The sequence below is a fragment of the Camellia sinensis genome, chromosome 9 (assembly GCF_055761805.1).
Source record: "Camellia sinensis isolate YWXY chromosome 9, ASM5576180v1, whole genome shotgun sequence".
In the NCBI taxonomy this organism is placed as follows: domain Eukaryota; kingdom Viridiplantae; phylum Streptophyta; class Magnoliopsida; order Ericales; family Theaceae; genus Camellia; species Camellia sinensis.
This window is the reverse complement of record NC_138969.1, coordinates 115,803,669-115,875,757: the sequence shown is the minus strand read 5'-3', so window position 1 is coordinate 115,875,757 and position 72,089 is coordinate 115,803,669. Positions and strand designations below refer to the sequence as shown.

The 72,089-nt window shown below is 36.7% G+C and overlaps 2 protein-coding genes and 1 long non-coding RNA gene across 7 annotated transcripts in view; 2 read left to right on the top strand and 1 right to left on the bottom strand.

Moving 5' to 3' along the window:
- Positions 1-3,808, top strand: part of LOC145798725 (uncharacterized) — a 3,890-nt gene extending 82 nt beyond the window's left edge. Inside the window, exons 1-2 of the long non-coding RNA XR_014340194.1 lie at positions 1-270; positions 3,349-3,808. The exon at positions 1-270 is cut by the window's left edge and continues 82 nt beyond it. This is a non-coding gene — a long non-coding RNA (uncharacterized LOC145798725). The remainder of the gene's footprint in view (positions 271-3,348) is intronic.
- A 14,020-nt stretch (positions 3,809-17,828) lies between these two features.
- Positions 17,829-65,081, bottom strand: LOC114288084 (5'-3' exonuclease family protein). 5 transcript variants are annotated; one of them, XM_082887476.1, is made up of 15 exons: positions 64,725-65,081; positions 63,828-63,947; positions 35,526-35,649; positions 35,235-35,420; positions 34,832-35,041; positions 34,459-34,633; positions 34,283-34,356; positions 33,078-33,201; positions 22,201-22,394; positions 22,050-22,104; positions 21,412-21,968; positions 21,257-21,308; positions 18,563-18,785; positions 18,292-18,472; positions 17,829-18,201 (listed from the first exon to the last, which is right to left on the bottom strand). In XM_082887476.1, the coding sequence occupies exons 1-14, from the start codon at positions 64,883-64,885 to the stop codon at positions 18,391-18,393; spliced, it is 2,337 nt and encodes a 778-aa protein (XP_082743602.1). In that variant the 5' UTR covers positions 64,886-65,081; the 3' UTR covers positions 17,829-18,201; positions 18,292-18,390. The 5 variants fall into 5 exon arrangements, with proteins under 5 accessions (XP_082743602.1, XP_082743604.1, XP_082743603.1 ...); XM_082887478.1 differs by having other exon boundaries at positions 18,563-18,755; XM_082887477.1 differs by having other exon boundaries at positions 21,412-21,950.
- Positions 65,082-66,642: 1,561 nt separating this feature from the next.
- On the top strand, positions 66,643-67,071 carry LOC114288095 (serine/threonine-protein phosphatase 2A 65 kDa regulatory subunit A beta isoform-like). Its single transcript, XM_028231580.2, has one exon. The coding sequence runs from the start codon at positions 66,643-66,645 to the stop codon at positions 67,069-67,071; it is 429 nt and encodes a 142-aa protein (XP_028087381.2).
- Positions 67,072-72,089: the final 5,018 nt, after the last annotated feature.

Here is a 72,089-nt window from a genome sequence, read left to right as displayed (position 1 = left end):
CAACACACACTCTCTCAACACACACCCTCTCTCTCTCTCACAGATACGCCTCTCCTCTCTTTGTGTTTTCAAATTTTGAACACACTCTCTCTCTCTCTCTCTCTCTCTCTCTCTCTACCTCCATTGGAGCCATTCCCGTGCTTCCCTGTCGAAACCCAGCCCAACCCTTGCCGTGCTTTCCGGTCTTCATCTTCTCTCTGCCGTCAACAGGGGTTCGTCACTGCCGGAACCGGACCGAAGTCTGTCGCCGGCCAGAGCATCACCGTCACTGTATGTATTTGTGTTGAACATATAATTTGTGTTGAACATGGTATATAATTTGCATTTTGGATGTATATATATGTATGTACATAGTTTGAAATGTTGAACATGGTTAATCTGAAATGTTTGGGTCTGAAATGTTTGATATGGTTAATTTTTGTTGAACATAATTTTGATTTATGAAATGGGTTTGATTTATGAAATGGGTTTGATGATTTATATTGAACATGTATGTATTTGTGTGTATTATATATATCATATATGTAATGGGTTTGAAATGGGTTTGATATGTTTGAAATGTTTAATCTGATTAAACAATGTTTGATATATGTAATGGGTTTGATGATATGTAATCTGATTAATGGGTTTGTAATCTGATTAAACAATGTTTAAACAATTTGTATGTAATGGGTTTGTAATCTGATTAAACAATTTGTTTGTAATCTGATATATGTAATCTGATTAAACAATTATGTATTTGTGTTTCATATGTTTGAAATGTTTGATGTTGAGCATGTATGTATTTGTGTGTATTATATATATCATATATGTAATGGGTTTGAAATGTTTGATATGGTTAATTTGATTAAAAATGTTTGATATGGTGGGTTTGATATGTTTGAAAATGGGTTTGTATAATGGGTTTGTATGTATTTGTGTTTGATATGTTTGAAATGTTTGATATGGTGGGTTTCATATGTTTGAAATGTTTAATCTGATTAAACAATCACAGTCCCCGGTTACCCCCCCTCTCTCTCTCTCTCTCTCTCTCTCTCTCTCTCTCTCTCTCTCTCTCTCTCAGAATTGAACTAGGACTTGAACATATTTCTAATTATTTTCATCATTTCTCACACCTCACAAGATCATGTCATGTTTCCCCTCTCTACCAATCCGTATTTCTGCCACAGCAAAATGACTCCATTGTTGCCTATCACTAAAGTTGGAAAATGACTCCATTGTTTCCCCTCTCTACAAATTATTATTTATTTATAATTTATTTATAAATATCCAATATTATTTATGGTTTGCTGTAATGAGCTAATTCAAATTATTATTATTTATTTATAAATATCCAATATTATTTATTATTTATTTATTTACAAATTATAGATCTACAACCAGCCTTTTCTCCCCCATAACTCAACTCTCAGTTGGAAACAATATGCTTTGCTAACAAAATGGGACAATGTAAGTTGAAGATGGGTTTAATGAAGTTTCCCACGAAGGCATTTGAGACTCAAAATTCAAATGCATCACTGTATTTGTGTGTATATATATGTCTGTAATGGGTTTGAAATGTTTGATATGGTTAATTTGAAATGTTTGATGTTGAACATAGTTTTGATTTATGAAACGGGTTTGATTATTTAATGGGTTTGATTTATGAAATGGGTTTGATGATTTATGTTGAACATGTATGTATTTGTGTGTATTATATATATCATTATATATATAATTTGCATTTTGGATGTATATAGATGTATATATATGTATGTAATGGGTTTGAAATGTTTGATATGGTTAATTTGATATGTTTGATGTTGAACATAGTTTTGATTAATGAAATGGGTTTGATTATTTAATGGGTTTGATTTATGAAATGGGTTTGAAATGGGTTTGATGATTTATGTTGAACATGTATGTATTTGTGTGTATTATATATATCATGATATATATAATTTGCATTTTGGATGTATATAGATGTGTATATATGCATGTAATGGGTTTGAAATGTTTGATATGGTTAATTTGAAATATTTGATGTTGAACATAGTTTTGATTTATGAAATGGGTTTGATTTATGAAATGGTGAAATGGGTTTGATGATTTATGTTGAACATGTATATATTTGTGTGTATTATATATAATTTGCATTTTGGATGTATATAGATGTATATGTGTATATATATATAGATGTATGTAATGGGTTTGAAATGTTTGATATGGTTAATCTGATATGGTTAATTTGAAATGTTTGATGTTGAATATGGTTTTGATTAAACCAAACAAGGCCATCAAAATATATAATCTACTTAAAAGTTTTAGTGAATCTCACATTATAATAGTAGTCATTGTTTGGCTCCCCAGGTCCCCTATTTTGAGAGAGTATATTATAATAGTAGTCATTGAGACAGTAAGGAGGGTGATGGAAAGGATTAGATTTTGTTTATTTACTGTTCTGCAGATTTTGACAGAAACCCTGTAATTGAGGGATGGGTTTTAGGGTAGTAACGAGACACTGTTTGGCTCACTGTTTGGCTCATTAAAAGAGTCAAGTAAATATATACATACAGTTTTCACAAGATAAACAGGAAAGCCGTGAGTCATAACAAACTGAGCTGCTTAGGCCTCTTTTGCGTCCTTTGCTTTTAGTCACTTTTTAAAATTTGTAATAAAAGTTAAAAATTAATTTTTTTTGTATTTAAAAATATTTAAGAAGTTGGTTTTCAATGGCTGATGAAATTATAATTCAATCCCTTATAGTTCAAGATGTGCTACATAAGTGAAGTTGTAAATATTTTAAATTGAATGAAGATATTTTGATCATTTTATTATGATTTGACATCATAAATAAATATTAATTAAAAAAACTAACAGTAATTTTTTACCAATTTCTTAAATTATTTGTCTAAAAAAATTAAAAACCTGAAAGTAAAAAAAAAATCACTTTTTATCATCTTTCCAAAACTCCTGTCTCAGCTTAATTACGCCTCCAGAGGAGAGAGAAAAAACTTTGTTAGAGAGAGAAATGAAGCCATCTAGTTAGAGAGAGAGCCAAGGAAGAAGAAAGCCAAGAGCGCACTCAACGCCTCTCTACAGTAGTAGTGACGCCATCTCACGACACAATCAATCAATAGTGTACTCACTACGGTTCACAAGGGAGAAGAGCCTTCCCTATAAATTCCCACTCCATTCCTCTCCTTTCTTCCAATTCCTCATCCTCTATTAAACTCTACAAACCCATTCGTCTCTCTAAATTCCCACTCCATTTTTCCATGGAAAAAGAAATCCAGGAATCCGAGGTCATTTTCCCGGAAAATGTTGAAGGGTATCACCATGACGACATTAATAAGTGTGACTTTTCAGGTCATTTGAATTCCCGGGTTCCGAGAAACACAAAGCCCAAGCAGAGGAAGAAGAAAAATAATTCTGTTCCTGTGAATATTCCGGAAAAGGTTTCTGGGAATTCATGGTTTCAGCGCGTGGAATCGGATTTCTTCGATGACGACGAGGACGACGATGGAGGAGAGTTTGCGCCGCCACATGTGATATTGGGTCGGCGGATTTACGAGGGAAAAATGGCATTCTCGGTGTGCAGTGGAAATGGGAGGACTCTCAAGGGAAGGGATTTGAGCCAAGTTCGGAATTCAATTCTCAGGATGACCGGTTTCTTGGAAACTTGAAATGAAAATGTTTTCTTTCCATCGTTTTTTCTGTGATTGGTTATATCTGAATTCTTATTGACTGGATCATTTGTAGCAGTAAAAATGAAAACTTGAAATTTATAGAAAGAGAAAAAAAAACGAACATATTGTTCATTGAGAAATTTAACTCTGTTTTTTTGTTTTTTGTTTTTTTTGGGTCTGTTATTTAACGATTATAGTTGTATTATTGTGGTGCATTTGGGTTTTGTGAACGCACATTGTTCCACTGCTTGAAAACAGAACACTGATCGTGGAGTCTTTCTTCTTTGCACATGAGCTTTTGTTTTTTAAGGGCAATGCCCCCAACATTAACAGCTGGTTTGAGAGAGGGAGAGAGTTTTGTCAGTGATTCGTCAATTTTGGCAGTGCTGCAGAATTCAAGCCCAACCCTGCAAAAAACCAAAAAATTGTTTAGGGGCTTATTGTATTGGCACAAACACAAGTCAATCATTCATTTGTGTAGATATTCAAGGTTGATTTGGAAATTGACTATTTGGCCTATTTTCACAATTGGATTTAAAAGTTAATTTTTTAGTTTTTTTTTTCCGTTATATCACTTTTTTATTTTTTATTTTATTTTTTTGTACATTGTTCAAAAAAAAAAAATATGAAGCTAGCTTTTAACTTAGTTTTCAAAACAAGCTTTTGAATTACTGTTTCAACTTTAGCCATTCCTCAAAAATCAAATTAATTAAAAGCTTCAAAATGAGACCCACATTTGTTTTTAAAAGAAAAAATGAGTAGAATAATTTTAAAAATGTATTTTAAAAAGTTGGAATTTGATCATGGAATTACGTATATCCAATTAATTTAATTTTTTTCATTAATGATATGTTTGATGAAATTTTACAATACAAACGATTCAAATTGACGACACGGGCTTGAGACAATACCTAATAGATCTCACTGTCTCCCCATGTCTACAAACAAGATGTCATATATAGGTTATTTTGGAAAGTAAGTTAAAAAATAAAATTTTGATTGTTTTTAGTTTCTTTTTTTTTTTTTTGAAATGTGTAAAAAAATAAATAGATAATGTAACTGAAAAGAGATTAAAAATTAAAAAAACTTACTTTTAGTATCTTGCCAAAAAAAGACCATGTTATACAAATGTATGATTAGGATGTTGATTAGGAAAATTTCATTGATGATATTGAATAATTGTTCACTGGAAAGACGTTACCATGATTGAGATATGCTTGAGGCATGACATAATTATTTACTAAAAAGACATTAATATCCATGGTCAATGGATCACCCTAATATTAAGGGTAATTCCAACATTTCACTGGCATGAATAGAAGGAGTGCCTTGTTAACATTTGAGGATAGGATTGTCATAAATATTTAGGGTTTTTTTTTTTTTATCTGTGTGTGTTTTTTTTTTGTTTTTAAAAAAAAAAATCATTCACAAATAAAATTATGAAATATATATATATATATATTTGATGGTAATACTATTTTACTGCAATTGTCTTTAAAATTATCCATTGGCAGACCGGGGATACACTTCACAAAAAAATCTACTACACGTATTTTTCTGTAATTCTTTATAGTTTGTTTGGTCTTTGCATGTATATTACCCAGTAGTGGCCCCCAAAGCAAGGTTACTGGAAATCTCGTAATTACTTTTTCTTACATCGTCACGGAAGATGTGGTTATCAAAAATACTTTTGTATATGATTTTCATTTAGTAAAAAAATTATTTTTTATTTTTTATGTTACCACTGCATTCATAATATATATGAGTCATATGACAACTACAATTAATTAAACTAGTATAATAATGATAAATGAGATGACAGATAATTTTTAAAATACAAATATAATTATTATAATATTAATTTTGAAATTTACTCCCATTAAACTCCCATCACAATATTGGTAACATATATGAGATGATTACTTGCATCTATTGTAAAAGTTTTATAAAACACCAAAATGAATATGATTCTTTTGTTATATATGATGGGCCTGTTTGATAAATGACTATTTTAGTTAAGGACAAATTATTCATAAGTCTTTTTTAAAAAGTATGTATTCTATTTAATTCTAAAATCTTTTAGATAGACTCAAAAGTCCTATACCCATTTATCTTCTCATCTTTCGTTAAACCTTACTTATTCTCTGTATATCTCTTTCTCTTATATCGACGATGACCACGACCACGACCACGACCACGACCACGACCACACCTTTCTTTCTTTCTTTCTCTTTCTAATCTATAGTTACCGAGAATCGGCGACCATCATTGATTGGGGTTCACGGGCAACCACCGAGTATCAACTCCTTATTTCATGCTCACCGACGGCAAAAAATATGAGTTTTCGACGAAGAAAACGAGTAAATCTATTCAAATATGATATAGATACATCAGATCTAAGTATATCTACGTTAGATCCAGCTAGATCTAAACTAAAAAATAGTTATCGGAGTACAAGCATCTCTTTATATATGTCTCTTTCCTTCAATCTCTCAGTTTTAATACCTTTTTTGGTACTATATACTTCTATTTTCATGTTATAATAGAGAAAATTTTCAAGCTCTAAACAAGTTGTTTATAAGTTTTAACTACAGGCGGTGAAAGTTATAAAATTTTACAGTTTCAATTTTTTTGGTGTTGAATTTAATCATTCTTTATAATTGTAAAATTTTATAGTTTCATAACTTTCTTTACAACTGTAAATTTATCCAGTTTCATAATATATTTTTCAGTTTGATTAATAAGAATAAATACTTAATAGAATCATACTTTGAAACTGAAACTATAACATTTTACGGTTTCAAAGCTTGCTTTTCAATTTGATCAATATTATAAATTATTTGCTTAAACCCTACAAAAATTAAAAATAACATATGTTTTTTCCATTATTGATGTTTATTGTTCTTGGATTTCTTTTCTTCTTTCAAGTTATCAATATTTAGCACATTTTGTTATATTTTTTTTCACTTGAATTTCCCAGTTTATTCTTCTTCTTTTTTGGTCTCCGGTGATACTCTCTAGACATTTCGACGACTTCCGGTGACGTTCAGAACATTCCGTTGACACTCTGGCGAATTTCCAATGATATTCCGACAACTTTCCAATGATCTCGAATATTCTGGCAAGTCTCTGATGTAGGAGTGTCTTTTTTAAAAAAAACAAGATTTTTTTGATAACAATTAAAAATATATAGGATTTCTTGGTGTACGTATTTTGTTTTAGGACTAGATGGATTTTGAATTTTGTGTATAAGACTTATCAGTAAATTTCCTTTTACTTAAAAAGACAAAAAATAAAAATAAAAAAATTCAACTCATCGGTTATAATGGCGGGTCTGGGGCAGATCTGGGCAAAAAAATAAAAACCTCATTACACTACATTTTATATATTTTTCTTAAGTCATTAAAAAATATGTTGATTTTTTCATCTTATATTTTAATCAAAAGCCATTAAAAAGCTACTTGCCAATAGACTCAAAAAAAAAAAAAAAAAAAAAAAACGTGCCATTATAATTCTCTTTTATTTGAAAATTTTAGAATAAATTACACTTGCCTCCCTTGAGGTTTCTAACAATTACAGAGACCTTTCCTATAATTTTGAAAAATTGCACTGACCTCCTTTACTTTAACTGACAATGTACAAATGCCCCTTTCTGTTAACTTTTCCTTAAACACTGCTAATTTTTACAATGAAATGCCCAAAATACCCTCTATTTGCTCTTTTTCTTATGTCTTTTCTGTTACCAACCATTAATTATTCCCCCTCTCAATTTGGAGCTATCCTAACCATTGCTAATACTTGTATCTCAGTTTCTAAAGTGAAATTAATATGCTAATTTTTTTTTAATGTATTTTTAAGATAATGTTACACCTTCTTTTGGTTTTTTTTTTTTTAATCGAAATATTGCTCAATAATTTGGAATATAATATAATCTATTATGATTGAGTAACATTTTCATAAATAAATAAATAATACTATCATAAAAGTACATAATTGAATCACAATTATTATAACAAAAAATATCTAATATCACATTATCATCACACTATCACTAAATTAGTTAATATTTGCTACAAAAATTTGTAATATTTTTTTTTGATCGGCAAAATAAGGATTTATTGATGATTAAGCAAGATACAATCCACAATACATCAACAAATCAGGGGAGTGCACTATGCACTTGACCCATGATTGGCGAGAAGCCAATCAAACACCCAAACTCCAACAAATTAGCAAGATACAAGATACAATCCACAGACTACAATACAGCAGCAACCACCAATGCTTGGCCCCTAAACAGCAGCCAAGCCGGGCCACTTAACAGACTGAAAATGCACCTAGCATCTGGCAAAGTGTGCTACCAACCCGCAGACTAGCACACAACAGAAGGACACTGCCAGCTGCAACCTTCCTCAAACACATGCCTTTACCTGATCAATGTTGTTGATAAAATCATTAACCGAGTACATATTCCCTAACCTGGAGGCCTTACTCCATAAGGCAAATCGAACCTTAATGAGCTCACTGAGATCAACTCCACAAGGCTGCACCCCATTAAATATACAATCATTTCTACACTTCCAAATGGACCATAGAGCAATCAGAGGTAAGACCCTCCATAATCTCCTAACCTTGTTCTTAAAATGGCCACCTAACCACCAGTAAAACAATCGATCAACAGACCTAGGCACCACCCACAGGCACCCCCACCATTGTAACAGATCTGACCAAACTTTCCAGGAAAATGGACAATGAAGCAACACATGGGCAGCAGATTCATTCGCATTTTCACAAAAGGCACAAAGAATTGAAGCACTACTGTTAAGAATGCCAATATGCTGGAGAAAACCTCTTGTTTTCACTCTATTCCTCCAGGCTAACCAGCCAAAAAACTGGACCTTAGGAGGTAAATCGGTGTTCCACACAAACTTGGGAAGGAAGTAAATGCCCTTTGGAGGAGATTGTTGTGTAGCAAATATAGGATTGAGGAGGGTAGCTGGACCCCATTGGCGAGTGTGTCTCATAGTCACTCTAGAGTGTGGACTGATATTATCACAGTGGCTAAACATCATCAACAGTTAGTGGAGTTCTATGTAGAGAAGCTTCGGTTAAGGGTTGGGAATGGGACTAGGATCAAGTTTTGGCACGACCGTTGGCTTGGCAGCAGATGTTTAAAAGCTGAGTTCCCTAGAATCTTTAGTTTGTCCATTGATAAAGGGGGATCACTCTTAAGCTTCTATGATAGGAGATCTTCTGTGGAGGAGTGGAATTTTATCTTTAGGAGAAACCTCTATGATTGGGAAAAGGATGAAGTAAATCGATTGGTTGTTGTTTTAAAAGATGGTTGCTGCCGAAAGAGACACGGCTGCTGCAGCAGCCCTGAACACTGCGCACTTAGGGATAGACCTGCTAGATGGGTTGCCTTTTTGGCCGTACAGACGAGCTAACCTCTTATACCCGACCTCCTCTGTGTTCGGCTTTGCTGCACCCAGCCCTCCCACTTTCATCTTTCCTTTCCTTCTTGCCTTCTTCACAGCGTTGGAGCTTCCGTTGATGGTAGTCTGGCTTGAGTGCACCCAGAGCCCATCTTTCCTGGTACCAGCCCAATGAGCTTTATTTGTGTGGACTATGGATGTGCCCACCCCCTCTTCAGTCAGCCCATTTGGAGCAGCAGGCCCATGTATTTGGCCCAAATTTACTTCCAGGTGGATACCAGGCCTGTGCCCACTAGCCCCACTAACGCTCTTAATAAATCCAGGGGTAAACAGATGCTCATCAAAGTTAACAATATTCCTCTGCAGTGCACTGTCTGCCATTACCAATAGAGATCTATCCATGCGTGCCTCAACCCCCAATATGTTTCCCACGCCACATTCAGGCTCTACGACCACTGTATTAACTTGGACAGCTTTACAGTTCGGCTCCAGCCCACATTGGGTCTCAACCACTACGGTGTCAGAGTATGCCAGCTCATCATCTTCTTCCTCAACCTCCTTAGGCATGTCATCTGCTTCATTTCCAGCACCACACCCAGCTATTGGTTCGTGATTAACAGTTCCATTAGAGCTATGGACATCCTCAACCACACTAAGTATCGAACTGTCATTATCAAACATGCTAACTGGTTGCTCTTCGCACACCATAACAGGATATAACCTGCCTTTGCATTCCAGATTAATGGTTTTATTGATGAAGTCCATACACTGAGTTACAATTCTGACTCTTCCGTAACAGAAGGACTTGGGTTGGCAAATGTCTCCTTCCAATCGAATAACACTTCCCCAAATGTTGCCAATCTTACAGAGAGTGTTTCTATTCCACATGCTTAGGGGTATCCCATGGCATCTGAGCCACAGGCACCTTTCTTGTTCTGCGCGAGCTCCTGGTTCCCACTCTTTAACAAACTCACACCATTCTCCACACCATTCTCTGACCAGTGATAGTTTTGCATCCTTAGCTTCTTTGGATTTAAAGGTGACCACCACGTCTCTGCCTCCTCCATGCCTGACCATTACCTCCTCAATTCCTTTCTCCTTAAAAATCTTCTCAATGCCATGTATAGAGTATTCTTCTTTGAATCTCAAGATCACACTCTCGTGCAGCCAACCATGACCGGCTTCTTCTACCATGATAGTTCCTTCAACTTTCCCCACAGCTCCTCTAACGTTTGTTTTGAGTATTTCAGCATATGACCTCTGTAAACCATGCTGATGGTGAACTTCTCTTCCACCTGCTTCGTTGATGCCTTTGTTCCCTGGAGTTTGGTTTCTATTCTGTGCTCCTTCCTTAAGTCTATCATACTCTGCCATTTTAACTTGAATCTCTCTGTCCTCGACCCATAACCCATTCGCTTTAGAAACTGCAACCCTCGCTGCCACTGAGCAGTCGAACCTGACAAAGCCAAACCTGGTATTTGTGAACTTCCTCCTCTTCTGCGGGATAAATACATCTTTCACTATTCCAAACTTTGTAAACAATTTGAACAATGTTTTTGGGTCCATACTGGAAGGCAGACTATCCACAAACACAGTGAACAATTCAGTCCTTGGCTCCTTGCTCCCTGTACCTTTCCCTCTTCTCTGCTTCATGACTGGAATCCACCCTCCTTGCTCCATAAGGCTCGTTTACTTTACTATGATGTTATGAAGTACAAAAAAATTTTTCTTTTTTTGTGTAACTATTTTTTTTCTTCTACCCCGCTTATTTAAAAATTTGTAATATTTACACGGGGAGTTGGGTGGGGGCGCCTTTGATAACAAGCAAGAGAGATCTTATCCAAAGTAGAAGCATAACGAATATTAGTCTTCCAAATAGCATAATAAAATAAGGAAAAATATCAAATCTAACTTATTAAAATTAATTATAAATTAGTGAAAAAATTATAAATATTAATAATTAAAAATGTAAATTTTTTCATGAATTTGTAATTTTTTTAGAGGGAAATTACACTGACACCTCCTAAGATTCTGTTTAATATAGCTCTTCCCCTCAAATTTGAAAAGTTATACTTACTCCCTTATTAGATTAAAATGACATATTTATTCCTTACCTTTAATACATATAAAATAATAAAATAATATAGATATTTTATTCATGTCATTTCAAGGGAAGTAACAATCATCTTCTTTGGTTTAACTAGCACAAAAAATTGAGCTTTTTTTTTTTATTTTTCGTGGTTTTTTATTTTTACTGAATTTTTTAAATATTTTGAATAATTTTTTTTATTTTTTAAAATACACCTAATCTAGATATACTTAAGAAGTATAATATTTTGTGATTTTTTAAAATTCACCTAATACAAAATAAATATAAAATATAAAAATTCAATACATCATCTTATTTTATTGTATTTAACGAATTTTTTTTATATCTTTTGTATAAATTTTATACTTTTAAATATACCTAAATAAAATTGATCTAATCTAGATATAATGGTGGAAATAAAAATGAAAAATCATATTCATATATAAAAATTTATACAAAAACTATCATAAAAGTATTGTGATAGTGATATTATTGTAAATAAATCATGTTTATAGGTGTTTTGTTTCGTGTTTGAAAATTTTGTATAAAATTTGTGTTTATGTATCATCACTCAAAAAGAATATGTTCAAGTAGAATTTAACGATATAAAGTTATAAAATGTAATCATGATGATAGAAAGAAGAAATGGTAGAAAAAAAAGTAAGATGATCATTTAGAAAATTTTAGAATATGACATCAGCAATTTAGAAAGTAATTTGTAATAAATTTACAAATCTCAGAGAGGAAATATAATTTTTCATATGTGATAACAAAATCTATATTAAACAAAAACCTCATAAGATGTGAGACTAATTTGCCCTCTTTTTTTTATAAAAAAAAAAGAAAAAAAATCCCACTGAGATGCAATTATCCCATAAAATAGTACATGGATGCCATATTCAACAACGCTACTCTTATAACGTAGGCATATTAAGCTTACAGTCCATCAATACAGAAATCTAGATTTTGTTGTGACATATGTACTGCTGTAATATCAATATATATAAATTTACATAATAATAAATAAATTTTATATTTGTTGTGACATACGTAATGATGTAACTATGGATACAAACACAGTTGGACACTAAATAAATCAAAAATGCTAGACTCAAATAAATTATTAAATATTTTACATAGTATTCACATGAATGTTATGCAAGTCCTACACCCATGTGAGTATTTTATAGAATATTTGATCTTTTTTTTTTTTGGATCTCTAATATTGCTAAAATAAATAAAGAGATGGCGAAAAATCCACACAAATGTGTCATATGTTATTCGGTCTAAGGTTTAATCTTTTTTGTTATAGTGAAATGTTTAATGAAATTATTTAGTGAGAAGAACAAATTATTGTTTTGAATTTTTTTTTTTTAATTTTACCCCACTATTGCTAGACCACCGTCAAACCACCACCACCAACATGTCACCGGAAAATTTGTCATCACTGAAAAAATAGCCGAAAAATTCACCGGAAAAGTCATCGAAAGTGGACCAATGATGGTAGGCGGTGGTGATGATATGAATAGATAAATAGATTGGGTGAATAGATAGGTAATATATAGTCAGATAGGTAGATAAATAAATGACACTTACACAAATAAATAAGGTGGATAATAGACAAATACATGGGGATAATATGATTTTTTAATTATTATCATTCTTCCGACCTCAAAAGAATAGAATTTGAGATAAATATGAATATGTTGTGCTATATATATAAAGCATGAAAAATATTGCTTATTATTCAATAGAGAAATGCTAATAGTATAGAATGTATTTAATATTACTAGCTTTTTTTGTTTTTTCTTTTTAATATTACTAGCTAGTACTCTAGTTTCACTAGAAATTATATGAAGCCAATTCTTTTTTCCCGCGTATAAATAGGAATATTCTTCACTAATTTGGTAGTTATCTCATGGATATTTTGCGGTATTAATCTTTGATATTTGCAAAAATTAGGCTTATGCATTTCTTTCCAACTTCAATCTCTACCTATTTTTGCTGTATTATCCAACCCTTCACAACAGTTATATGCGTGTCTAAATAAGGTATGATATAATTATTTGTTTTTTTATTTTAATTCAATTGAATATTAAAAAAAAAAATTAAAAAAGTTCAATCAAATAAATAGTTAACATGCTTCACATACTATACCAAAAACCTCCCTCTTCCTGTCCCCATTGCATTTCGAATTGTAAAATGTCAAAATCTTATCAACTTCTTTTGAGTGAAAAGGACGCAATTTTATAAGTCATAATCATATAACAAGACAATAATGACCACAAAAATAGAACTTGACTTGACAATCCTTCTTTATAGAGAGAGAGAAAAAGAAAAAAAATGTAAATTACAAAATTAGTTTTTGAAATTTGTTTAAAATACGAATTATTTTATATGATTTAAAAAATTACAAATACTCTCTTACTTGAATATTTTATTAACAAAATTAATTAAAAAAATAAAATTTCTAACTGCTCTCATATACAATGATAAAATTATCTCAAATATTAATTGAAATAAATTTATAACATCATTAAAAATTATTAATTGGCTTAATAATTTATTAATAAAATTGCTCATTTGTTATAAAATTAAAAATTTAAAAGGGCGGGATGTAATTTTCATAATCATAGGAGACAAATCGTATTTTAAACAAACTTCAGAGAGTATATCTGTAATTTACCCCCCCAAAAAACTTCTTGGTAAATTACAATTACAACCCCCTAAAGTTTGCTTAACATACAGATTGCTCACTGTGGTTCTAAAAATTACGTCACGTCCCTTTAAGTTTTAAATCGCATAACAAATTATCCCCTTTATTGATAAATAATAAAGTTAATTAACAGTTTTTAATATTATCATAAATATATTTCAGTTAATAATTTAGATCATTTTATTACTGTATAAAAAAATAATTAAGAATTTTATTTTTTCTATTAAATAAAAAATTTTAATAAAAAATTATTTATAATTTTTAAAATTACAGAGTTAATCTGTATTTTAAACAAAGTTTGTAATTTATCCAAAACTTTTTGGTTGAAAAAGGACAAATGTACTATTTTCAATGTTTCCATTTTGTTGCTTTTGGGAAAGAAATTGAAGATAAAAAGACTACCTATCAATCACTGCTTTAGAAGAACTAATAGCGTCTCGGTTCAAAACTAATTTAAAGAGTTCCACAAGAATAACATGTTCCACTCAGTCCCTTTTCATTGAATTAATGTTGGAGTTATCAAAAAGGGCAAAAGTAAAACATCAAAAGATTGTCAACAGATGATAAGGATTGCCACACTTGTTTAAATAGGAATGATTAAAGCTACCAAACTTGTCCTACTGTTTTAAGAACCATATCTACACCCTTCAAATAGAAAACGGATCAATGATGCTAGATGCGTATGATGTAAATCCCACACTTATACAAGTGTTGTGTAAAAAAATTTGTGTTTGGTTGAGGGATCTAAGAATGGATTTGGAAAGAAAAAAAAAAGTTAGGTGAAATGTAAATAAAATATACCTACATTTCACTTAATTTCACACACTTTTTCCCTTTTCCTTTTTAAATTTCTTAACCAAACACAACATTAGCGTCTAGCTTTTGTACATTAAATATGGTGATAAATGTGATGCCTCTATCTTTTTCCAAAACAGATGGACGGAAGAACCCAACAAAATTATAGAATAGTGTCTAAGTAACAATGTTTTGAATTAAACACATGAATGATTAATTATTGTGGCAATAAGTTTTAGCGGTTTCCGTATTTGGAAAACTTCTAAATAGGAAAAAAAAAAATTGATTTTTGAGCTGAACAAATAAGCCGAAAACTAAGAAAGTTTTATCAACCACTTTTTTAACTTATTAAAGTACAACCGTTAAGTTACCGTTTGCTAACACTTACATTTTCAGTTTTTATTTTATATTTACAAAATTTTAAAAACTCAAATACAAACTTGTTTGGTAAATTTTTAATTTATAAATCAGTGGTCTCAGTTCATAAATTTGATCAAAAAATGAGTTTTCGTTTTGAGTTTTGAGTTTTTTTTTTTTTTTGCCACCCAATACTAGCCACCACCCGCCACCATTTTTCACCACTGTCTTCCTCCACCACCACCCACCTGCCACCACCCACTTGCCACTACCCACCTGCCACCCACTCACCACCCACCACCCACCTGCCATCCACTCGCCACCCGCCACTACCATCCACCACCACCACCCGCCACCTACCCGCTGCCACCACTCACCACCCACCATCCACCACCCGCCACCACCACCCACTCGCTACCACCCACCCACCCACCCACCCACCCACCACCACCCGCCATCCGCCACCACCACCACCACCACCACCCACTCGCTACCACCTACCACCTACCACCGTCACCCGTCCACCCACCCACCCACTGTCACCACCCGCCACCTACACCAACCACCACCAGCCATTCGCCACTCACCTGCCACCACCACCCACCACTGTCACCCACCCACCCACCACCTACTCGCCACCACCATCCGCCCGCCATCTGCCACCCGCCTGCCACCACCACCACCCACCACTCGCCACCACCACCACCACCACCACCACCCACTTGCTACCACCCACTACCCGCCACCGTCACCCACCCACCTGCCACCACCCACTACCCACCACCCATCGTCACCACTTTCCACCACCATCTTCCGCAGCCACTTGCCACCACTTGCCATTTCTCACTCTTTTTTATATTTTTAAAATTTTTTAAACATTTTGTCAATTACCAACCGCGTTTGTAGTTTATGTTTTTCTAAAAATAAACAAAAATCAGTTTATAAAATTTTTGTAAATATAAACTGAAAACGTAAACGTTACCAAACACACCCTAAGTATTTTAAATTTCAAGCTATATAAACTACAAATAAAATTTGCCTAACAGGAGGGTTGGCAATAAATGACAGTGGGGTGAGGTTAACATGGTAACTCTAATTGAATGAAAAGCCCCTAAGCAGGTAGCAACCATAATTGAATTGAGCCAACTAAAGCTTCAAATCAAACTCTCAAAGTCTCACGAAAAGCCAATCCCAACCTTGGTTGGCAGATAAGAGTAGGAAAAAAGAAGTTTTGAAGCATAAGGTGAGGGTGACTTTTAGAAGTAAACTAAATCAAATTACAACTTGTGCTTCAATCAAGTGGGGTTGACTATACGGATCTTTTTCATCTCTTGATAGTCAATAAAGAATTTTAGAAGCAATCTCTAGCAAAATAATCTCCAATAAACCTTCCAACTCTTTCTTAGTTTGCACATATATGTTTTCCTACAGAGCTTACCCTTCAATTGAAGCTAAAACTGTTAGACAGACGTTATAATATGCTCTCTCAAGGGATCAGCTTAGCAAAATGAACAAATTGTACGCAAACAATTGAATTCTACAAGCATTAACAAAAGGCATGCCAAACTCTTGGTGGCCACTCAAAAGTAAGCACCTAATATAGGATAAGTTCTCATCAAAACCAACTACCTGACTTTGACACATGCCAATCAACTCCTTTTTTTGCCAAAAACACTGGAAAGACATCCAGCAAGGACCTAAAGTTAAAACCTAAGTTCCCAAACGATTTAAGCTTGAATGATAGGACATCTTATTTGTCCCCACTCTAATTGAAGTTGGGGATAATAGCCCCTGCTCAATAATCTAGAACCCCAATCATCATAATCAACTTTCAAAGATTCATTATAGACGGGAAAACAACACCAACACAGAAGAGTATAAAATACAATTATCTCAACACTGCATTCATCCTGGATGGAGTCAACACTCCACCAAGAAGAATGCTTTGTTGCTATTGTTGGTGAGCTTGATATATATTATTGGGTCCATTTCCTAAAAGCTTTAATTTTGGGACAACTGGTAACTTAACATGATATCAAAACTCAAGTTGGGGAAGGTTTTTTAGTCCCCGTTTGCATTCTTTCTTTTCTATATGTATGGATGTTTATATCACGTGCAAGACGAGGTTACACATAAATATACATAGTTAAACCCATTTCCAAAAACCCCCAAGTCTTTTAAACAATTGGGGACTTAATAACAGCCAATCACTGCATTATGTGAACTTTTCTGACTTTTGTCTTTGTAGCATCATTGTTATAGCTACAAACTTTTACAGTAAACTGGGTCTTGCTAGTCATTGGAAGTGTAAAATTTATTTCTGGTTTTTCTGAGAAAGCAGCCTAACCCAAAGTTCAACAATAATATCCAACTGTACTTGGGTTCTTAAGTTTGATTTGAAAAGGAAAATAATTGGGCCTCCAAAGTTCTTAGGGAAGAAACTAAACAGGATGAGCCCAAATAAACAAAAGCCAACCTTGATTAACGTCAATGTATACAGGGCTTTGCCTTCCACTCCTGTCCACAGACAAGTCATTATTTACGTTTCTCATGGTATAGATTTAGCAGTGATTTGTTTACTGAAACAATAACCATTTGGTCAAAGAGAAATCAACCACTAATTTTCAATAACACAATATCATTACACACCACGCTACCTCAAACTAGGAAAATGTCTTTTGCCCAAAAAGGTTTAATAAACAGAAATTTAGTAATACCACAGTATTCAAACAAGAACCTTTCTAACAGTTCTATCACAATATCAGTCATGCACAAAATTCCGTAAATAGAAAATTGTCATTTAATACAAGCTCTTGATCATTATCCATTAGCATACAAGAATGACAACCTAAAATCTAGGAGTGAAAGAGACTAATTTGACAACAAACAAAATACTTTTAAAGAAAACTGCAATCATTTGAGCCCAGTGAAGCAAGAGGCTACAATGCATACATGGCAACAGTTACAGAGAGAGTACTACATTGTTATTATCCATAAGCTCCAGATAACTGAATATACAAAAACAAGGCATTGCCATATCTCAACCTACAAGCTTATGATGCGAAGGTTGTGAATCACACAGGTGGCAGCATAATCTAAGGCCTCGACAAATCCAAAATGAGTCTTTGATTGTAGTAAGCTCTACATAAAAGATATCAGAAATAGTTTAAACTAACATAAAAGTGGAACGATAAATAAACAAAAAAATAAGAAAGGAAATGCCAAACTTACAGACACCAAAGAATGACAACATTTAAGAGTGTGGCTTTACTAAATTGAAAAACCATGAGTTGTGCCAGAACAAATTTCTGTTTAAATATCTATCCAAGCTTAGCGTCTGCATTGTGCTGAGGAAGCCTTCCGATTAGTTGGTGCATATGCAAATTTGTTTAAATCCACACCAACATTTGACCTTCAACAAACACATACAAATTACTAAGATGCTCATAAAAGGATTTGTTTAGGGGCAATAAACTTTAGCATCAAGGTCAAACAACATTACCTACTAGTACATGTGTTCTGCACATCTTTTAGAGGGGCACGGAGTCCACTAGCATGAGAACCAGATGAGGAGCACCTGAATGATGATATTACAGAAACAAACTTTTCCATTGATTTCTCTGCTATGTCAGAATAATTTGCTAAATGGGAAATGTTACATCCAAACTCCCCTCCTTCAGCCTTTGTCTCTGTAACTGTATCATCAAGGGTAGAAATGCTGTTACCTGAAGCAGAGAATCATATTAAGTCTATTCTCCTAGAGAAACAAATGTTGGAGGCATTACAAAATTGATAACGACAAGATAGAATAATTAAACAAAGTAGATACAGTTAAGAGAATCAAATTATAGTCGAATGCAGTACATGAACACATAAGAAAATTGATGGAATGTTTGCTATGAGGATCAGCCATTCAATATCAAGGATGAAAGCTGGAAATGGCCGCAATGAGTCTGCACCTAGCCAGAGGTTACAACAGCAGCACAAACCTAGCCAAAGCATGTCTCAGCTTAAAATGTCGACCGAATTTCAGCCCTTCTTATTTCCAATATTAAGACAAGTTCAAGGTAGCTTAAAGTGAACAAACCCATGAGAAAAGACAAACAACAAACAAGAAAAAAAACAGTTAAGAGAATCAAAAAAGTTTTAAGCTGAAAAAAGATGATTATCTGGAAGCTGGAGGAGGGATGCTTTTGGTTTTTGCTTTCTGAAAAAGCTGCACCAAACAAAACCTCTGCATTCTTCTCCGGTGACCTCAGCTGTGGTATTGACCTAAGAAAAATAACTTTGAATGGCAAGCGAAGAAAGAGAGAAGGTCGAACTAAGAAGAGGGAGGGAGAAGAACTTAAACAAAGGAGAGAGAAATGAAGAAAGAGACAAGCAAAGGAGAGAAATCAACCCACAATAGCTTTGCTAGGGCATTTGACATGCTTGTTGGCTTCACAAGGGACTTTTGGCAACTTCGCTAGGACTTCAAGAACTTCGAAAGCTTTGCTAGGGCATAATTTCTTCACGATAAAAATGCAAGACCGGCTAGGGTTTACAAACTGTTGTAATCATTTTTTTACTTAGTTTTATTCTTTAAACTTTTCTTTTTTTACACTTTTAAGTCCATTTAAAGGTTTTTAAAATATCATTTTGACACCGCAGTCCACATGTCCTAAACATGTCTCACTTGTCCCCATTGTGTCCGAGGAAAAAAACTGGACCCATCAGACACTAGAAAGCAGCATTCAGATAGATGTTTGTGCTTCAATGCGTAGAATTAAAGAGTCGTTTGCATGACTTTTTCATGATGATTTGAAGGCATATACTTCTCTTGAACCTTAGTTTTCATCTTTAGACATGTACTTATTGATGGCAATTCCAGTGTCTAAATACCTCCTTCAACACCATGCCCACCATATCAATGTCAAACCTACAAGTTTGATCTAGACAAATATCACTCTCTGATCATCCCCTCAATCATACCAATCACAAAAACTCCTCAATCGAAGCAAGCCAATTAGAGAACACCATAGGATCATTTGTTCATTCAAAGTCCGAAACTGTTGCCTCTTCTCTAACCATAGACCCCAGTTTTCCTCACACCAAGGTTAGATTTGCATCACACAATTCACAAGAAAGTTTTAAAACTCTACGCTATTCAAACAAAAGCATTGCATAGCTTTATATACATATTATGGAACTCTTACTAGTAATATGATTTGATTTCCTATTTAAAACTCAACTCCTAGCACCTAGTTTTCCTCACACCAAGGTTAGATTCATCACACAATTCACAAGAAAGCTTTAAAACTCTTAAATAACTCAATGCTATTCAAACAGAAGCATTGCATAGCTTTATATAGCTATTATAGAACTCTTACTAGTAATATGATTTGATTTCCTTTCTAAAACTCAACTCCTAATGTTGCTAGTACTCGTCAACTCCATACTAACATTACTGGCTATTCCCATTCCAATTCTTATCATTGTCATTGCACAATACCCATCCCCATGTCCCCATATCACACTTACATCCACTCTTCCGTACACACTTACATCCATAGATGCTATTCCATACCCTCCTGCCAACAAATCTGGGAAGGCCATACAAGGAAGAAAGCTGACTTCATAAACTATCTGAAATCAAATTAAACCCATAAAATAACAGCTAATCACATAACTTGACCCATATGACAATTCATGGGCAAACCATACAGCCCATGTCCAAAAAATTATGCAAATTAACAAAATACCCCTAACAAAACACTATAAAACATATGGGAAACAAACCAAATAAATATCTAACCTGAATGACTATAAATAAAACTCTACTAAGACCATAAACACGACTATGCTTGGTTTCTATAGGTCCCGCCTTGAAAGCATGACCACATCCGATTTTAATTGCTTCCTTAATCCTTAAATTTACTCTTTCTTGCTCTTCTTGTGGACTATATCACATGGCAAAGGACAAAGTATACAGGGATAAGATAATCACCATCAGTATGTAATTTGATAAATCATGTGTAATCATTTTTTGGGGATTCTGGTATAACCATAGTTTTTTATGCAAATAGAATATATATATATATATATATATATATAATTTGAGTTAAATAAGACATGCATCTGAATTTCTTATCACAAATATCAGGCTTCAGTTTCTAACATATAATTCACTAAATAGCACTTTGACAGTGATACATACTTCGAATTGGAAGAGAAACATTTGTCCGACTGCACTTATAATTCATGTTTTCCTGAAACAAGAGAAAGAAATTGCATGGTATCAATTTGAGACATATTAGTAGAAAAACACAAGAATACAAACCAAGGATATATACACTAAAGTGAAAGCACTACCATTTGATTACTATCAACAGGGGCAACCTTCCTTTTCAGGATTGAGCTGTTAAAGCAGCAATCATCAGAAGAAGCACTCTCAGGAATGGCATTCTCACATGTAGAAGTTGTAAGATCAGCCTTGACTAAGAGTTTCTCTTGTCTGTTGTCTTGATCACTTTCATTTACAGATTTATGTGGAAAATAAGAACTCACCATAGTTTTTCTGTTCTTTATTCTAGTTTTGACCTCACCTGCAACTGAAGCAGACTTATTTTCACAATCAGGATTGACATTCTCACATTTATCTGTGGAGACATCTTCCTTGCCTAAGAGATTTTCATTTTGATTCTCTTCGTCATTTTCCTTTGCCAACTTCTGCTGAAAATATGAACTCCTCACGGTGACCTTGGTATTCTGTATTCTAGTTTCACCCTCATCTACATCTGAGGCAGATTTCCATTCAAACTCCTTGTGCAATGTCATACAAGGTTTATGTGTTGAATGTCTGGACTGTTGCAGCAAAGGATCTTGTGAACTTCTCTCGGCACCCAAAGTATCTTTTTTACCATGCAATCCTAATTAGTTTATGAGCATATAAATTAATATCATTTTATAACTGATCTTTAGGCCCATTTGAGGGGAAGTTATATCCTTACCATCACTTGGAGATTCCAAACTCTCAGGAGATTCTGTCACAACACCATTATCCACCTAAAAGAAAAGATGAAGTTTGGAATAGCATAAGATGAATTCTCACTAACAACTAATATCGATTGAAATGTAGTAGCTCCAAATTGAATAACTCACATAGTCATCTGGAGAAGAGGCTATCGCCAGATATCTGGAGTCAAGCAGGGATGCTGGTGAGCAGTCTGTTTTACAAGCAGCAGCCTCCTTGGTGACATGTTCTACAGGTCTAGAAGTTTCATTTATTGGAGATGGGTGCGTAGGTGCACTTCGAGGGGCCCTAAATCTCCTCTTTGCTTCAAGAGAAGCAAAACCTATAGCTGTTAAAGGAAAACAAATGGCACCACATGCACTAAAAAACAGTGAAAACTATGAGAAACACTAGCTGCACTGATCAGCATCCTCAGAAACATAAATACACATACATGTTGAATATAGGAATTAGAGTATATAGAACCTTTTTATTTTTAGTATTATGTATATAATCTGTGATTGTGCCAATTACTGATTTATTGCCTTATTTATATCGTTTCCTCAATTGTATCTATTATATATAGATGACCTCTACCTCATTCATTGGTAAACCAAATCATTCTTTTCATCCTTTTTGGTATCAGAGCTGAGTTCAGAAACCCTAGTCCTCTGCCCAGCCACTGTCGGCAGCTCTACCCCACTGCCCAGCCACTGTTTCATCTTCTTCCTTCCTTCTTAAGTTCCGACAATCCCCTTCCAGCCCTCTATTTCACCCGACAGCCCCACCCAGCCAACCTAGACCCCCCGAAACCACCTACCCAACCCTCTACACCCCTCGGCAGGCTGCCCTAGTGCTGCGTAGGGTCTTGTTGGCTGCCGACCAGGGTGTTTCATGGCCACAGATGCTTCGACAGCTCTTCTAGGGCAGTTCAGTCCCTGTTTTTCCCTTTCTAGGATGTGGTGCTGATGGTGTGGTGCTGATGTATTAAATACTTTTTTGACCTGTTTTTTTATTTAGTGGACTACCAGATTTGTTCAGTAGCATTTATTTAGACTAGCCGTTGAGCTTTTTCCAGCTTCTCATATTTTTCTAGACTGTGTTGTTATTTTGTGTTTTCCAGCCCTTATTAATCTACCATGATTGATCCAACCCTTGTTGTTGCCCTTATTAATCCACCATGACTGATCCATCCCTTGTTGCTTCTGATATGCCCACCAAACTTATCCCGGTGAATTTTGATTTTTCTCTTTCTTATCACACTACTATTCATCGCATTGCAAGTGTGGTGTTGAATAGAAAAAATTTTGCTGCTTGGAGCTACTCCCTTAAACTTTATTTAGGGGGAAAGGGAAAGGCCCATTGGCTCTCATCTTCTATTCAGCCTCCAGCAACAGATCCTACCCGTGCCTGGTGGGATATAGATAATTACACTATTCTAGGATGGATGTTCAACTCTATGGAGGACTATATTTACCACATGTTTCTTTGTTGCACCACAGTTTCGAGTCTTTGATGTGCCTTGTCTCAGATGTATGCCCATGCTCATAATGATGCTGCATCTTTGAGCTCTATCAAGACATTGCTCGTACCTTCCAGTCTGCTTTGGGTCTCTCAGTGTCAAAGTTCTTTGGATCCCTTCAGGCCCGTTGGGAGGAATTGGCTCAGTATGAGCCCTTGATTGAGTCACCTGCAGATGTTGCTGCTCTTGCGTCCCGTCGCCTTGCCCGCCAGCACCCTTACCAGTTTCTAATGGGTTTAAACTCTGAATTTGAATCTCTTCGAACTTAGATTTTAAACACATCGCCCATGCAATCCCACTATGAGGCAATCACTACCATTGATAGTGATGAGCGTTGTCAACTTCTAGTTCAGCCCACCACTACTCCAGTGACTCCTGTCTTATCTGACCAGATGGCCCTTGCTGCAAACTCTAGTTCTCGGGGTTCTACTAGTTCAATTACCTGTCATCATTGTGGGGCTCCTGGTCAATTCAAGACTCGTTGCTTCAAACTTCATCCTGAGCTGAGGCAACGATCTTCTCACCAACGTGTTTAGATTCCGGGGCTAATGATCATATGATGGATGAGTTTTCCTTTCTTTCATCTCCAGTTCCTACTACTATAGACCAATCTGTTTGTCTTGCTGATAGGTCTTTATCCTCAATTCGTCACAAGGGTCAAGTGTCTTTATCTCCTGATATTACTCTATCCTCAGTTTTGCATATTCCTAATTTTGCATATAATCTACTATCTGTTAGTTGGCTTGCCAAGTCATTCAATTGTGCTATTATTTTCTTACCTTCTTCGTGTCTGTTACAGAACTTGAGTTCGAAGAGGATTTTTGGCAAGGGATATGAGAACGATAGACTTTACTACTTTGGGGATCCATTGGACCAACCTTCTGTTAGAATAATATATGATTATTTGGGTTATTATTTTGTAATTATTTTATGCCTTAGGCCTTCCTTGTAATTATTAATCTTCATTAATATAAATAGGGGATGATATCCTTATCATTAACCCTAATCTTGGTATTTTCTAAATTTATCATGGTATCAGAGCCAAACCTTAAACCTTAAACCCATCTTCCCCAAACAGTTTTGTTACTCACCGGAGCTAGCCGGGGACAACCCACTTCATTCAACTGGGTATTGATGGTCCCCTAGGATGCGGAACATACCTAGGTCTCTCGCAGCTTCCTCGCCAACTGTCCTCTCTGTGATCGACTTCGACTTCTCCTCCATAACAGCATCGTCGATAGCCCTCCTGGCCTAGTCAACTGCCACCGACAGCCCTCCTGGAATAGTTGACTGTTACCAACAGCCCGTTGGCTTCTTGCGACACCTCTGGTGGCCTTTTTCCCTCATCTCTCTCTCTCTGGTTTCGTTTCCTGTTTCTTTTGTTTGTATATATCAATGTTTGACTTGGTCCAGTGTTGAACAATGCTTTTCTAAAATAAAAATAAAAAAAAAAGTATGAATTGTTAATTCTTTAGTGGTCATTGTGTTTGTTTTTCCCTTCCACCACCACCTTTCGAGTTTGTGATTGGCACTAGTTTTGTTAAGGGTTCGGTAATACAATATCTATGGCAGATTCCACTAGTGTGTCGACACCTAAGAGTGAGAGTTCCATTATACCTACTACTATGACTGATAACCCCAACCCTAGTATTAAAATCACTTCTCCATTCAATGGTCAGAACCATCTAACGTGGTCGCAGAGTTTGACTATGTTTTTGAAGAGCAGAGGAAAGATGGGGTATGTTAATGGCAGGATACAGGCACCTAGCACCACTGACTCAGGTTATGACTAATGGGAGATTACCAACTCTTTGATTATGGGTTGGCTTATTCATTCGATGGTACCAAACATTGGCGAGGGCTACTTGTCTATGGAGACTGCCCAAGATGCTTGGAATGCCATGGCTGCTACCTATTCTCGCAAAGGGAATTTCTCCCAAGCATTTGAGTTACGCCGCTCTATTAAGAGCTTTGTTCAGGGGGAGTAGACGGTTCTTCAGTACTTCACCTTCCTCACCAATGGCTGGAAACGCCTTGATCACCTGCAGGATTATAAGCCTGTTTGCATTGCTGATTCCGTCGGGTACAAGAAGTTCATTGCACAAGAAAGGGTCTTCAAGTTTCTAGCCGGTCTCAATGTGGAGTATGATCCGGTTCAGAGTCGGATTTTGAGTATGGACACTCTTCCTTCACTTCAGGAGGCATTTGCCTATGTACAGAATGAAGAGAGTTGCCGGTCTGCTATGATGTCTCCCGTCTCTACTGACCACTCAGCATTACTATCTACCTCTCGAGATGGCCTTAGCCTGACTCCCATCCCTCCGTCTACCGCCAAGGAGTCTGTATTCTGTGATTACTGTAAGAAGCCGTGACATACTCGTGAGACGTGTTGAAAGCTTCATGGGACTCCATCCGGGGGTCAAGGTGATCGGTCTGGTTCTAGAGGAGGTTGGTCAAGCCAGTCTAGAGGACGTGACTCCTATCCCCGAGCTCATCAATCTAGTGCCGTTAATACACTTGATTCTAATTCTGCTTCCGTTGGCCAAGCTTCTGATGATCTCTTTGGCATGACTACTCATGAGCTTGAGGATATTCTGTGTCAATTGCTAGACCGCCGGTCTTCTATACTCTTAGTACATCTTCCTCATCATTTACCCATTCAGGTAACTTAGCCTCTTCTCCTTGTGTTTTCCTGTCTCATAAGTCTTTGCCTTGGATTATTGATTCTGGTGCCTTAGATCATATGTCAGGCTCCTCTGATCTTTTCTCTGCCTATAAGCCCTCTTCAGGTTAGGACAAAGTTAAGATTGCAGATGGTACTGTTTCTTCTATTTCTGGAAAATGTTTAGTCCATGTCACTCCTGCTTTACCTCTCTCTTATGTTCTCCATGTTCCCAATTTCTCTGTTAACCTGCTATTCTTGAGTCGTATTACAAAGCATGTGAATTGTAGTGTGATATTTTTTCCTGATCATTGTCTTTTTCAGGACCTTGTCACGAGGAGGACGATTGGCAGTGGTAGTGCAGAAAATGGTCTCTACTTCCTGGATTAACCGGACAAGCTTGCTTATTCTTCCACCATATGTCCTACTACCACCGATGACATATGGTTGTGGCATCAACGTCTTGGGCATCCTTCTTTTTATTTACTTAAACATTTATTTCCATCTGTTTTTTCCAACAACAATGTGTCTGAATTTCTGAGTCTTGTCAACTTGGCAAACAACAAAGAGCTTCTTTTGCTCCCAGTTTTAATAAAAGTTTAGTTCTTTTCTCATTAATACATTCTGATGTTTGGGGTTCATCTCGTGCTGTGTCTGTAAAAGGTCATCATTGGTTTGTTACATTTATTGATGATTTTTCTCGTACTACTTGAGTGTATCTCATGAAAGACAAAAGTGAGGTTTTCTCTGTGTTCCGTAATTTTCATAAGATGATTTGTACTCATTTGGAACCACTGTCAAAATATTCCGTTCTGATAATGGAGGTGAATACATCGATTCTGGGTTAAGGCAATATTTTTCTACTCATGGCATTATCCATCAGACCTCTTGTACCGATACCCCTCAACAAAATAGGGTGGCGGAATGCAAGAATTGCCATCTTCTTGACATGGCTCAGTGCATATGTTTTTCTATAAGTGTGTCTCGGTCCTACTGGGGCGACGTTGTTCTCACCGCTGCCCATCTTATTAATCGTCTTCCTACTAAGGTCTTGCAAAAACAAACTCCTCTTCAAGTTCTCCTAGGTTCCCCGTCCTTGTTTTCTATTCCTCCTAAAATACTTGGTTGTGTTTGTTTTGTCCATAATCACTCTCCTACTCGTGGTATGTTGGACCCTCGTTCCCTCAAATGTGTTTTCCTTTGGTACTCTCCTACTCAAAAAGGATATAAGTGTTACCACCCTCCTTCTCATAAGTGGTTTGTGTCCATGGACGTCACATTCTTTGAGTCCCAGTCCTATTTCTTGTCCTCTCCGATATCACAGTCCTCCCTTCAGGGGGAGCCTTGGTGTGAAGTGATTCCTGTGGTGGAACCAGTTGTTCTTGCACCACCATCTCATATTGGGACTACAGAACCCAATGTCACCAAGGATAGGGAAGGACAAGTTTAGGTCAGGGACAAAGACAGACAGAAAGTTAACTGGATACAAGAGACCAATTCTGCTCCTTCACTGTCATCTCCTGCTTCTGATAAGAGTCCAGGCAACTTTGAATCTCTTGAGTCCATTGATCTTGATGTTCCGATTGCCAAGAGAAAGGGTGTGAGGTCGTGTACTCAACATCCTATCTCACATGTTATGTCCTGCTCTCATTTGTCGTCCTCATATAGAGCGTTTGTGTCCAATATTTCCTCTGTTAGCATTCCTAACCATGTTCAGGATACTCTTGCTACCTCTGAGTGGAAACTTGCTATGATTGAGTAAATGAAAGCACTTAAGAAGAATGGTAATTGGGAATTGACGGAGTTACCTAAGGACAAACGACCTGTGGAATGCAAATGGGTGTATACTGTGAAACACAAAACGGATGGTTCTATTGAGCATTACAAGGCTAGACTTGTGGCAAAAAGGTTCACTCAGACGTATGGCGTTGACTATCAGAAGACCTTTGCACCCGTGGCTAAGATGAATTCAATCAGAATGCTTCTCTTTAGCAGCTAATCTAGATTGGCCACTTCATCAGTTTGACGTAAAGAATGCCTTTCTCCATGGTAACCTCGAAGAAGAGGTATATATGGACATTCCCCATGGTTTTGAGGATCATCAGACATAAGGCAAAGTATGTAGGCTTCGGAAGTCATTATATGGTCTCAAGCAGTCTCCGAGAACTTGGTTTGAGAGATTCACTCAAGCTATGCTTAAATATGGCTTCAAACAGAGTCAGGCAGATCACACCTTGTTTGTGAAACATTCCTTACTTGGTAAGACTACAGCACTCATTGTTTATGTAGATGACATAGTTCTTACGAGTGATGATAGTGAGGAAATTTCTCTATTGAAGAAATATTTAACTAGTGAGTTTGAAATCAAAGACTTGGGGAGCTTGAAGTATTTTCTAGGAATTGAAGTTGCTCGCTCCAAGGATGGGATATTTATCTCACAAAGGAAGTATGTGCTTGATCTATTGAAAGAAACTGGGATGCTTGGCTGCAAGGCCTGTGACACTCCACTAGAACTCAATCAGAAACTGGGGGATGATGAAGGGGGAGCAGCTATTGACAGGGAGAGCTATCAGCGATTAGTGGGTAAACTCATTTACCTATCTCACTCTCGTCCTAATATTGTTGTTGCTGTCAGTGTGGTTAGCCAGTTTATGTATGCTTCTCATCAGATTCACTTCGAGGCTGTCATGAGAATTTTGAGGTACTTGAAGTCTGCTCCTGGTAAGGGTCTTTATTTTTCAAGGTATGATCATCTTCGTGTGGAAGCCTATACAGATGCTGACTGGGCTGGATCAATGACTGATAGGAGATCGACTTCAGGGTATTGCACCTTTGTTAGAGGCAACCTAGTTACTTGAAGAAGTAAGAAACATAATGTGGCTTCCAGGTCAAGTGCAGAAGCTGAGTTTAGAGTTATGACACAAGGAGTGTGTGAGCTCTTATGGATCAAGTTATTGTTGAGTGATCTAGGTATTGATCAGACGGACTCCATGCGGTTATACTGTGATAATAAGGCCACTATCAACATCGCTCACAATCCGGTTCAACATGACAGGACAAAACATGAGATTGATTGCCACTTCATTAAGGAAAAACTCACTCGTGGCACAATATGTACTCCCTTTGTGCAGTCTGGTGAACAACTTGCTGACATCCTCACCAAGGGAGTTGGAAGTAAGCCATTTCATGACATCTTAGGCAAACTGGGCATGAGAGATATCTTTGCACCAACTTAAGGGGGAGTGTTAGACTAATTTATGATTATTTGGGTTTTTATTTTGTAATTATTTTATACCTTAGGACTTCCTTGTAATTATTAATCTTCATTAATATAAATAGGGGATAATATCCTAATCATTAACCCTAATCTTGGTATTTTCTAAATCTATCACCTTCTTCTACTTTAGCTAGTTTTCAAGCATTTGTTTTGCATGCTTCTATATCTTGTGTTTTTAATAATGTTCAAACTTTAGAATTGTAGCATGCACGTATAGGCCATGTCAATTTTTAATACTTATGTCAGTTTTTTCCTTTATTAAATAAAGCTTGCAAAGATTCTAAGTTTCATTACGTGGTTTGCGAATTATTTAACCATACTCGTACCAGTTACATACCTTATATGACTCATACCCCTAGTGCTTTTGACCTTATACATTCCAATGTTTGAGGTCTGTCTCTTGTTCCTAATTTTTCTGCCTATAGATATTATGTCACCTTTATTGATGATCACAATAGATGCACTTGAGTATATTTGTTGCGTCGTAAGTCAGACATGTTTCTCATTTTTGTTCAGTTTTTGCAAATGGTCAAGACTCAGTTTCGTACAGTTGTTAGGAATATCCATTCTGATAATGGTGAGGAATGTATTTCCAATGCTTTTCGTTCCCATCTTAATCAGGCTGGTATTCTTCAACTTATGTATCCACGGACTCCTGAGCAAAATAGTGTTGTTGAATGTAAAAACCGTCATATTAATCTGTTGTGCGGTGCCTCCTTTGTGGTATGAGTGTCCCTAAGTCCTATTGGCATACGGCTATCCTCACCGCTATCTATCTTATTAATTGGACTCCTAGTCGTGTGTTACAGGGTCTTACCTAGTTTCATGTTCTTATGCCCCACACTACTCTATATCCTCTCGTACCCCGTGTCTTTGGGTGTAACTGTTTTGTTCAGGATCGGAATCCTACTCGTACAAAGTTAGACGACACGTCTATTCGTTGGGTCTTTTTGAGGTATTCTTGCATGTCAAAAGGTATAAGTGTTTTGATCCTGTGTCTTGTCACTTCCACCACACTTTGGATGTCACTTTTTGTGAGGATCTCCCATTTTTTGGTACTAACCCTCCTTTGCAGGCTTCCACTCCCGTTACTTCTAGTGTTCGCCCTATTCCTATTTTAGACGAGGTTACAGATGAGGTTGTCCCCCCTCCTCATTCTCCACCTTCGCCTCCTTCACCCCTATTACCTCTCCGATCTATGGGTCAGGTACTTCTTCTCCTTTACATACATCCCCTCCACCTTCTCATCGTAATCTCCCTCAAGATCGACATTCTCCAAATCGTTGGGGTTATTTGAGTAGTACTAATCATCCCATTTCCCATTATATTTCATATGACAAGGTCTCCTCTACCTATTGCTCTTTTCTTGGCAAGCTTGAATCAAAGGCCATTCCTCGTTCTGTGTAAGAGGCCCTTCAGAATCCTAAATGAGTGGAGGCTATGCAAGCTAAGATAACAGCTTTAGAACAGAATCATACTTGGCATCTGGTTCCTTTACCTTCTGGCGAGAGTACTGTCGGTTGCAAATGGATATTCACTATTAAATATCTAGTTGATGGCTCTGTTGACCGTTACAAAGCCCGCTTGGTGGCCAATGGCTTCACCCAAGTTCCTAACAAGGATTTAGAGCCACTTTTGCACCTATTGCCAAGCTTACCTCAGTTCATCTTCTCATCTCTCTTGCAGCATCCCATTCTTGGCCTCTTTATCAGCTTGATGTCAAGAATGCCTTTCATAGGGATCTTCTTGAGACGATTTATATGGCACCTTCTCCTGGTTTTCGGGCTGAGGGGGAGTATTTGAGAAAAGTGCGTTGATTGCACAAGTCTTTGTATGGCTTGAAACAGCCTCCACGAGTTTGGTTTAGTCATTTTAGTTCTATCACCATCTCTATTGGGTTTGTTCAGTGCCACTTAGACCATACTTGCTTCATCCGTCATAATTCAGCCAGTCAGTGTATAGTCTTGCTGGTTTATCTGGATGATATTATTCTCACAAGTGATGATTCTATAGGCATTAATTAAGTAAAAAGGAATGTAGGACATACCTTTGATATTAAAGTTTGGGGAGTCTCAATTATTTTCTTGGGATTGAGGTGGCTCGCTCACAGCAGGGAATTTTCTTATCTCAGAGAAAGTACACTCTTGACCTACTTCAATATACTAGTATGTTAGGGTGTAAACTTGTTTCCACTCCTATGGATCCCAATGTCAAGCTCACATCAGAGTCTAGCGAGTTGTCAGAGGACTCAGGCATGTATCAACGTCTTGTTCAACATCTAATTTATTTGACCAACACTAGACCCGAATTGACATTTGCGGTCAATGTTGTTAGACAATTCATGCATGCACCTCATATAGAACATCTTGATGCGGTTCATCACATTTTGAGATATTAGAAGACCTCTCCTAGCTTGGGATTATTCTTTACAACCACTTCTCAATCTAGGCTCTCTTGTTTCACCAATGTTGACTATGCAAGATTTAGAATTGATCGGCGTTCTACTTTTGGCTTCTATACTTTCTATGGTGATCATCTTATATCATGGTAGAGTAAAAAGTAGGCAATTGTTTCTAGATCTTCTACAGAAACTGAGTATCGAGCTATGGCACAGGGAACATGTGAGATTCTATGGCTTCATTCTATCCTAGCATAGTTGGGTTTTGAGGAAACTGGTCCTCCCTCCTTATTTTGTGACAACAAGTCTATTGTTATGCTATCCTATAATTCTGTCCTTCATGAGCGTACTAAGCATACAGAGGTTGATATTCATTTCATTCAAGAAAACATTCGGACTGGTATTGTGAGTCCATCATTTGTCTCTTCCTGTCAGCAGTTAGCAGATATGTTCACAAAGTACGTAGGACCGACATTGCTCCAGTCATCCATTGGCAAGCTGTGATTGTTGAATATCTTCACATCAGCTTAAGGGGAAGTGTTGAATATAGAAATTAAAGTATATAGAACCTTTTTATTTTTAATATTATGTATATAATCTGTGATTATGCCAATCACTGATTTATTGCCTTATTTATATCGTTTCCTAAATTGTATCATAAATCTATTATATATACATGGCCTCTACCTCATTCATTGGTAAGCCAAAACATTCTTTTCATCATTTTATACACATCTGTGATTTCTAATGGATCCTTGGTCATGTCAACAATATAACTGCACCATCAGCATGCTTTTTTGTGCTATAACTTTCAAGTGAAGAGTGTACACTGGCACCTTCTAGACTTCAACCATGCTATAGTCATTTTTCTTCAATGCAGTAAAATCATCATAAACAAAATATACAGCTGCTATGTATTATGATAACAGGACATATCAGCAGTACATAGGGTACGATCCATCAGAAATTGTCTAATTCACTATGAGAATGGTATCTTTAGGTCTTCTAGAGGAAGCATTTGGGTTGAAATTAAGAAATCAACTGCAATATGGTAGCTGTAAAACAAAAATCAACTGAAACAAACAAAACTTCAGTAATTTTTGGGCAGTACTATTTCAAAAACTGAAGTAGCATCCTTAAAGCTAAAAAATTAGACAAAATGGATACAAAAGTAGTTTGTAAGAAGATTTTTCCGCGCAGGCAAATCTAGCTTTTTCCTTTCACCTTCAGGTTTAAAATCTTTCAGATGGTAAGTTCTATCGACCACCAAACCAGCACCATTGTTCACTTCCTGTTTTTCAAAAGATGTAAGATTCAAGAACAAAACCGTAGGTTTTATTTGCAATATGGTATGATGATGCCATCCACATCAAATTAAATTACAAAGATGTTATTCTTCTTCCAAAAAACATTTCTGTCATTTTCCAAACATACACCCCTTAATACAACTTTAGTTTCACAATCACTTTGGTAAAGATTTAACAACTTTCACTACCACAAAAGAAGCGAGCATGTCTGGAAAGAAAATAAATAAAATACTTAGAAGGCTTCATCCCTGTAACAATTTGGTGACAGCTTTGTGACACAAAACATGAAACAGAAAACTTTGAAAAAGTTTTTGAATAGGAATAACAAAATTTAAAATTGAAACACATCACTGTATATAGTCATACAGAGTTGATAACAATCAAGGAGGCAGCCCTTGAACATAGTGTTCTTTCTGGAATTCATTCCACTATGGACTGTAGTGCAAATCTGTCTTCCCATCTAAAATAGCTCTAGATGGGGACAAATGTTAAAATAAAATTAAAAAACTATGTATCCTACCCAGGTTTGGATAAAGCCTTTGTTGAGTTCGTCATCCTATCCTATATGTTTATCTTATTCACAAATAATTTCACACACCAATATGGCTGTAAACAACTTATCCTTGGTTTACGTATACTCCCAGCACAAAAGGTTCACATGAGTTGAACTAAAGCAAATTATGCATATTGCACCAGGGCAGAGTGGCATGAAGAATTCATCCTCACAATTGAACTAAAGGAAATTATGCATATTTCTGCAGGGCTGAATGACATGAAGAAGTGCACTTTCACCTATTACACCAATATGGTTGTAAACAATTCATCCTCATAATTTTGTTAAAGTATACACCCTGCACAAAACGTTCACCTGAGTTGAACTAAAGGAAATTATGCATATTCCCCAGAGAAGAAGAAGAGACATGATGAAGTAGAAGTGATGTGAAAGCAAAACCAATATTTTTTATGCCAGAGAAACATATGTTGCTTAGGACATAAAAATATTAAAGAATCAGAAAATAAGTTCTTACTGCTGTTCCAAGGAGGGAAAAAAATTAAAAATGTTACCTGAAATGGCATTCTAGTAAAAGGGTCAATATCACCTCTTGCTATACCTTTTGCTATATGTTGAGGTATCGATGTGTCCCTTGTTAAGGTTTGATAATACAAAAAAAACTGAGACATAGTGGAACCGCATATGTAGCAGAGCATCAAATTACTATTAGCATTAAATCAAGGATATGGGCCTAAGAAGTCTAAATCATCGCCAACATTGTCAGGTAGGTCAGACAAATGTACAATATCTTCGATCGTAGGGTCATAAACTCGTTGATGCTGGAAAGTCAGTATAGCTTTCTTAAATGATTCTTCATAGCTAGGAGACACAGCAACTGTGCTGTATTTTAAATGCTTGATTACCTGTAATTGATAGTTGATCAAACTCAATCAGAGCTCACCAGCAAATACAAGGAAACAATACATTACATTGGCAGAGATTATCTGCAAACCAAATCCAACCCTAAGCATTGCTTTACTTTAATCGACACTAGAAAAACAGCATTTCTTGACCTATCAAGTAAACATGTGCAAGTATTAGGTTCCTTGTCAATGACTCACCTTTTCATGACATTTGAACTTTTTCACTAGTGCATGAGCCTTTTTCAAGCCCATTCCAGGCAACGACTGCAAATAGTCACACCCACTCAGAATACACATCTCAAGAAGCATCTGCTTAGTAAATCCTGTAAGATTCAGTTCACTGTTCTGTTGTAGCATAGAGTATCGAAATTCAACACCTTGCCCAAACTTGTCCATCTTGTAGATGATCTAGATTTATGACATGATTAAAGTATCCATCAAAAAACTTTGCAATAAGAAGGAAAAATAGGAAAAGGATTCTGTTTACACTACAAAACAGAAACAGAAACAGAAATTAAAGTAATAAGCATACAAGGGCCAGCAAAAGAATGACAACTATATCATGTTTAGAGTAAACTCTCTGAACTAATCAAAAACTTACTCTGGGACAACCAAAAGCAATGAGGTCTGAGTCCTCAGTTACAACTGCATCAACCATTTTGCTGACTGCCAAAAACGTCATTTGGGCATCTGCCTCGTAAGGAGCCACAACATAACCCACATTCTCTTGCTTTAAGACCTTCAACACACAACCATGTAATGGAAAAAGAGAAAACATCATGTTTTGCTACAAAGAAAAAAGATATATTTAAGATAATATCCTGTGAAGCTGTCATTTAATCCATGTGGAGTCAGTTTATAATAATGTCAAAAGAGCAATGCCTGTTACTACCTGAATTAGTTCATATGCCACTGAAGGTGAGATATCAACAGCCTTCTGATAGCACTTATAAGCAGCAGCATTATTGCCATTTGATTCATGCTCAATAGCCCGCGCAAGGTTTTCCTTCCTTGCTCTGTTTTCAAGGAATACACAACTTATCAATAGTTCAAGGCCTACCATTGCTCCAAGTGTTGACCATCAAAACTAAGCAATTTCCTTTCCAGCAAAATAAGCACTTGATCTTTATTAAAGCAAAACTCTCAGGATCTAACAATTCTTGAAAAAGTAAAACAAATATCAAAGAGAAGCTAAAACACAACTAGAGTAGAAAAGGAAAGCAATTTGGCTGTTTCTACAATATGTGAAAAGTAGAAAAGATACCACAAGAGGATGTCAAATAGAACCAGAGTCAAAAGGACAGCAGTTTGCCTGCGTCCACAATAAACATAGAAGGTTTTCAGTCCACTCAGGTCAGAATGCTTCTCTCACCTTTTTTTTTTTTTTTTTTTTTTTTTTGGATCAGCAACAAAATGATATTTTATTGATGAAAAAAGGAAAACAGAAGCAGAGAAGAAGTCCTCTTAAATGAAGACAATTGTTAAATCAAAAAAGAACCTAAACATCACAAACAGCTTTCCAATATTCAGAAATTATAAAAAAAAAAAAAAAAAATAGAACCTCTTTAAAAGAGGGGGAGGTAGGCACCCAAAACAACAAATGAAACTTTTATCCCACCATGAATCAACATTCTCAACCTTGTCCTCGAAAATCCTTGCATTCCTTTCCAACCATAAACTCCAAAAAATTGCAAAAACAACACATCTCCACATAACTTTCGCTCTTTTCTTGAAACCAAATCGTCGAAAATCAATTAATACCAATTGAGCACTTCCGCTTCTCTCACCATCACTCTCTCAAACTTCAAAGGAGGTCTCACACAACCCTACAAATTGCTCTTAGGGATAATATAAAATAATTAAACATAAAGATAGACTTTACACTCAACAAAGCCCCAACAATTTGGTTTAACTACACAAGTCCACTACAACTCCAGTCATTGTTACTGCTCACGAATACTGTTTATATTGCCCAGAGCAGCCCAAAACAGTCCCTTAAACCATCTCTTTTCATTCCCTTTTTTACTCCATTCAAACCCTATAACTAATTTTTATCACTTTTTCTGCCACAAACCATCGATTTCCGTCCTAAATAGAGCCATTTGTTGTAGCATTGCATTAATTGGGGCTCACTAATTGTATGAGACCCCACACTCATTCTACATCAAAATGCAAGTTCCAGATAGGCCCTGTTTGGTAGGGCTTATTTCCAGCTTATTTCAATTTTTAGCTTAATTTAAGCTATTTTGATGTGTTTGGTTCAGCTTCACAATATAACTTATAGTTTTTTGTAAATCAAAAATCAACTTATTCTTTGAGTGGGGGAGGAGAAGCTTAATTTATAAGTCAAAAATCAGTTTATGTTCACAGCTATAAGCAATAAGCTATAAGCTGTTAGGCTATAAGTTATAATCACTTTCCCACAGCTCTACCAAACGGGGTCATAATCCTAATAACATCCACAAGAGAAAAGCTCAATGAACTAGTGATTATATCAAGCGAGAAGATGCACTTGTGACCATTGCTCCTTGTCTAACCATAATGCAAAAAGGAAGAGCTTAAAAAGGTCATACCCAGTGCACAACACTCCCACTTAACATGTTTCATTCTTTGAAGACTCGTATGTTTTAGTTTAAAGTGTCTCTAGACTCCCTCTCTACATCTGATCGAGGTGGAGTGTCACGGGGCAAGGCTTGTAGGCAACCAATTCACAAGCACACCTCGTGTGAACAAGTCCCGTTACGCAAGCCCGCCAAGCTCAAGACACCTCCGAAGCAAGTAAACAAGTGAACAATCAAAACAGCACAATAAACAAATACAATCTAATGTACAATTGGAGTTACAAACTAGAAACAAAAGAGCATCATTTCATTGACAAAAGAGTGTATTACAATGCCTTAACAATGCACAAACGTGCAACAAAAGTAGGCCTAAAACAACTCCAAGTAGGGATAAATTAAGGCACAGGTGGTCTCATTCATCACCTGGGTACCCCTCCTTATAATAGCATTCTAAGAGCATCTCCAATGCACTAGGCATATAATACTTGTTAGTTAAAATGCCTAGTGTGATTCACTTTTTTCAATTCCAATGCACTAGGCATATGATTAGGCATTTTGGCTCAACTAAAATTCACTAGCTACATGTAGCTAGCCTTCAACGCTAGGCAAAATGTATTCAATCATTAGGATCATTTCCCTCCATCTTTGTTGTTGACGTGGCATTCTATTAAATTAATAGTATTTGGATTAATAGCTAAAATAAAGAGCATGGTTGGAGTAAAAACATAAAACAGTTGATAGGCAAAATAAAATATATACTTTATAGTAATATTTAGATAGATAAAATGCCTACTACTGTTGGAGATGCTCTAAGCCCTTTACAAACCGGTAGGAGGAAACATCTCTCATGCTTGAGGAGTCATAATGGCTCTTACAAAATTAATAAAATTTACCAGGAAAATAATAGCCACAAGCCTAGTACAACTCAAAAGTACTATATTCATAACCTTAGGTTGTGCAGTAAAATATGTTCGGATTCTCCCATATGCGCATTGGTGGCAGCAGTAGGCAAGCTAATTGCACAGTGCTGCTGGCATGGGCGTTGCTTGGCCCGCTGCTTGGGCGCTTGACAAGCACATTGAGGCGCTTGTGTGGTACATCATGGGGTGCTTTGGGGCAGCCCGTGACAAGTAGTCAGTCCTGGCAGGTAGTCAACAATCCAGAGGTTTGGGTGGCAAAGGGGAGGGGCAATTCAGCCCTGGAAGGTGGTCGACAATCCAGAGGTTTCTCACCTACCTATTGCGCCAATGGGCAGACCTTGATGATTGTATCGGACTACAACAGTTAAATATGTGAAATATCAAGAATGGCACTGCAACACTTTGATACATTCATCGAAGACTCACATGTTTTGGTTTAAAATCTCTCTCTCTCTCTCTCTCTCTCTCTCTCTCTCTCTCTCTCTCTCTCTCTCTCTCTCTCTTTCTCTCTACATCTGGTCGAGGTGAAGCCACACCAAGCCAGTGGCCCAGAAACCTAAACTAACCCTCAGGTTTAACCTCTAAATCACAAATCCTCTAGTGCAAGGTTCTAAATATTGGCCTCATCATTGCAAATCAGCCAATTTGAAGCAGTTTTTTTAGTCCACGAATCGAATGTTCAACGGTATACTAGTGTGATTCAAAATTGCAAACGAAGCAGTTATAACCAAATAAAAATAATGTCTCCATTGAATTGATCTGATTTGCCCAAAAATGGGCCAAATTCGGATGCTTTTGGACAAGGACCTCCAAATTTTAATTTGTTGTAGTAACTAGGCGCTATAGCTTCTCTTCTATTTGACCTCCAAATTTTAATTTGTTGTAGTGATGCAGAGTATAAAAAGCTCAAGAAAGAGTAAATTCAAAGTAATGGCGATATTTGAAACTTGGCATGATTTTAAAAAACTGATAGTAACCACGCATAGTCATATTTCTAGTATTATTAGTCTTATTTTATTACTATTTTTATGTTTTCTAGGATATTTAAGGTTAGGGGTATTTTGGTAATTTGTAGAATTTCTAGGTATGGGCTGTAAGGGTCACTCATGAGTCGTCTTGTGGGTCAAGTTATTTAATTGGGTTTTATTTATATTTCTTATTTAGGCCTCGTTTGGCAAGAGGCTATTTTAGTCAATTAGCCAAAAAGTTACTAAATTAGCCAAAAAGCCAACAACCCATACCAAAAAGTCAAAGATTCTCTTTTCTTTCTACTTTTTGCACATCTTTTTGTAATTAGCTAAAAAGTCATCCCAAACATACAAGTTTTTTTTACCTACCTTTTTAGCCAAATAGCCAAAAAGTTACTAAATTAGCCTGTTCCCAAACGAGGCCTTAGTCTTAGATTAATTTTAGAAGTCAAAAATATTGTAGTAGTTTTTTTTTTGTTATAGTTGGTTTAGGAAGTCTCCTAGTTCTATGTAAAACCATTGAATGCTAATAATTCAAGAGAGTTGATATTTTAAAGAATTTCGAGAGTTTTTAAGTCTTTTTGAGTTTGTGTGATGCAATCCTAACCCTAGGTGTGATGCCTATGGAATCTAGGTGTGATGCGTAGACTTATCTTCTTCTTCTCTCTTCTTTCTTCTTTTTTGTTTCAATCTACTGTTCACAGCCCTCTAAAAGTGTACTTTTCAACCTCAAACTCCATCCAATCACCCCCAATCAACCGTAATCCCTTCACTTACCTATTAGCCTTCAATTTAACCCTTGAAACCCTAAATTACTCACCGTTTTGGCCATGAAATAACCTCTGTTTTCAAAATCCAGCGCTGTCCCTACTTGTCCTACATCATGTAGTAACTAGGCGCTATAGCTTCGCTTCTATTTGACCTCCAATTCTTAATTTGTTGTAGATCTAACCTGGTTTTCCATTATTTCAGATGAGCAGCAACTTCGCAAGATGATTTTCTCAAATTCCTTCATCTTCTTTCTTCAATCCATGTTGCAGTTAGCGAGAATTTAAGGGACAAATTGCTCTTCCCGCACATTAGTCTTTGGCTAAACTGTAACACAGACTGGTTGTTATGACTCAACAACCTCTCTGGCCATAAATCTAAAGCATACACATGGCCTAATTCTTCAAAGAAAACTCAGTTTATTTCAAGTTGAGCTGGCATTATTCCCGTGTTTTTACTTTCTATGTGAACAATTTGGTTCCATTTTGGCGTTTATGACACAGGACTAACGAAATGGGAGCACTGCCCAGTTTCTATATTACATATAATACTTCTACATATAACAGTGTTAAATGTGAAAGAAAAAGCACAATGGCAATACAACCAGTTAGACTTGATATTGTAATGAAATTTTTATAGGACTCAATGAAAAAAAAAAAAAAAAAAAGAGTAAAGTGACTACAAGCTCTTAGTTTAATACCTAATTCTAAAAATGTTTTCTTTTATCATCTTTGCTATAATACAATACGCAGAACAAAAAAAAAAACAAAACAAAACAAAACAAAATCATGAACGTATCCTGGTCGTACCCATATCTTATTTTTAAGATTTTGTCGCATTGTCATATCCATACCCATCTCATGTGTCCATATCCATGCTTCATAGTTGGTATGCCGCGTGAAGGTGGCTATTTTCTTTTATGGGTTGTAATACAAAACAAACTTCGGCAATACAAATCAATATTTTGTCAATTAAATAATTAAAATTGCTTTAGATATAACATTAATTAAATCATGACAAATGTATCATTTGAGTTTTAGGGGGTTGATGATTGTTTGAAAAAAAATTGGCGATCGTGACACCTAATTCCTATAACATATCAACTAATAATCTCAATAACCACAGTTGTCAAACCGGAAATCATATCGTAAAAAAAGAACTAAATTTTGCGAATTGAAAATCAAATCAAACCAAGAGAATTGCAAGATTAGGCACAATCTATTTAAAAAAATGATGTTAAATATTCGTATTTGGAAAAAAATAAATAAATTGATTTTGATGCATGTTCTACAACCTTTCTTATATAAGTAAAAAATCACACCACATATTTGGGACGACATTGTCTTCATAGCAAGGGATGTTCAACATCCCTCCGAACATAAAATTATTTAAAAACCATAACATGTTCTCTATTGTCATTCAAAAAATGGGCCTTAAACCCTAAATAGAGTAGACTAAGAAGAAAGAGTAAGTGAAAACTTTTACTTTAAGAGTTTGGCTTTTATCAAGTTGTCATCTCAACTTGAGAGAGTGTTTGGGCTTGATATGCCCATTTTGGAACCGGTTTCGATGATCCAAACCATTCCGCTTTTATGAGTCACTGAGTAGAATATTCATGCAAAAAATTAAGATGGGACATCTATTTGTTTTTAAAAAATGAACAACAAATATAATTTTAAGAATAGCCATTCGTTTTTTGTAATACAAATTTGATTCAAACATATAGCTACCGATGTCCGATCGTCTTATTTTTTGAGTAAATATTCTACTCAACGAGTCTTAAAAAATGAATAGTTTGGATCACCGAAATTGGTCCTAAAATAGCCCTACTGAGTCCAAACGCTCTCTTAAATTGAGATGGCCAACTTGAGAGAAACTAAACCCTATTTTAAAACCTAAAACATTTTAAAAGATGTGTATGCTATTGTTCAGAAAAAGAAAAAAATAATAATAATTATTGAACAGTTCGGCTGACTAACCAGACACATGTCATATTAAACCAATTTATTTCACCAAAATAACAATAGATAATTCATTAGTGCAAGTTACCATAGCTTTAACATCGTTAGAGGATGTATTGCTCGGATCCTATAAAACTATCTTATCACCACATATTAGTTATTTTTGTAATAAACACTCAAACACTCTTAGTAATTGTATTTTGACATTTTAACCAAAAAATGAGGTACAAAGGGATTGGAGTCTATCAAACCTAATAGTTTCAAGAATTGCATGGATTGTATAATAGGGAATTGAATTGTTAATCATGTAATTCACCATCTAGACTATCCCAAAATGAATTCACTTATAGATTTGCATTGATCAATGCAGAAATAGCTAATTGTAAGATTTTAAAAATAGAGACAATAATAACACACCACAAAATTGGTTTTGACACATTATACAGTAGTTCTTTCATAAGGAAATGATTACATCGTATATTTGTCTTCATAGAAAAAGATGCAGGTCCAAATACTATCAACTAGAGCTGGGCAAGCATCTATTCACCCGCCAAAACTGAATGGCCCAAACTGATCCGCTACAGAATGGGCAGTTTTGATGGTTTGAGCAAACGGATGTGGATGCATTTTTTCTAATGCGCCTAAGTTCGGACAAATGGCGAATGAGATAATAAACTTTAGCACCCATTGTTTAGTAGAGATATGATGATAAACTTTTACTCAAGAAAATGAATAACAATGCATTGCCAATTGTCTTTTTATTTATTTTAAAACATAACATTTTTTTTTGTTAGCATTCTAGAAAATGGTGCTATGCTTTATGTTGTGTGTTGAAAAACTAGCCTTTTATTAGCTAGTAAATATAACTATTTATGAAATATAAAAGTTGGACCTTTATTGACCTTTATTTTTATTAAAAAAATGAAGAGTCAGAAATTTTTGGCCCAAATAAGGCCCAAAACCATAGTTGTCAAATCAAGATTCGTATCGTGAATTGAAATAGCCTCGTACTGAATCGCTAATCGAATTGAATCGTGAATTCGGTCACTTCTTTTAAATTACTTGAAAACATATATCTACACATTTAGATATTAAATATATCTTATGAATATGAAATAATTAGACTTAAATCAACGAAAATGTTATTTTGAATGATAATCACGTAGTTTAATAGGTAAGAAGTTAACAAAAGTTCCTATGTAAAATCATCATCTTACCTTTTTTTCTTTTTGAGATATTTCTTATCAACCATTCTTAATAAAAATAATAACCAAATAGACAAACTATCACTTCCAAAGTAACAATAATTAACAATGATATTGATATTTGGACAATAAACATACATACTTTTCTAAGTAACAATGAACAAATAATAAGAAAGAATTATTTAGAATCTTTCATGTTAAAGCCTAAAACATTTTAAAAGGTATAACTGACCTCACTCATATAATATTCAATTAAATTCAATTTAATAAAATAGAAATAGATAATTCATAGGATAACTTTAATCTTAAACATCTTTAGAAGATATATTATGTTTTTTAGGGGGAAAAAATGAGAAGAAATGTTAAAAATATATTGGGTCTGACTGAATCTAATTGGATCCTATTAAAAACTCCATGATCACTAAAATAACAATAAATCGTGTATATATGTTAGTTATCTTGGTATTAAACGCTATTAGAAGTTATATTATGTCATTTTCACTAAAAAGATGGGGAAAAAAAAGTCAAAAATATGCTAGACACAATAATTTCAAAAATTGCATGAATCGTAAAAAGTTAATCAAATCGTGAATTGATTATGAATCGTGCGATTCCCTAAAAAATCACTTCCGAAATAGATTCATCCATAGATTCGTATCGATTTTGCAAAAAATGCGAATCAATGTGAATCGAATGGCAAATCGTAAGATTCTGATAACAGAGCTCAAAACTGTAAAGAACTATTACAAAATAGTCCAAAAAAAGGCCCAAAATAATAAAGCCCAAACCGCCAAACCGATGCTCATCCACCCGCACAACCCGCTCAATTCGCATTCACTAACTAAGAAGATGGATGCGGGTTGATTTTTCCTAATCTGCCTAAGTTCAAATGGATGACGAATGGGAGGCCACTCAACCCAACCCAATCTGAGGGCACCCCTACTACCAACCATAAAATTATTTAACTAATATATTCTATCTTGACATTCAAAAAATGAACCTACAAAATATACTAAGAAAGAGTAAATGGAAACTCTTTATTTTAAAGCCTAAAATATTTTAAAAAATGTATATGCTTATTGTTCAAAAAAAGGTGGATTTGACTAACCAAAGGCATGTCATATTAAACCATATTTGTTTCACCAAAATAACAATAGATAATTCATGAATGCAAGTTAGATGATGTATTTTGAAGAGGGGGAGGGGGGGGGAAGTGTTAAAACCTATCACCTACTTCACCCACTTAAACCTACTCCACTAAACCTAACCCACTACACCACTACCACCTCACCTACTCCACTAAACCTAACCCACTACACCACTACCACCTCCACTTCACCTACTCCTTACCTATTACACACTCACCCTCTTCTATATATAGGAATCATGAATCATTGTAATAATATATCATCATCAATAACATTAGATCAATCAATAATACAATCATTTCTCTTTATACATTAAATTTCTACATGGTATCAGAGCAAGGTTAAGAGTTTAGTATTTTTGTTCGCGTCACCGGCGGGCGGCAACCTCGCCTTGGCCGCCCGCCGGACCTCAACCTAATCCGCCGGTCCTCAACCTATTCCGCTGTCATCTCTATCAATACATATAGCTTCCAGTTCGCCGCCACCAGAGGCGACTTCTCTACATACAAAGATCAACACAGTCATAACACCACCAGCGGTTTCCAAACCAAGGGAAAGTGGGGTAACATCCAACAACAAGAGGTCCTGAACCTTCTCATTACCCTCGCCACTCAAGATAGCAGCTTGGACAGAAGCACCATAAGCAACAGTCCTTCCCATTGAAGAAGTCCTGCAATAGCTGCTGGACCTTGGGAATCCTGGTAGATCCACCAACAAGAACAACATCGTGAACAGTCCTTCCCATTGAAGAAGTCCTGCAATAGCTGCTGGACCTTGGGAATCCTGGTAGATCCACCAACAAGAACAACATCGTGAACAGTGCTCTTGTCCATCTTAGCATCTCTCAAACACTTCTCAACTGGTTCCATACACTTTCTGAAGAGATCCATGTTGAGCTCCTCAAATCTGGCACGGGTAATGGGGGAGTAAAAGTCAACACCCTCATAAAGGGAATCGATTTCAATGGTGGTCTGGGCGGTGGATGAGAGAGTCCTCTTCGGGTGCATGGATTTAATTATGCTAATGCATATGCTCCACCCACTGATTTTATATTTTATTTTATCACATACCCATCATGTACCCCACTCTCTCTCTCTCATCTTTCCACTTTCAAACCCACAATCTTGTTTTTAATCAACCCACTACCTCACTTTCTTTAAACCCCACTTTCACTCACACTCACATGGGCTTGTCCCATTCTCCTCTCATCTTTTCAACTTTTCTTTCAACTTTTTTTTTCCAAAGTATTTGATCTGCCCAAGACGTGGCACAACACTTTCTTTTTTATATTATTATTATTCTTATTATTTCAAAAAAAAAAAAAAAAAAAAGGCAGAATTGCACACCAAACCTTCCCTTATTTTATTCATCTTAGGGATCAACCCCGATCACAATTTTACACCAAAAAAAAAAAAAAGAAAAAAAAGAAACCACACAAGATCACCATCACAACAACAACAGATTTGTTTTCTTTTCTGCAGACGGCCACCCACCGACCTACTCTGCAGCCGGTCTCTTCTTTTTGCCTCCGTCATGGGCGGTCCTTGACGGTGCTGCCTCTGTGCTTCCTAATCCACCAAGCACATTTACTCCTCCCTGCTCCTCCACTACAGCATATAGTGGCCCTCCAAATCGGAACATCACGGTGGCCTTCCGCTTCAGCTCCTTGTTTTCTGACTTTAGCACACTTATCTCTGCTCGCGCATCCTTATACATGCGTTGGAGCAGAGCCAGCTGGGAGTTTAACTGTTGCACCTCATTTGTCCTGCTCTGCAGCCGGTGCGACAAATTTGTGACCGCAGTCATGGTTTCCACGCATGACTTCAGAGTATACTGATTGGCCTCAATATCAGTTTGCACCGCCATTTTTTGCTCCACCGACCGCATCGGAAAGTTCAACGGAGCAAAACCAGAGGTGTTTGGTTGAGGTTCACTGGCCACCACACCAGTTATTTCTCTTGTGGACTCATTCAGTTCTGAAAAGAGCGTAAGCAGCCCACGGGAAGAGGAGGCCATGTTCTGGTTAGCTGGACGGGAAGAAGAGGCCATGTTATGGGTTGCTGAGTTTTTCAGAGCAGGGTTGGTTACAGAGTGTCTCTCTCAGAAATCTCTCTCAGAATACAGCGTATTACAGAGTTTCTCTCTCAGCAAAGGAAGAATTTTTCAGAGGTTTCTCTCAGTTTTTCTGTCTCAGCTTCTGCCTCAGCCTCAGCCTCCGTCTTGGTTAAATAGCCGAGGCAGCCACGCGTATCGCACGCCACTTGACGCCAGACGACAAACGGGCGCGCCAGCCAAGGCACTCACGTGCCTCGCCATCATGTCCGGCACATCTTTTGATGAATTGGGCACGCCTTTTGATGGCACGCCTTTTTATGTATTGGGCACGCCTTTTGATGGCACGCTTTTTGAAAGATTGGGCACACCTTTTGAGGGTGCGACTTTTTAGGGGTCCGACAAGACTCTGTAAACTGTCCCGACATTGATTCCGGTTAGCTCCTTTATGGGTCCGACAAGACTCTGTAAACTGTCCCGACATTGATTCCGGTTAGCTCCTTCATGGGTCCGACAAGACTCTGTAAACTGTCCCGACATTGATTCCGGTTAGCTCCTTTATGGGTCCGACAAGACTCTGTAAACTGTCCCGACATTGATTCCGGTTAGTTTCTACAAGGGTCCAACAAGACTCCGTAAACTGTCACAACAACTGTCACAACATTGTCTGCTACAACGGTCCGACATGACCCCATAAACTGTCTTCTACAACGGTCCGACATGACCCCATAAACTGTCCTCTACAACGTTATGACACCACCATACAGTGTCATCTACAACGTTATGCTACCCCCATACAGTGTCCTCTACAACGTTATGACACCACCATCCAGTGTTTTCACCAATGGTCTGACACGACTATACAGTGTCTCCTATCCTCTTTTATTTTTATGTATTTTCTTGTTTTGTTCCTCTCTCCAAACTCAAGTTGGCTAGTTCCTATCCCCCTTGAGTTTGCGGGGGGCTGTTAAAACCTATCACCTACTTCACCCACTTAAACCTACTCCACTAAACCTAACCCACTACACCACTACCACCTCACCTACTCCACTAAACCTAACCCACTACACCACTACCACCTCCACTTCACCTACTCCTTACCTACTACACACTCACCCTCTTCTATATATAGGAATCATGAATCATTGTAATAATATATCATCATCAATAACATTAGATCAATCAATAATACAATCATTTCTCTTTATACATTAAATTTCTACAGGAAGGCTAAGAACCTATTGGATAAATGGATTGATTGGATCCTATAGAACTCTCTGATCACCAAAATTACAACAAATCATATATATTTAATAGTTATAGGGGTGTTGATGGATCGGTTTGGTTTTGGCACTAAATTTAGAACCAACCCAATCATGATCAATTTCAAGTTTTTGAGCCTAGAACCAAACCAATCATGCACTAGAATCAACTCAACCCAACCCAATCCAATGTAGCTCGGGTTGGTTCAAGTTGGAACCACGGTTCCACTATATCAAAAAGAAGTGAATTAATCAATAATAAATAATTAAAATAAACAAGTTGTTAAAATTTATCAATAAACCTACCACCACTACCACCTCACCTACTCCACTAAACCTAACCCACTACACTACTACCACCTCACCTATTCCACTAAACCTACCACTACTACCACCTCACCTACTCCACTAAACCTAACCCACTACACTACTACCACCTCACCTATTCCACTAAACCTAACCCACTACACCTACACCTACATCTATATAAGGAACCATTTGTAATAGACAGAAAATATAGAACATACATCAATCAATAATACAATTCTCTATTTCTCTTTATACATTAAAATTTCTACATGGTATCAGAGCAGGTTTAAGAATCTAGTATTTTCGCTTCCCGGCGGGCGGCAACCTCACCTTAGCCGCCCGCCGGACCTCAACCTAGTCTGCTTGTTTTTTTTTTTACACATACCTTCTTCCATAATTAAGCTCTTCTCTGCCTTTACAATGGCTGCCAACGAAGACCAAGCTTTTCCAGACCCATCCTCCACACAGACCACAGACCAGCTCATATACACAAGAGATGCTTGATATCTCTCTCTCTCGGGGTTGGGCTCGGAGAATCATCCACTCTATTATTTCCACCATCCACATCCATCTTTTCCTCCATTTTCCTTTCCCTGTTTTCAATATATTCAACATATTTTGGAGCTGAAACTTCAATTGGTTTCTTGATTTGCACCATCTGCCCATCTGTACTCATACTTGGGGCCTGCAGTCATTGTAGGACAGTTTTCTGGAGTGCAGAACTCTGTGAGGGTACCATACAGCTAAACCTCACCTGGTTGAAGAAGTCCACAGTGTTGACAGCCAGCCATTCATTAGCGTCCTCCCCTGGAGGAAGTCTTACTGCTTCTCTCAGATTTCCACTCCCTAATGTTGCATCAATGTGCTTTCTCAGCTGTGCCCACTTACTCCGGGCGAAATGTCCTTTGGTTCCTGCCCAGACCGAAGAGACTCATGGATCTAGAGAGAGAGAGAGAGAGATGCATGTGTGTATGCGTGTGATCTCTTCATCTCCAAACCAGTTCATGCCAGAGAGAGAGAGACCAGGTGCAGAGAGAGAGAGAGATGACTAGCTTTTCACTTTTCAAAGAGACAGAGGTAGTGGTTGAAGAGACCAATATAACTCTGGAACCAACCCATGTGCACTTTTATTATAAACCATCTTTTTGTCCCACCGCCCAAATTTTATTTTTTATTATAAACCTTAATTGGTGCTCTATTTTTATTCATTATTAATATTCATCATCACCATGCTTATCATTTCATCACTATCTCCATATTTTTTTTATTATTCGATTCCCTTACTTTTCAAAAAAAAAAAAAAAAAAAAAAAAAAAAAAAAAAAATCATCATTCCACAAACTCATTTCATTCATGTCGGGGCTCACCCCGATCCCCATTTTACATCAAAAAAAAAAAAAAAAAAAACAAAAAACAACAAAACAACCACACCCACAGTGGGATTTTTCTTCTCTACTCTGCCGCCGGTCTCTTCTTCTTGCCTCTGTCTTGGAAGGCCCTTGACGGTGTTGCCTCCGTGCTTCCTAGACCACCAAGCAAGTTGCCTCCTCCCTGCTCCTCCACTGCAGCATATGGCGGCCCTCCAAATCGGAACATCACGGTGGCCTTCCGCTTCAGCTCCTTATTTTCCGCCTTTAGCACACTTATCTCTGCTCGCGCATCCTTATACATGCGTTGGAGCAGAGCCAGTTGGGCGTTTACATGCTGCACCTCATTTGTCCTACTCTGCAGCCGGTTCGACAAATTTGTGACCGCCGTCATGCTTTCCACACATGCCTTCAAAGTATACTGATTGGCCTCCACATCTGACTGCACTGCCATTCTTTGCTCCACCGACCGCATCGGAAAGTTCAACGGAGCAAACTCCGGGGCGCTTGGTTGAGTTTCCAGTGCCACCGCACCAGTTCTCTCTCTCGTTGACTCGTTGAGGTCGGGAAAGAGGGTGAGCAGCCCGCGGGAAGACGATGAAGCCATTTTCTAGGCACCAGAGTGTTACACAGTATCTCTCTCAGAAATCTCTCTCAGAATATCTCTCGCAGGTTTTTTGCCTCAGCCTCAGCCTCTGTCTTATAGCCGAGGCAGCCACGCGCATCGCGCGCCTCTTACCACCAGCCGACAAACGGGCACGCAAGCCAAGGCGCCCACGTGCCTCGCCATCATGTCCGACACACCTTTTTATGGATTGGGCACGCCTTTTGATGGCACGCCTTTTTGAAAAATTAGGCACACCTTTTGAGGGTGCGACTTTTTAAGGGTCCGACAAGACTCTGTAAACTGTCCCGACATTGATTCCGGTTAGCTCCTTCATGGGTCCGACAAGACTCTGTAAACTGTCCCGACATTGATTCCGGTTAGCTCCTTCATGGGTCCGACAAGACTCTGTAAACTGTCCCTACATTGATTCTGGTTAGCTCCTTTATGGGTCCGACAAGACTCTGTAAACTGTCCCGACATTGATTCCGGTTAGTTTCTACAAGGGTCCAGCAAGACTCCGTAAACTGTCTTCTACAACGGTCCGACATGACCCCATAAACTGTCTTCTACATCGGTCCGACACGAGCCAGTGTCCTCTACACCGTTATGACACCCCCATACAGTGTCCTCTACAACGTTATGACACCACCATACAGTGTCTTCACCAACGGTCTGACACGACCATACAGTGTCTCCTATCATTTTTTTTTTTATGTATTTTCTTGTTTTGTTCCTCTCTTCAAACTCAAGTTGGTTAGTTTCTATCCTCCTTGAGTTTGCGGGGGGCTGTTAAAATTTATCAATAAACCTACCACCACTACCACCTCACCTACTCCACTAAACCTAACCCACTACACTACTACCACCTCACCTATTCCACTAAACCTACCACTACTACCACCTCACCTACTCCACTAAACCTAACCCACTACACTACTACCACCTCACCTATTCCACTAAACCTAACCCACTACACCTACACCTACATCTATATAAGGAACCATTTGTAATAGACAGAAAATATAGAACATACATCAATCAATAATACAATTCTCTATTTCTCTTTATACATTAAAATTTCTACACAAGTATTTAACATTTAAAGATAACACAAACAAAGAGCAAAATATTGTTTAATGCAAGCAAATACAAATTAAATCCAACTCAAGCTTAAACACAACAAATACAAATTAAATCAACTCTGAAATCCAACTCAAGCTTCTAGTACTTCCTTATTGCATGTGAGAAATTATTAGATGCAATCAAGTCTTTTGTAATTGATCAATTAGGCGAAGACATGTCAATAGAAATAAAATTAACACACACACACATATATATATATATATATAAATAGGCTCGGTTCTCAGGTTGGTTCGGTTTAGGTAAGGGCTAAACGAAGAACCAACCCAATTCTATTGTTTTGATGATTTGAAGACCCAAAACCAAACTAATGCACTCAAAAACCAAACCATCCCAACCCAAAGAGGTCGGTTTGGTTCAATTCTTCGATTCACTAGGTAATTTGAACACCCCTAATTAGTTATTTTCATGACAAACACTCTTAGCAATTGTATTTTGACATTCACAAAAAAATGAGGTATAAAGGGATTAGAATCTATCAAACCCAATAGTTTCAAGAATTGCATGAATTGTAAAACTGGAATTGACTTGTCATTGTCAATCATGTAATTCACCATCTGGTCTATCCCAAAATAAATTCACTTATAGATTTGCATCAATCTAAGCACGAATAGTGAATCGTAAGATTTTGATAACAAAATAATAATAATACACCGCAACCATTACAATACATATCTTGATGCTGGAATTTAAAACCATGTTCTGGTGATCCCAAGCAAGGTTTCTATGCCCTAGTCACAGCTTACCTAACAATGGAAAAGTTAGACTATTCTTCAAAGGCATGGAGATTAATGCAGCGAGCAAGGTTACCTAAATGAGCCAAGCAAACCGAACATGTGTGCTTTAGTTTAGTGTAGGCAGACTAATCTTGAAGAGAGAGAAGTATAGGAAAGGGTGCACTCAAGTGGACATCGACTTAGCCATCGAGTGCTGAACGCAAGATGATGCACAAGGATGGGACGTCTTCAACCGAACCGAGGTGGCGCGTCTTGTATTCGAAAGGTTTTTCTTGAATACCTAGGCTCATGTGGCTGGGGCACCACATGTTCTATCCTTGGTAAGCATATCTTGAACCTAGAGGGAATGATTTGGAGATGTATGATTGTCATGTGCTTGTGCTTGTGCTTGTGTTGTGCTTGTGCTTCTTAGCCATTAACCTAACCTATGTTGTATAGTAAGACACTGCTACTATAGCTTTACAATACGTACATGTTCTTAATTAACTCTCCTAATAAGAAAGAAATAAATTTTGCTAGTACTCATTTCATTTTAAAGTGTTCATCTTGCTTCTTAAATGTGTTTGTTGTTACAAACTCATATACCACTACCTTCATCATTTCTCTATCCAAATCCAAAACCCTGATGTATCTCCTTACATGGCCATTAAAGATAACAACCTATTAAACTCACACAATATCACTGTAGCTAGTAAACCCTTGTACAGATAACACTGAATTAATCGACATATATTAGACATGTTAACACTAGATCAGTTTTAAACACAGATAGAGCTACATAGGATTACCTCCATTACCCCCACTGAGTTTTACAAAATTATTGTTTTGCCTATAGTTCAAAAGTATTATTTCTAAATTGCCCTTAATATTTTTTAAAGGAAATTATAAAAAATAATTCACATGATTTGAGTCTTGTAACAAATTAGACTCTGGGTTTTAAATTTTATCAGTTAAAACCCAGATCTTATTTGGCATCAATGTCAACCATGAACCATCCATCTATTTCTATTAAGTAGAATTGATGAAAAAGGGTATTTTCGTCATTACACTCACCATTTATCTCCACACCCACATTCTTTCCCAACACTACTAGCCAACACAACCCACCAACGATGCCATCCACCCCCTCTACAACTCTTCCCCTCTCCCTGATCCATATCATGCCCACCCCTCCTTTCCCTTCCCCCTAACAACCCTATCCCAACGCCACCACCACCCTTCTTCCCATGGTTTCCCTTCCCAACACCACTAAACCCCTTGTAGACACCCCTTTTTTTACCGTCCTTAAGACTTGAGCGCCACTGATTGATCATTCGATGGTTCAGGCTATACAATGCAAAGGTTCGATTTCTTCGACAAGAGGAGAGTCAAATCCCAACCTTACACCCCATTTGTGGACCACAGCCTTTTGACCAAAATAAATTTTAGACTTTAAAACCCTCTCTTTCAAAATATTTTTGAAAATGATTCTACGATGCTCCGAGGCTCGCATTTCGTCAAATATTGCGCTTTTCGGTAAACCGAGCAAGGACAAAGTGGAAATGCATGAAAGAGAGGTGAACTTTTTGAAAAATCTTCCAAAACATCTTGTTTAGAGGTTTGAAGTTGAAGAAAATTGGAGGCGAGGGAAGAAACCCAATTGGGGAAGAAGTTGGGCATAAACCGTTGAGAGACAGTCGAGCAACCCTCACTAAATCAAGCCTATCCGTTTGTACACTTGGATTTCAGCTATGGGGCCACCACCATTGGAAAGAGGACTTCCGGGGCTTCATTTTGCACTCAAGAATCTCCTAAAGTCGAGCCCAAATGAGGGAGATATGGCTGGTTGAAGTTACGCATCAATCCGGTTAGACCGAAACTGAGCAGTCTTCACTAAAAGAGAGATATCTTTTAGTACACATGGAATTTTGATGTGAGGCTGCCACCATTGGAAAGCTTACTTCCAGGGCTTCAATTTAGGCACAAGAATGACCTGAAAAGGGATCCAGACGAAGGAGATATGCCCGTTTGAAATCGGGCCTAGAAGCAGATTTTTAGTGGCCGACCGGCCACCATAAGTGGACGGCCGGCCACTTGAAGTGGCCGACGGCCATTTTTCTGCTTTTTCAACCTTGTTGGCCACCTTTGGGCACTTGTCGGCCACTTGTTCCCCTCACCGGCCACTTGAAGTGGACGGTCGGCTAAAGGAGGTGGCCGACGGCCATTTTTCTACTTTTTCAGATATTTTCTTTGCCAGCTGTTGGTCACTGAATGCCATCTCCATACACATGTATGGAGGGATGCAAACAAGCTTGTAGCTTGTTTTTCTATATAAGGGGAGGTCTCTCCCCCATTTTGAGGGTTCAGAATTTTTAAGAGCAAAAATTCTCTCTAGAACTCTCTCTCTATACATTTTGTGCTTGAAAGTGAACTTTCTCCATATATTTGCAAAGAGACTCTTGATCAAATATCCCTATCTTGGAGCTGAGGTTCCTTAAGGCTTGTTTGGAGTTCCTAAAGTTGGTTTTGGCTCAGAAATTGTGCTGTTTGCTGTTGTTCTTCAAGGGTAAGGCCTTACCCTCTTTAAAGCTTTGTTTTAATTGCTTATTTGGCCACCTTTGTATGCTAGTTTTTGGCCAAGTTTTCAACTTCAAAAACCTCTGTTTTTAAGGTCTAAAAACAATGGTTTAAGCCCTTTTTGGAGTTAGGAGTGGTCCACCCTCTTTTGTTGCTTATTGGCCAAGTGTTGAGCCATCCTTTAAAGCTTTTAAAACAATCTTTTTTTGGCCTTTTAACTACTGAATTCCAGGGGAATTTCAGTGGTAGAAAGTTGGTTTTGAGGTCCCAAATAGGAGGAGGTAGCCCCCTCGCCTTGTGTTTTGTTTGCATTTGTTGATGGCCTAATAAGTGAGCTTCTATTTCTACCCTTTTAAAGCTTAGTTCATGCATGTTTTTGGCCTTATTTTAACATGTTATAACTCTGTTTTTGGCTGGTTGGAGCATCTCTTGTTTGCTTCTTGCACTTGTAGTGTAATTTTGCTCACTAGCCTAGCATGCCGAATGACTTAGCCTATCATTCTAGCTTGTGTTAGCTCAGCTCCAGCACATTTTTGCTACTGTTTTAGCATGCTTTAGCTCTATTTTGGTGGTCCTGGTCATATGTGCTTTGTTTTGTATAGCTATAGCGTAAATGGCCTTTACTAGCTTTGAGTTTTAAGGCCTCTAGCATGTTTTGCTTGTGATATTTGCATGATATAACATCATTTTTCATGTGATTTCAGAGCATATATTGCTGTCACACCCTCACATATCCCACTCTTTCATTGCTTTTGAGAGTCGTGCTTTGTGTCTTGTTTGTGAGCCAATATGCGAGCATGTTTTTCTTGCCTTTTGTGCCTAAGTTTCAGCATGTTTAGGTCACTAATTTGGCATGATTAAGCTCTGTTTTGAGCTGGTTTGATCACATGAGCTTTGCTTTATATGCTTGTAGTGCAATTGTGCTAAATTGCCTAGTATGTGCTATTGTTTTGGCCTCTTAATATATCTATTCTTAGCTTATTTCAAGCATGTTCTAGAACTCTATTTAGGGTGTTTTAGGACTGTTTTGGACTGTTGGTCCCTTTTGAGCATTGTATTGCATGCCTCTAGTGTTGTGTCCCTCACTAGTTTCAATGTTTTTGGCCTTCGCATGTTTTGTTTGCATGTTGTTGTATTGTTTTTCATGCCACTTTAGCACTGAAATATCTGCCATCTCCCTCATTTCTTCACTTTTGATTTGATTTGAGAGTTGGTTGGCCTTAGGTTGTGTTTAGGCATGAGTTAGAGTTTGTGCTCAAATGGCTTTAACCCTCTTTTGAGGGTTCCTCCTAGTCCAATGTATGATCTCTCTCATGTTTTAAACCATCCCTTGGTTGACCCCTCTCCCATTAGAGGACTTTTCACATTGGATTTAACCGGTTAAAGGACTAATTGGTAAGCTAAAATGTGTAAATAAGAAATGGACCAAGTAAAACATGTACAAGATAAGCATTTGTGTTGCATTGCATGTGTGTGGATTGGACGTTAATCCAAACACAAGAAATGTGGGACGTTTCATACTCGAAGTGATGAAATGTGTCACATTTCTTGGTCGCCAACACCCTTGATCATGCATGATGGGTTGGAGGCTCTTTGTGTATTCTTTGTGCATTCACTAAGCTTGTACAAGCTTGGTTTTTGGGCTATCATGCATTGAGATGCTTGGTTGGTGGCTTGAGAGCCGAGTGCCACACTCCTTTGAGCTTGAGACATGCTGAGGAGAGTGGCAGTACACACATTTCCTTACAAATACATTGTCTTGGCTCTGTTGTTCTCTGTTGTAGCAAAACCAGCATTTTGGGAAAGGAGGTAGCCGACCGGCCAGTTGAAGTGGTCGGCAGCCACTTTTGGCCACCAGTCCATTTTGGTGCAAAAATGTTCCTGTTTTAGGGCAAAGGCAGTCTGAAGTTGGTACAATGTTCAAAAAATAGAGGCAAGTGCAAACAGAGACAACCGACGGTAAGGCGATGGATTTCCGAGATGACGCCAACCGAGCATGCATGTCTCCCTCACCTGCGAGGCCATTTCACTACTTATGATTAGTTTGTGTAATTAATCATTCAATTTGTTTTGTAATATTTTAATTAGCTTAGCATAGCTATTTATTCAATTGTGTTGTAATAATTAATTAACTAGGATAGTTAATTAGTTGGTTTGTAATAGTTAGCTTAGTTTAGCTTTGCGTAGCGTAGCTAGTTAGCTTATTTATTCAAACCCTCCTTCGCGGGGGCATAATGTTGTAATAAGGGTGCGTGTGTGTGCATGTCTTCCAACCCCACTTCTTTCTCCCTTTTATTTAACCGCTTTCGATAGTTAGTTTAGGGCACGTTTTGATTAGCATACCTTATGCTTTGCATGTTTGCATCATTCATTTGTCTTGCATGCACCGGGCTCGGTGCATCATTCAAACTGCATCGTACTTCAATACATATTTGAATACGTGTATCAATTGTTGCATTCATATGCCATCTTAGATAGCCGAACCTATTTAGTTGTATATTGCATGTGTTGCATTAGGCATCTTGTACAATTTGGATCATACATATTTCTAACTAGCTTTTTGTTTTGACTCGGAGTACACTGTAAGTGTTTACGCTTTAGCATATTTGCATGAGTGTAAGTGTTGTCATGACAGCATGTTTGCCATGAGGCTATTTGCTAAAGTGCTAAACTGCATGAATGCCTGTGGATGAAGGCTGTGTTGCCTGAATTGGAACAACTCGATGATTGTGAGTTTTAAACCCGCTTTGCGAAGTGGCAAAATCATATTTTAAAGCCCACTTGAATGTTGCAAATCCGCGCTTTAGCCCGCTTGCGAGTGGTACTTTCAAACCATTTTAAAAAACAAACATGAGTTGTTTTGTTCCAATTCTCGTGATTGAGTCTATACTTGTATGCTGTGCGCATCACATAGTAAAGTTAGATTAATAACCGAAATAAGAACACATGTGTTTATAAAACAACATATCATGCTTAGTAAAAGCCGATCCTTTGATCGGGCATCGGGCGAGCGGGGGTGCTCATTTCAGGACCTTCCCCTCTCGTACCCAAGTTCCCGAGCCGAGGCAACTTTGGTGATGACGGACACGTGGCCTTTGGCACGAGTCAGGGTTTCCTAAATTTCCCAAAAATAAAATATTTAGGTGACGACTCTGTAATCTGGCAAAGCAGTCCATGTTTAGCGCTTTTTTATTCAAAATCGATTTTCCAAAACGATTTGTCGGATTTGGACTCTTTGGTGTTTATCAGTCTCACATTGCACTTTGTGAGATTAGATTCAAAACCGTGACAGAAGTCCGAACTGTAGTAAGACCAATTCGCGCCTCTCCAAAAAGGGGGGCGCAGGAAAAAAGTTGGGTCTACACCCCTCCCCCCCATTCCCAAGACCACACCCACCCCCTCTATCGCATTACCAACCGACAACAGCCTCCCCTCCCTCCCCTTTCCTTCTTGGCCATTCCCACCACTCCTAATCAACAAACGAAATCTCATATTGATTCCAACTGCAGATTTGTACATTTCATCACCTCCAAATTTCAATCTACAAACCCCACCTACAACGAATCACATAAAGAGCGAAAGGAGAGGGAGATGGTGGATGAGGGCTCTATTCATCACACAGTAGAAAGGAGAGGGAGATGGTCGATGAGGGTCCTGTAGACTATATCGCACAAATTGCAAATCGCAACAAATCGCACAATGAGGGATATGTTCATCACCATCCAGTAGCTCCCACCGCTCCAATGTCGCCGAAACCCTAGTATCAAACACATCCTCACACGAATGAGGTGGAGACAGTTTTGGGAAGGGAAGGAACAGTGACCGGGCAAGGGGAGGGAGATGGTAGCTAGGGAAAAGGAGGGGTTATGGTGGTTAGGGAAGGAGAGGGGTAGTTCGCGTTTGGGCTGTGCAAAATACCGCCCAATTCGCTAAAACCGCACCGATCCGCATCAATCCGTACCCGCTCTAACCGCTAACCGCAGTTTAAACTTTAAAATTTATAATCCCCCAACCGAACCGCTCCGCTCCGCTATAATTAATACATATATATTTTTTAACTTCCAATGAAATATCAATGTAAAAATGAGTGTGAGAGAGATTTAAGATATGAAATTTATTGCAAGTTAGTGGTTATATTGTTAAAATATAATATGTAAAATGTTGCTTTAATAATTAGGTTAGTATAATAATTAGTATGCTTTAATAATGTACCTTTAATAATGTTGTTTGGTTTGTGCTTCTACTTTCGGTTTGTAATTGTTCTCCCTCTCCTCTATAAAGGAGAGAGCTCAACACACCATAAGATACAACAATCAATAATACAATCATTTATCTTTATACATTAAATTTCTACATGGTATCAGAGCAGGTTTAGAGCCTAATATTTTCGCTTCCCCGGCGGGCGGCAACCTCACCTTAGCCGTCCGCCAGACCTCAACCTATTCCGTTTATTTTCTACACATACCTTCCCATCATTGCCCAAATACTTTCAGACTATGTCTCCATTGTGAGTCTTGAGAGCCTTGACAGCTTTACCCCTTGATACACCTGCCTGTGTCATCACCAAATCAATGTCACGTGGCTCCACCCCAGTCTCGTCAATCTCTTCCTCTTCCTCATCCACTTGTGCTCCAGTAGCAGCAGCAAAAATGAGAGACCGAGAGAGAGCTTGAAATGATGCTATGTTTGCAAGAAGTTAATGTGGAATGAAACTGTTCTTCCAGATTTGAAGCACCAAGGATGTTGCATGACTATGAGAGAAGGGTCAACTTGGCTAGAAAAGATGAGATGCCCAAATCAGAAAAAATAAGTGATAAGCAAGGAAGCACGGGTGCGGGTACGAGTACGGTACGGGTACGGGTGCGGGTACGCCGATACGGCAAAACTCAAAAAAAGTATGATACGGGTACGGCTGCGGTACGCCGATATATATATATATTTTTATATAATTATGGTTAAAGGGTTCAACCTACAAATTAAAATTAAATATCAAAACTAAAAAGAGAACTACTCATTTTCTTATAATTTAAAATCATTAAGCGTTAAAAATAATATTTGTGAAATCTCTCACTTTGACATGTTACGAACTGTGAATTTGTGATCATAATTTATTTTTAAAATCTTTCTTTTTGCTCATCAATTTGCTATTTTTATAGGGTGAGACCAAATTCTCAATTGAGGCAGATTGTCAATTGCAATTTACATAATACATAAAATTATATCATTCCCAACTACTACTAATCAACTAAAACCATATCAATTTTTAATGTTTTGTGCATAAACTTTAAAAGTTTGTTATGATTAAAGATTTTATAAAGAAATTTTAGGAGGATTTGAAGCAAAAGTATAATGCATAGTCACACACAGAACTGCCCTTTATAAGCCTTGTTATTTTTTTTTTGTTCAAATTGCTTTTTAAAAACATCAAAATCATTTGTTGATATGCTTATACAATTCATACAAATAGACAGGATAATGGAGAAACATCAAAATTGCTGATCTGTAAGGGCACAAAAAAAAAAAAAAAAAAAAAAAAAAAATTGCTGATTTGCAAGGGCACCAAAAAAAAAAAAAAAAAATATTGCCCCGGCGTACCCACGCCGTACCCGAATGAACCAAACGTACCGGACCATTTTTGCCGTACCCGGTACGCGTACCCACGCCGTACCCATGCCGTACCCGAATGAACCAAACGTACCGGACCCCTTTTTGCCGTACCCGATACGCGTACCCGCACCCGGTAAGTACCCGGTACTTGTACGGCACTATTTTTGGAGTACCCGTGCTTCATAGGTGATAAGGCATCTGAGAGTATTGGTGTTGAAGGCCTTGGGGAAATCACTCCTGAAGCTCAACAATACATTTTAAATTTGCATTCTCGTTTGTCTTTTGTAAAAAAAAAAAAAAAAAAAAAAAAAAAAAAAAGAAAAAGAAGAAAGAAAGAAAGAAAAAGGAGCTACATGAAGTCAAGAGGAAAACTGCAGCTCTTCAAATGCAACAGTTTGTTGGAGAGGAGAAGAATGATTTGCTGGATTACTTGAGGTCACTTCAACCGGAGAAGGTGGCTGAGTTATCAGAACCAACATGCACTGAGCTGAAGGAAGTGATCCACTCTGTCATACATGGTCTACTTGCAACCCTCACGCCACCCTCTTTCTCTCTCCTCAAAACCCACGCCTTCTCACATGTTCCTCACATTATTTCCTTTTTGCTCCCAACCCTCCTGTCCCATTATTTCCTCTCCCACATGCACTTTATGCTGAAATATTTTTTTTTTAATCAACCCACTCCCCCTCTCTCTGGTCCCTTTCTCTTTACTCATTATTCCCCTTGTTCCCCACTCTCTCAGTATATATATATATATATATAAAACCCATCATTTATTTTATTCTTATTTTGTACAAACCCATACCCACTCTAATTCATACCTACTCATTTTTTAAAACGCATGCTGATTCACGCTACCCCTACTTTCCCTTTATTTTATTTTATCAAACAAAAACAAAAAAAAAAACAAAAACAAAAAAAAAAAAAAAAAAACCATTCTTTAGAAATCTCTCTCAGATTCTTCTCTCTACAACCCAATTCATTTTCTTATTATTATTAGAGACTGAACCCTCCTCGGGCCACCCAATTCACTTTTCTTATTATTATTATATACACTTTTTCATTCTAACATATTTTCCACCGCCCAACTTTTCCTTGAACCTCAACTTTTATCTTTTCTTTTAAAACAAACAAACAAACAAACAAACAAAAAAAAAAAAAACCTTCTATTCATTCCATCTAATTTTTCTGCTCAGTTTTGTACCTTCCAGCCATTCGGATTTGCACAATACACTCATTTTATTTCTATCGGGACTTCGCCCTGATCATAATTTTACACCAAAAACAAAAAAAAACAAAAAAACAACAAACCACAAAACAAACAAAACAACCACACCCACAGTGGGATTTTTCTTCTCTACTCTGCTGCCGGTCTCTTCTTTTTGCCTCTGTCCTGGGCGGCCCTTGATGGTGGTGCCTCCGTGCTTCCTAGACCACCAAGCAAGTTGCCTCCTCCCTGCTCCTCCACTACAGCATATGGCGGACCTCCAAATCAGAACATCACGGTGGCCTTCCGCTTCAGCTCCTTATTTTCCGCCTTTAGCACACTTATCTCTGCTCGCGCATCCTTATACATGCGCTGAAGCAGAGCCAGTTGGGCGTTTAACTGCTGCACCTCATTTGTCCTACTCTGCAGCCGGTGCGACAGGTTTGTGACCGCCGTCATGGTCTCCACACATGACTTCAAAGTATACTGATTGGCCTCAATATCAGTTTGCACCGCCATTTTTTGCTCCACCGACCGCATCGGAAAGTTCAACGGAGCAGAACCAGAGGCGCTTGGTTGAGGTTCACTGGCCACCGCACCAGTTATCTCTCTTGTTGACTCGTTGAGGTCGGAAAAGAGAGTGAGCAGACCACGGGACGAAGAGGCCATATTCTGGGTAGCTGAACGGGAAGACGAGGCCATGTTATGGGTTGCTAAGTGTTTCAGAGAAGGGTTGGTTACAGAGTGTTACAGAGTATCTCTCTCCCGACAACGAAGAGTTTCTCAGAGGTTTTTAGCCAGTTTTTTGTCTTAACCTCTGCCTCAGCCTCAGCATCCGTCTTGGTTAAATAGCCAAGGCAGACACGCGCATCGCGCGCCACTTGACGCCAGACGACAAAACGGGCGCGCAAGCCAATGTGGTGACGTGCCTCGCCATCATGTCCGGCACATCTTTTTATGACTTGGGCTCACCTTTTGATGGCACGCCTTTTTATGGATTGGACACGCCTTTTGATGGCACGCCTTTTGAAAGATTGGGCACACCTTTTGAGGGTGCGACTTTTTAAGGGTCTGACAAGACTCTGTAAACTGTCCCGACATTGATTCCGGTTAGCTCCTTCATGGGTCCGACAAGACTCTGTAAACTGTCCCGACATTGATTCCGGTTAGCTCCTTCATGGGTCCGACAAGACTCTGTAAACTGTCCCGACATTGATTCCGGTTAGTTTCTACAAGGGTCCAGCAAGACTCCGTAAACTGTCACAACAACTGTCACAACATTGTCTGCTACAACGGTCCGACATGACCCCATAAACTGTCTTCTACATCGGTCTGCCATAACCATGCAGTCTTCTACAACGGTCTGACACGACCATACAGTGTCTCCTATCCATTTTTATTTTATTTTTCTGTTTTGTTACTCTCTCCAAACTCAAGTTGGTTGGTTCCTATCCTCCTTGAGTTTGAGGGGGCTGTTAAAATATAATATGTAAAATGTTGCTTTAATAATTAGGTTAGTATAATAATTAGTATGCTTTAATAATGTACCTTTAATAATGTTGTTTGGTTTGTGCTTCTACTTTCGGTTTGTAATTATTCTCCCTCTCCTCTATAAAGGAGATAGCTCAACACACCATAAGATACAACAATCAATAATACAATCATTTATCTTTATACATTAAATTTCTACATATATATATGAAACATATTATGTAAAATTACTTTTATGTTATATATCTAAAAAATATTATACAAATTAATGTTATGTATTACACAAATGTATAATAATTAGTTAGAATATTTTCCAATCCGTCAATCTGTTAAAAACCGCCCAAACCGAAATTTGTCAATTCGCTAACCTGCCATTCAGTTTGTAATTTTACTCTTAAACTGCCTGAACCACACCGTGCACACCCCTAGTCCACGTTACGGGAAGAAGGAAAGGTTGGGGTTGCATGGATGGGGAAGGTGATAGAGAGGGTGGCCGATGGTGTTGATGGTCCCAATGATGGACAAGTTATGTAGAGATTAATCCATTATGCACAAGTCAATAGTAGGACTATGATGGATGGTTCTAGTAATGGTGAATTATTGATAAAAGAGTGATTGTGATTTCGGTATGCTTAACGTGAAAATTAAAGCTTAAAAAGAATGAATGAAGAGTGATACATGGGCAACAAAAAAAATTTAACTGTTTAGACAAGGTCTGGAGATTGATGAATCACAGAAATCAGTATCATCTTAAAAGTTCAGAGTTCAAGTTCAAAATTTAAAAAATTCAAGGTTTGATTTGTTACAAGTGCCAAATTCTAGGGTCTTCTATTTTTTATAATTTCCCCTATTTTTTAATTATCTCTATGCATTGGATCTAAATGAAATTAAAAGAGAACTTGTTCACATATTTATGAAGATTTTAGCAATTGTTGTTTAGAACATTAATATAAATAGATTTATGGTTTAAATTAACAAACTTAGGGTTCACTTTTATTAGCGTTTCAATATATTTACTTCTTTTGATTGTGAAACACATTTTGGGTATGGTTCTAACTTCTAAGTGAGTTTTTGCACTCCAAGAATAAAATCCTAGCTCCGCCCTTGGTTTTGAACATTAGTTGTATTTTATCCTAATTTATGATTTGTTTTAGTTCAAATTTGAAAGAATATGAACATACATGCCCATTGAAAAAATAGACATAATACTCAAATAGGGAAGATGTGTTGACTTACTGACCAAAAACCACAAAATAATCACCAAAAAATGAAATTAACCAAACCAGACCCATTCAAGTGAAATTGACACTTCAAAAAGATCTAACGTACCTAGCACGCTTGGTCTCTTGTTCGCTCTTCATTGGTAAGAGACCTCCATCAAAGACAAGAATAGGTGTAACACCATAATGCCGCAGCAAGTTCACTCTGTGCATACAGTAGTCAATATGCCTGAAATATCAAACACATAAAAACGTGCATGTTAGATTTAAATGTATCCCCACCATCCATGGCAAAAAAAAAGTTAATTGTTTCGTCGAATCTTATTTCATTATTGGAGCAAGGAGTACTTGCTAACAAGCCAAATACAATATCCTTTCATCCCAATGGCAGAAACTCCTTGCGTCACAATCTGAATTTTGGAAGGACAATGGAAAAAAGTACAGGAAAATACTTTAAAAACTCCCCAGATATGATCTTTTGAATCATTACCCATTCAATTTTGCCATTCATCCATGGAGCAACAAGCAAGCTTTTTCTATTCATTTACGTTGTGTTTGGTTCATGGATTTGGAAGGAAAAGGGAAAAAAGTGTGTGAAGGTGTGTAAAATCTAACTATCTTTCATCCATCTTTTCTCTTTCCTTTTCCAAATCCCCATCAAAATCCACGAACCAAACACAGCATTAGTATCTCTTTTTAACCATTGAACAACATCAAATCTTTTGCAACTCTTCTCTTGCCACAAACAGAAACAAACAACAAAAAAATATTATAAGCTAATCATAGAATCAAATTCAAATCCACATTAGAATTTATTCAAACCAAAAACCCATTTTCACTTTTATATTTCAGTTTCAACAGCTTACTTCTAATTGCTACTCCACAAATCAAAAATTACATATGCATCAAATAATACAGGATGAAAGGAAAAATTCGGAAATGAGGGTGTGAAATTAAAAAATAAAAAAAAAAAAGTAGATATGGAAATGGATAGAAAGAAATGTACTTGGAGGTGGGTTGGGCGTTGCAGAGATCCTTGCTGCAAGAAAGGGCACCTTTGTGGAGCCAAGAATAGGTGTCAATGGCGACGGAACAGCCATTGAGGTCCTTGCTGTGGATTGGGACCATTATTGATTTCAACAGGGGCAAAAGCCCTTGTATCCCCATCTTCTCTCTCTCTCTCTCTCTCTCTCTAGCCCTCTAATCTCATCTAATCGGGTCTTTCTTTGGGATGTCAGAGCTCAAGATCAATGGGATCGAGCTCCGACCTCGATGAGTGCCCTAATATGGAGTTTCATCTCCCAAGCCAAAGGGGAGACAGAAATGGCGGGAAGATTTTGGGGGAAATAAAATGCAAATGTATGAGGATTTCTTTCGGGCGGGCTAATTACATCCCCCTGAATGTCAAAAATAAAAAAATACAAATTCATAAAAAAAAAAATTATAATTTTAATATATTAATATTTATAAAATTTATCACTCATTTTAATTACTTTTTCAAAACTCCATTCATGTGATATTTCTATTTTTTTTTTATAAAAAGATAGAAATTAAAAAAATAAAAATAATCTTAGGACAGTAGAGTGGGGAAAAAAATTACAAAAATATAAGGGGTATAAACTCATTCTGTGGTGGAGTGCAAGCTAACACTATGTTTGGGAACCTAGAAAAGAAAGGAGAAGGAAGGATTACTTAAGTAATAAGAGAAAAGAAAAGAAATGAATGTGATTTCTCTCATTTTTTTTTGGATAAAGAAGAAATAAAAGAAAAGAAATGATTGTGATTTCTCTCATTCTTGTTTGGTTATGTTTCATTAAAAGAAAATAAAAGAAATTATTTTATGTTATATTACCAAAACAACCTTTTTATATTTTCAATCACTTTATTTCTTTTATTTTTATAGGGACAAAATTGGTATTATGAAAATAGTGGTTTATTTTCTCTCTCAATCTCTCCACTTTTGGGAAGATTGAAAATGAGGCTTATAAGAGAAATGAGTTTCTCTCCATTACTCTCCATTTCTTCTCATTTCTCTCTATTTAGGTTATCCAAACAAATAAGAGAAATACATATCACTCTATTTCTTTTCTTTTCTCTCCAAATCACTCAATCCAAACATAGCGTAAAAGTTATGGGGGTATTTGTGCTATTTTTTTTAACTTCCATTAAACAGTAATTTTTCCTTTTTAAAACGCATGAACGAGTGTAGTCAAATAAGCATGTTTGATAAAACTCAACATTGAAAATTTCAAAATTAAATGTTAACACTTGATTAAGGAAATTCTATGAGCATGTACCATACGCATCCCTAATTACGATATTTGTGATCTTTAGTTATGATCTATTAGAGTATTAGTCATGACTATTGTGATGTTAATTATGATATTATTTTAATTATATCTAAGAGTTCTTTGATTATATCCTATGTGGTGTTTGGTTATAACTTCTTCTTCTTCTTTTAATTATGGCTTTCATAGGATTAAATTATGACATTTGTGGTAATCAACTAAAAATGTGTACTATAGCATTATCTGTTTGGTAATATTTATATTTATATGTTTTATATATATTTATAGAATTTTTAAAAATTGTAAATATAAATTTGTTTGGTTTTTATTTTTGTTTTTAAAAAGTTGTTAATAGCTTAGAGCATCCCCAGCGGCCTCTCCAAATTGTTCCCTTACCTATTTTAGGGGGTTGGAACTCCTTTATACCTCCCCATCAGCTCCCATCTAAGCCACCCTAAACTAATATTTGCCACAGTGACTCCCTACAAATAGGGAGTCACTGTAGCTCCCTTATATCTGACAAAATTGCTTCGCCAATTGTCCACCCAGACGTTCGGCCGGTTCACTGGCCGGTCGACCCCTTAGTCACTGCTCTCAAAAGAAGACACCAAAAGTAGACACCAAAAGCACCGATAGATGAGCTTAAGAATGATGCCAATGGGTGATGAGCCACAGTACCCAACAGCTGTTCTGATAGATGAGATTAAGAATGGTGACATTCAACTTCGGCTGAATTCGATTCGGAGGCTATCAACAATTGCACGTGCTCTTGGGGAGGAGCGAACGCGCAAGGAATTGATTCCATTTTTGAGCGAACACAACAATGATGATGATGAAGTGCTTCTTACTATGGCAGAAGAATTGGGTGTGTTTATTCCTTATGTTGGCAAAGTAGAGCATGCACATGTTTTGCTCCCACCTTTGGAAACTCTTTGCACTGTTGAGAAAACCTGTGTGAGGGACTGGGTTGCTGAGTTCAAATTTATTTGGGAAGTATACATCAATTTCTCAAGACATTTTCTATGTAGAAGTGGAATTGGATATTTTCAATGTTCATATCTTTAATTTCAATCCAAGAAGAAGATGAAAAAGTGAAAGAATAGGGAAAGAATAATTTAATAATATTTTAGGAAAAGAATAGGGAGTTTGATGGAGAAAGTAAATGAAAAATAATTCTTAAAATAGGGAATGAATTTTTTAATAATATTTTAGGGTAAAATTTAGGTAAACTATTAGGGATGCTCTTACAAGGCCTCATTTGGGAAGTAAGTTGGGACTAATAGGTTAAAAAGTCAATAAAATAAAATGTCATATCTAAACGATAATTATTTTACTTTTTCTCTCATAAAACTCCAAAAAAACCAAAAGTTCTTCACAAACAAAACTTTTTTAGCCAGGCTAAAATAGCCAAAAAATCAAGCTATATAGTTTTCCCAAATAAAGGCAAAATTTATTAAATTTTATTTTGTAAATTAAAAAAAAAATTGTTTATATTTAAAGTGTTATTTTAGTTATATCTAAGAGTTCTTTAATTATACCTTATCCAAAATTTTCAAGTTAAAAAATTGTTGAAAATTCAAGTGTTAAATTAAAATAAATTCTTTAACATGTTCAATATCAAATTTAAAATTTATTATTTTTAAATTCTATTTTTGTTACTTTTGTTATTGTACTGATGGAGATGTCGACAACTATGGTGTAGTAGTTGTGGTAGTTGTGGTAGTAGAATGGTAGTAATGGTTATAACAGTAATGGCGATGACGACGGAATTAGAGGATTGTGGTAATTATAGTTGTGGTGGCAGTAGTGGTAGCAGTTGTGGCAACAATAGTAGTACTGGTGGTGATGGTAATGCCTATGGTGACGATGGCAATGCTAGTGGAGATAGTGATAGTGAAAATTGTGGTAAAAGGGTTTTGGTGTGATGGTAATAATGGTGATAAGGAAAAGTCTAGGAGCACAACTACCAAACACAAAATAGGACACATATGTCTCACATGGGGTGGATCTCACATGTAGGTTCCCCTCATGTGAGATATATGTGTCTCATTATGTGTTTGATATTTGTGTTCCTAGCATTTCTCTAGTGATAGTGGTGGTGGTGTAGTAGTAGTCGTGATGAAGTTGAACTAAACCTTTCTTTAAATTGCATTTGAAAATTGTTGAGTTTATTAGATAAAATACCATTGTTCAACGGATGTGTGTTAAACACATATTGTAAAATAATGAGAATTGATATGAGTTGCGCTTTGTGCAATTTAAACATAATGATTTTAAATTGGTTGTTGTGGTGAATCCAGATAATGTATATAAATGATGATTAATTTTGCTAGGGAGTCCTCAGTAAAAGACTAAAAGCCCGCGTGGAGTAGGTACCCATTTATCCTTCTGATTAGTCCTGGTAAAGTGAGGGTGATTAGGTGGTACTTAGCGATGACAACTAATAGAGTGGAGCTTATAATAGTCCACTGGTTGATTACGTGATGGTCAACTATGATCACTGGCAGAGTAGTGCTTATGGTAGCCTACTGGTTAATTAGATGGCTCTTAGCAATGACCATTGATAGATACATGTACCTTGATAGGATTCATCGAAATAAAATGATGATTCGGATTATGAAACAATATTTCATCAAAATTATGATAACTTGTGAAACAATATTTAAGAATGATTTGAGAAATCATAGAGCATCCAATACATATGTCTAATCATGATCATGTACCTGTGTAGATGCATATTAGTTGGTAGAAAGACTATCCTACTAGACTATATGTTTACCATACGTGTTTAAAATGTTTTTTAGGTATTAATGACTAGACACGATAGTGAGTGACCTTGGACTTATGCAAGAGCTAGATAAAGCTCTCATGAGCTTTTGGCCAATGACCTTTTTGTTTTATAAGCCGAGTGCTTTTATATTTTGTAAGTGTTAATCCCTTTATAATTGATGTAAGCCTAAGAACATTTCTTTTGTAGAGACCCCAACTTTTGTAATTACTTTTGAAACCTTAACCTTGAGATTATTTCAATTAAGACCTTGAATTTTTACCTTATCGCAAATTAAACCCTAAAATCAAAACGCATCACAATTGAATCCATATAAACCCTAATCAATTTCGGTAGCTTAGTAATCATTTTTTTAAACCCTAATATTACTTATTAAACCCTCTGATTATAGATTAATTTCTAGTTATCATCGTTTCCACTTTTTATTCTAAATCGAAGCAGTGCAATCCGAATTATCTTTCCTATTTCTATTTTAATTAATTCTACACTTGAAATAGGTATTTTAATTTAGTCCATACCCTCATACTTCATTAATGTTGCAAATTCAACCCAAATTCATTACTTTACATATATAATTGTACACTTCATTATAATAACAAGGGCAAATTACATTAACAGTCCATATAGTTTGGGACTCCTGTCACTTTGGTCCCTGACTTTTTAATTGTGACACATTTGACCCTGAATTTTAAATCTTTTTCCAAATAAGGACAATTGAAGATACCATTGTTTAATTTCAAGGGCAAAATCATCAATTTAATAAAATATAAACTAATTTGACAAAAATAAATGTCAAAAAAATATTTTTAATTTTTTTAAAATTAATTTTATCCACCAATGAAAAAATTATGTAAAATTGATAAAAATTAATAAAAATTACATGATTAATTTTTAAAAATTAATTTTACATGATCCTCATCCAAACACATAATAAAAATTAATTTGGTAAAAAAAAATATATCTAAAAGATTTATCAATTTTACATAATTTTATTTTTAGTGGGTAGAAATAATTTTTAAAAATTCAAAAATATTTGTTTCACATTTATTTTTGTCAAATTGGTTTAATTTTATCAAATTGACGATTTTACCCTTGAAAAATCTAATGATATCTTCAATTGTCCTTATTTGGAACAAGATTCAAAACTCAGGGTCAATTATGTCATAATTGAAAAGTCAATGACCAAAGTGACACAAATTCCAAATTATAGGGACTATTAGTGTAATTCACCCTAATAATAATTTTTCACAAATACCGACAATATTTTAAGATGTATTTGTACAAAAAAAAAAAAAAAAAAAAAGTGGAAAATCCCCTCAAATATCACATGGTTGGCCTACACCTCATGGAAGATATGTGAAGTACTTCTCAAACATATTGCTTGAATCATGGAAGAAAGTTTGACCATAAGCCCTGAACCTTGGAGTTTGTCTTGTACCAACCATCAATCTAGTTCCATTTAAACTAAAGGGAAAATTACCAACATCCCCCTCGAAGTTTGACTAAATTACTGATTCCCCCCCTGAGGTTTGAGAAATTGTATCCCGCCCCCTAAGGTTTATATTTGCATAACAAATTGCCCCATGAGGTTTATATTTGCATAACAAATTGCCCCCTCATTTGTTATGCAAATATAAATCTCAAGGGGCAATTTGTAATTTCCCAAACCTCAGGGGGAATTCGTATTTTAGTCAAACCTCGAGGGGGGTGTTGGTAATTTGCCCTAAACTAAACTAAAACTAAATAATGATTTAAACCATATTTAGACTACTTAATCAACCTCTATTTCATTACTTTCCAACCAATGGCACTTTAGACCTTTCACCACTTTTCTCTTATAAATAGAACCACCCCGCTAGCATGTTTTACACACTCAAACACATACTCACACACACCCATGGCTAGAAAGAAAGAGAGGAGAGCAAGTGTGAGCTTAGAGGAAAAAATGAGGAGAAGAGATGAAGCATTGTCCCACCTTAGCAACCCTTAGCAAGAAAGTAAGCCACACAACACTCTATTCTTTTCTTTTCCCTTCTAAATGCATGATATTATGTGCCTATAATATAGAATTCATATGTTATTATATAGATTTCGTGTGTTTATATAGGTGTGATCGATTATTGTTTTGTGTCCATTCTTCATTGAAGTAATCTCACAAATTTTAATTCATTTAATGCATCATTTTTAAAAGCACACCTTCAAGCTAAATATCTGAGTTTTTTGCATATCATTAGAAATACTTTAATCATATGAGATATAGCACCCTGAATAATACTATTTACAAAAATCATACTATTATCTATTTTTGAATGCCTTAAGCCAAATTAGTTATCTTATTATATAAAATAGTTAAATTAATGGTTGGAAAGGATCGTAGTTAATAAGTTTTGGCAACAAACTTTTATTTAGAATGAGAGAAATGTGACACTTCAAATGTTTAATTAATTTGATAATTAAAAATAGTAATAAAATAAAATATTTAATTTTATAGTTATATGTGGTAAAATGTAATTTAATTTAAAATTAGGGGACATTGTGTTTTACCAAAATATAACAATGTAATTATTAGATTAGTTGGGCCAAAGTGAAATTTAGGAGAAAGGTGGCAATTTGGTTGGAGACCTCCAAATTGAGCCACCTATGCAAGTTATGATTACAAAACACAGGTAAGGATGTGAGTCATTGCTTGGGCTCAAGTATACAAGGAAGTTAGTAGCAAGCAAATGCAACAACAATAATAAATCAGCAAAGTAGTAAGCAAAGAGAGAGGCCTCAGAGAGATAAAAGAAAATAGGAAATAAATAGTAAGAATCAACATTAAGGTGAATTTTATTATATTTTGATTTATGATAAATTATTTTATGTAAATTATTGTGGAGAAGTAGTTTGGAAATACTCTTCGAATCTTGGGAGACGCTAGTGATCCTCAGCTAGTCACCTGAAAATATACAAACATTCCGGTCGGGGGTGCCGGAATTAGCACTCCGACGGACAAGTTAGTTCAGACACTTAGGATAGCTTGTTTACCAAATTTAGTGAAGTGATTCTTACATACCTTTCTATAACCGTTGTTCCTGTATTTATACCTGTTCTTTTTGATCCTTGGGGCCAGGACCTACTTTTTAATCATTGTCCTTTCTTTTATTCGGCCCTAAGGACTTACATTTATTCGGCGCATATATTATATTCGGCTCCCCACTCTCGTAGGATACAGTCGATTAATATCAGTCTTCCAATGGTACGCACCTTCTGATTTTTCCATGTATTCGGCTCCCACAATTGCCCCTCGAACTCC

Excerpts from the sequence above, each read along its gene's own strand:
- LOC114288084 (XM_082887476.1), bottom strand. The coding sequence starts at position 64,885 with ATGGGGATACAAGGGCTTTTGCCCCTGTTGAAATCAATAATGGTCCCA. Across the intron at positions 34,357-34,458 it reads TGATTTAGACTTCTTAGGCC|CATCGATACCTCAACATATA; the intron begins CATATCCTTGAT and ends TAACAAGGGACA. Across the intron at positions 18,786-21,256 it reads TGTTTCTCTTCCAATTCGAA|GTAACAGCATTTCTACCCTT; the intron begins GTATGTATCACT and ends TCTCTGCTTCAG.
- LOC114288095 (XM_028231580.2), top strand. The coding sequence starts at position 66,643 with ATGAGCTTAAGAATGATGCCAATGGGTGATGAGCCACAGTACCCAACA.